The 72,089-nt window shown below is 36.6% G+C and overlaps 3 protein-coding genes and 4 long non-coding RNA genes across 13 annotated transcripts; 3 read left to right on the top strand and 4 right to left on the bottom strand.

The window, feature by feature from the left end:
* Positions 1 to 20,302: 20,302 nt before the first annotated feature.
* Positions 20,303 to 25,324, bottom strand: LOC130996631 (cell division protein FtsZ homolog 2-2, chloroplastic-like). Of its 2 annotated transcripts, none has more exons than XM_057921925.1 (8): positions 25,089 to 25,324; positions 24,039 to 24,710; positions 23,649 to 23,948; positions 23,010 to 23,100; positions 22,307 to 22,431; positions 21,224 to 21,316; positions 20,850 to 20,915; positions 20,303 to 20,760 (listed from the first exon to the last, which is right to left on the bottom strand). In XM_057921925.1, the coding sequence occupies exons 2-8, from the start codon at positions 24,651 to 24,653 to the stop codon at positions 20,626 to 20,628; spliced, it is 1,425 nt and encodes a 474-aa protein (XP_057777908.1). In that variant the 5' UTR covers positions 24,654 to 24,710; positions 25,089 to 25,324; the 3' UTR covers positions 20,303 to 20,625. The 2 variants fall into 2 exon arrangements, with proteins under 2 accessions (XP_057777908.1, XP_057777907.1); XM_057921924.1 differs by having other exon boundaries at positions 25,030 to 25,261.
* Positions 25,325 to 32,837: 7,513 nt separating this feature from the next.
* On the bottom strand, positions 32,838 to 33,687 carry LOC130996630 (uncharacterized). The gene is made up of 2 exons (XR_009092705.1): positions 33,301 to 33,687; positions 32,838 to 33,076 (listed from the first exon to the last, which is right to left on the bottom strand). It is a non-coding gene; the product is annotated as an uncharacterized LOC130996630 (long non-coding RNA).
* A 5,116-nt stretch (positions 33,688 to 38,803) lies between these two features.
* Positions 38,804 to 40,384, top strand: LOC130996628 (zinc finger BED domain-containing protein RICESLEEPER 2-like). Its single transcript, XM_057921923.1, has 2 exons — positions 38,804 to 40,057; positions 40,185 to 40,384. The coding sequence occupies exons 1-2, from the start codon at positions 39,134 to 39,136 to the stop codon at positions 40,224 to 40,226; spliced, it is 966 nt and encodes a 321-aa protein (XP_057777906.1). The 5' UTR covers positions 38,804 to 39,133; the 3' UTR covers positions 40,227 to 40,384.
* A 5,065-nt stretch (positions 40,385 to 45,449) lies between these two features.
* On the top strand, positions 45,450 to 49,583 carry LOC130996625 (uncharacterized). Its single transcript, XR_009092700.1, has 2 exons — positions 45,450 to 45,629; positions 49,329 to 49,583. It is a non-coding gene; the product is annotated as an uncharacterized LOC130996625 (long non-coding RNA).
* LOC130996626 (uncharacterized) lies at positions 45,866 to 48,225 on the bottom strand. 3 transcript variants are annotated; one of them, XR_009092703.1, is made up of 3 exons: positions 47,795 to 48,225; positions 46,314 to 46,631; positions 45,866 to 46,248 (listed from the first exon to the last, which is right to left on the bottom strand). It is a non-coding gene; the product is annotated as an uncharacterized LOC130996626 (long non-coding RNA). The 3 variants fall into 3 exon arrangements; XR_009092701.1 differs by having other exon boundaries at positions 45,866 to 46,167; XR_009092702.1 differs by having other exon boundaries at positions 45,866 to 46,631.
* Positions 49,584 to 51,862: 2,279 nt separating the features above from the next.
* Positions 51,863 to 53,445, bottom strand: LOC130996627 (uncharacterized). The gene is made up of 3 exons (XR_009092704.1): positions 53,214 to 53,445; positions 53,038 to 53,138; positions 51,863 to 52,286 (listed from the first exon to the last, which is right to left on the bottom strand). It is a non-coding gene; the product is annotated as an uncharacterized LOC130996627 (long non-coding RNA).
* A 9,729-nt stretch (positions 53,446 to 63,174) lies between these two features.
* LOC130996624 (F-box/LRR-repeat protein At1g67190) lies at positions 63,175 to 67,708 on the top strand. 4 transcript variants are annotated; one of them, XR_009092699.1, is made up of 5 exons: positions 63,175 to 63,505; positions 63,605 to 65,433; positions 66,396 to 66,576; positions 66,667 to 67,128; positions 67,209 to 67,708. XR_009092699.1 is itself a non-coding variant. In XM_057921922.1 (3 exons), exon 3 carries the CDS (start codon positions 64,009 to 64,011, stop codon positions 65,266 to 65,268), a length of 1,260 nt encoding a protein of 419 aa, XP_057777905.1. In that variant the 5' UTR covers positions 63,175 to 63,505; positions 63,605 to 63,733; positions 63,807 to 64,008; the 3' UTR covers positions 65,269 to 65,450. The 4 variants fall into 4 exon arrangements, 2 of the variants coding, with proteins under 2 accessions (XP_057777905.1, XP_057777904.1); XR_009092698.1 differs by having other exon boundaries at positions 66,378 to 66,576; XM_057921922.1 differs by lacking the exons at positions 66,396 to 66,576; positions 66,667 to 67,128; positions 67,209 to 67,708 and having other exon boundaries at positions 63,605 to 63,733; positions 63,807 to 65,450.
* Positions 67,709 to 72,089: the final 4,381 nt, after the last annotated feature.

The following is a 72,089-nucleotide window of genomic DNA, read 5'->3' as shown; positions in this document are numbered from 1 at the left end:
CTCCGGCACTTTGATTCCTCTGGCGCTTCTCTGGGTTGGTTCCGCTGCTCTTGCTCTGGGGCATTCTCTGGCTTCCCATTTCGCTGCTCTGGCAAGCGAGGCTTTGCTTCTCTTACATGCCAGAGTATGCACAAAAACACGATTCTTAGCCCAAAATCTCCAACATTTGCACTCTTCATCTCGAAAACCTAAATCTCCTGCAAGGCATAAAATACACCATAAAACGCACCAATTTCCAGAAGATTTAACTTAAAATATACACATGCAAACCCCTAAAATTAGAACAATTAAGCATAAATCATTCTACTTGGTCGGCCTTTTATGGCTACTACCCAGACGCGCATTGATGTGGGCTCTGGAACTTTGAGTATGGCCGGGTCAGGTAGATCGGTAACGTTCTCCATTTTTTATAAGAAGCCTGTTATTTCTAACTCTTCTATGCATATTTGTTCTCGTGTTGAGATTTCTGACCATGTGGAAGAAGTAGAAATTTTCAGTGCTAACAGTATTTTGCCAGCTCTGACGTTGGAGACCAGAGTAGAAATTCCTCCGCCAGCTCTGCCTAGTCCAGCTCTGACGCTGGATGCCAGAGTAGACGTTCCGCCAGCTCTGACGTTTCCAGCTCTGACGTTGGACGCCAGAGCAGAAAGTTTCCCGCCAGCTCTGCACATTTCGCCAGCTCTGACCAATCCAGCTCTGAATAGCCCGCCAGCTCTGAAGAGCTCTTGCTAGAATTTTACAGCGGAGAAATTGATGAGCACCAGCCCGGAAGAGGACGAGATTATACAAAATTTTCTTGATAATCTGCAGGATAAGGAGGCCATTGAAGATCAGTTTTTGGCCAAGCTTCTACTCAACGTTAATGACGATTATGAGGTGCCAACTACCATGAAAGAGGATGCAACCGTTGAGGAAGAACAGGCTGATGTGCTGCAATGCAAAGATGATAATGTGAAAACAGTGCAGAGTGTGCCGCCCTTGGAGGAGGAGAAAGAGGAGAGCTCTCGACCTAGCTCTTGGTTTGAGAGAATGATGAATGTGATGAGCACTGCTTGCTCATTAAGAGGACCCGCAGCTGACATGGAGGATGATGTGCTTTCACAAGGACTAATTCAGCTGACGTTTCATGGTGATTTTGGTTAAGGGTTCCTCTACGTCGGGCTGGCGACTTTAAAACTAGCGCTTGGTGGGAGGCAACCCACCGTTGGTTTAGTTTTTTATTTTTGTTTTTCTTATTTTGTGCTTTTTGGTTTTGTTTTGTGTTTTCCTAAGTTTTGGTTGCTTGTGCGGATACTTTGATTTTTGGGTGTTAATATCTTCGTTTTCAGCGCTGCACTTTCTACTCTGACTTTGCCGCCAACGCTGAAAAGGCCAGCCTTGAACTGGCCAGACCTGCATTTTCTACTCTGAAGAATGTCAGCGCTGCACGTCTACTCTGACTCTGCCGTACAGAGTCAGAGCTGAAATTCCACTCTGCAAATGCCAGCGCTGAAATTCTACTCTGCCACACACCGCAAATCCCACTTTTCGCCACCTCTCACAATGCTTTAGCTTTTCAATGCCAATAATCAGGGATGCTTTTCTAACTCTTTTTACTTTGTGCCCTGAGGACATGGCATGCTTTAAGTGTGGGGGGTGTATTGTTTCGCTTATGCTTTCAATTGGGCGAGATTGGTCTTTCTATGCTTAGTTTTTTCTTTGATACTTGCTAATTTTTTATGAATTTGTCGAAGAGAAGATGGTTTTCGATGTGATTTTCGGCTTTGTGAATGAATGGTGGTTATTCTTGTTTTACTTTTGATATATGTTTCTTGTTTGTGCAAAGAATTACTCCCTCCGTCCCAATATTCAAGTCTCGTATTCCTTTTTGAGCCGTCCCAATATTCAAGTCTCATTTTCCTTTTTAGCAATAATTAAGGTCTCCACCTACCCCCAATTTCATCCCCACCCTCTGCTCTCTCTCTCTCTCATCTTCCTCCCGCCGTCGCCACCACCAACCTCACGCCTTCACCGGTCTTCTCTCCGCCCTCTTCCTCATGCTGCCGCCACCACTAACCTCTCTCCTGGTCCTCCCTTCGCCCTCTTCCTCCCGCCGCCGCCACCATCAACCTCGCGCCTCCACCGCTCCTCCCGCCGTCCTCTTCCTCACGCGGCCGCCACCACCAACCTCGCACATTCACCGGTCTTCCTTTGCCCTCTTCCTCCCGCCGCCACCACCAACTGAGGCGGCAGCTCTGTTGCAGATTTGGGGGTGAAAATTTTGGATCTTGATTTCTAAGTAAGATGGCGGTGAAAATTTTGGATCTTGATTGTGGCCTGTAGCTCTATTGCAAATTCTGTAAAGAGTGGAGAGAGACAGAATTTCGAGCCCTAGCTCTTCCCCAAGAATTCAGCCGCCGCCGCGGCTCTCTTTCCGGTGACCCCAGCGATGTTTGTGGTTTAGATCCTGTTGGCACTTTAATTCTGTTTGAATTCTAGAGCTTTCATGTCTAATTCAAAATCTCTGTTTGTTATCTTCATTCAAGGCGGCATCAGCATCGCCGGTGTTGGAGAGCATAGTAGAGAGGACAGAGAAGAACCGAATCAACGAACGGAAAATCACATATTTTCGACCCTCGATTTTGCCGGTGTTTCACTATTTCGACGTTAATGGTGGTGGCAGCCGGCAAAGGAGAGAAGAGAGTGTTTTTGTTCCTTTCACCCTTAAGCTTAATTAGTTAATAAAATAATATTAAATAAAGCACTAATTATGTGGTCCCTACTACTTTTACCTCTACTTTAACTCTCCTTAATACCCGTGCCCAAAAGCAAGGAGACTTGAATATTGGGATGGAGGGAGTATGAGTTTTGTTGCAACACGATTGTAAGTAAGTAAAACGTGATTTGTCCGGTAGATGCTAGAAGGAGTGTTGTCATTGTGATTGCCTACGATCGTATCCTTATCTGTGAATAATGCTGAACGAATTGCCAACTTTGAAACATTTGGCCAGCTCTGAAACGTGACAGCTCTGAGTCTCTGCTCCTCTAGTCTAACTATGAGCATGGGAAACCACGTGAAAAGACTTTGGATTACATCCAAATGATTTTTATTTCATGAATTATGGCTCAACTGTCCAAAACTTAAGCACACAAAGTGTGAAAAATGGTGATATTGATTATAAAGGTGATCACATTAGGGAATTCACTTCTAGCGGAGAATTGGGTCTGATCGAATTACTTGCATTACTGTTTTTTTGCTTCGTAAACTTTAAGTTACTTGCATGATCGAGAGATGTGTGTTGATTGTAAAATTTTGAATTGACTTTGTGAATGTTTAGATGGAAATAAGCATCGTTGAAACCAATTTCTTCCTAGGATTCATATTGATTTTGCTTGAGGACAAGCAAAAGGCTAAGTGTGGGGGGGTTGATTTATGCCTAATTGTTCTGATTTTAGGGGTTTACATGTGCATATTTTAAGTTAAATATTCTGGAAATTGGTGCGTTTTATGGTTTGTTTTATGCTTTGCAGGAGATTTAGATTTTATAGATGGAAGAGTGTAATTTTAGAGATTTTGGGTTAGAATGGTGTTTTTAGGCTCACTCTGGTGTACAGAGCCCGCGCCAGAGCTGAAAAGCCCGAGTTCAGAGCTAAAAGCCCACTGCAGAGCAGAGCAGAGCTGCGCGGATAGCTCTGTAGCAGAGCAGAGCTGACTTGTAGAGTCAGAGCTAAAGTCTCCAGAGCTGAACTTCCATACCAGACCTGAAATCTCCAGAGCAGAACAAACGTGTCAGAGCAGAGCTAAAACTCGACAGAGCTGACGTACGCGCCAGAGTAAACTCGGCAGAGCAGAGCTAAGGATTGACAGAGTCAACATATTGTTTCCAGAGTCAACTTATGCAGAGCTGATTTTCAGCTCTACACTACTCGCCGGATCTGAATTGCAGAGCTGAACTATGCAGAGCTGACTTTTAGCTCTGCATTATACTTTCCAGAGCCGAATTTCCAGAGTAGCGAATTTTCGCCAGAGTTGAGATGACTTGCAGAGCACGATCCAGATGGACTTTCCTTCCCTTGCACGATTCTATTTCCTTAAGAGTCCTAGTTTGCATGGCAAGTTTGTTAGTGATCAGGATTGGATTAAAGTCTATAAATAGGGCCACACTTTTCATTGTAAAATATCAATCCTTTGCCCTAATCTTTAGTTTCCACTAGGCAGCCAAAGACTTAGGTTTATTGCTTTCTTAGTCTTAGTTTCGAATTATGTTCTTAGTTAGTTTATTATAATTCTTTCAATTCATGTTTTAGATTAGTTCTTCGTTTAGAGTTGTAATTATGTGACAGATTACTTCTCAAGACGTTTTACGGTATTTCTTAATCAAGTTTATTTATTTGCTTTTACTTGCGTTTCTTTAAATTCTGCACTTTAAATTATGCGTTTTCATGCTTTCCTTTAAATTATGCAATTTCGTTTCTACCTAGTTAGATTAGATTAGAAGCCTTTAATTTACAAGTATTTAAATTCCTAGTTAATATTTAAATTCCAAGTTGCTTTTACTTTAATCGCGTTTAAATCTTGCCTAGGGTTTAATAATTTAATTTGCCTAGTTAATTCTCTAGTTTAAATTCACGTTTAAATTTAGTTAAGTTTAATTCACGTTAATTTACTTTCCATGTTTTAGTTTAATAATCCAAAGTTTACAGCTTTCGTGTGACATAATTAATTGCCCTTTAAGATCTTCCTTGAGAGACGACATTGGGTTAACTTACCACTGCTAGAGTGTCCTTGTCCTATTGCAAGTCAATCTAGAGGTGTTTAGGTTGAGTCATTGGCTATTTGAAGGAGAAGCTTCAACAAACTGAAGCCAGCCATGCTGATGAAATCAAAGAGCTCATGGAAGAGAACTCTGAACTAAAGTATAAAATCGAGTTAGGCAACAAAATCGAAAGCGACAAGAAAAAGAGTCTGAAGAAGCTTGTAGACAAATACTACGATATCTTTCATGAAGTAGAAATTTCCAAAGCTCAACTCAAAGTTGTACTAGCCAGAGAAAATGCTCAACATAAACACAGATCCTTCTAGAATATGAATGATAAAGATGGCATCAAGACCGTGCAAAGAAAGGTTGTCAGCAGATCAATGTCTTTGATCTATTAATACGAAAAGATGAAATGACTGCTGAGCACTCCTAAGGTCATGTCTTAATAATCTCATATGCTGATTCCATCAGTCAACCTAAAAGAAATTAGCCGGAAATTTATCAGAACATATCTATTCCAACAATTGGTATCAGATGCTAAAAGAAATATAAAGACTAGAAACACTCCGTGTTATAAATTCTATCATTTGTAGCAATAGTTTACCTCAGTATGCTTTTCATTATACATTCAAATGAGTGGAGAAATTGTCTCACTTAGAAAGTAGTGTTTATAATGATGATTAATTGTATTCTGAGTGGAGAATAGGGCCCACCGTGTGATAGATAGTTTCCAAAAATCGAAAGGGACTAATATTTTTGGACATCCCAAAATGGCAAAAGGGACTATTTTTTGTGGACAGAGAGAGTGGTTTTTAATGTTCTCATAATGTCAATTTTGTAGGCAATTGGGTGTTTGATGATTGTTTTGTGCTTAAATTGTTTTATCTTGTGAAATGTGATACTTACTCGTACATTGATGAATTTTTCAAAAATATTAAAGTTGAATTAAAAAATATAGTCTGAATAAAAGTTGTAGATCATCTCAATACGAGTTTGTGAGTACGAACAGATCATAAATCGAAGTTCAAACAAGGAAGATATGATGGAAATAAGAAACATGTGCGAAGTAGTGCAAAAACGGCAACAAAAACAATGAGCACCGTTTTTGCACCGAGAGGGCCGTTTTCTCTTTGGAAAATTTGACAAAACAACAACGGAAAGGGTGAGCCCCGGTTTTACACTTTTCATGAACAAAAATGGCGGGAGATGGAATTGGTCGCCGTTTTCATCTAAGATTGGATTAGATTAGAGTTTTTCTCTGTATTTGTTGAGTTTTGTATTATATTTTTCCCCTGGGCCTATATATAGGTCCTTTTGTTGGCCTATTAGACATATCTTTTCACCCTATTTTCATATTTTTTTAGTTTTTAGCTTTAGAGTTTATTGCTTTTATAATTTTTAAGGCTTGAATTTATTTTTCTACAAAGATTGAAAATTCACGATGTTCATTCAGAATTCTCTCCGGGTTTTATCAGTTTTATTTAATTCAATTATTTTTCTTTTAATTATGTCTCGATAGTTTCTTTTATGTAGTTGATTGAATTTGTGTGTTTGATTGATATATATCTATCTGTCCTCCAACATCTGATTCATGATTCCCGGTACTTGATTTCTTGTGAATTATCTGGGCAATAGTTTCCATGTTTAGCTGTACAGGTAGAGACTTGAATGTGATAATTGATAAGCTGATTCATGAATGCATGATATAGTTTTACCTTGAAATTTGAATGTGATAGGTGGACTATAATAAGCTATATATTCTTTGTGTGCTTTTTACAGTTAAGTTATTCTCTTGAAAGTTGAATGTGATAGAGAATTTATTAATTAACTTTTCTTTAGAGAAGATTATGAATATGATTGTGATCTTTCATCAGGGCTGGATTAAAATTGGTAATTGAGTCAATATGTTAAATACATATATTTAATTAGTGTCAATACATTCCCTAGAGTCAGTGTATTTATTATTTGATTTTATTCTTTGAATTTATTTGCTTTGATTTGAGTCTAGTTTTAGATTTTTTACCATCATTTTTTTGTTTTGCCTGGATATTGAATAAGTATTTGTATTGAATTATTCATTGTGTTTTCATTTTTCAGTCTTTATGGATACGATACTCTACTTGCTATATATGCTATAATTACATTGTATTAGTTTAGTTTTTATTGCTAGTAAAATAATGATCAATTAAAAGGTTATGTCACATGTCCCGTTTTTAGTGTGAAATATGTGGTCCAAGTTTGGATCAATTAGAATAATGCATAAGTCAGTATATAGTGTTGCATAAGCTGCTTATAATGATTGCATAATGGAATTCAATAAATTGATAAAATTTTCGCTCCCTCCAGGATTCGATCCCAGGAAAATTCACCCCTTCTAGATGATATCAGCCATATGATTTGAAAATCTAATGTTACAGATTGTTTCTCATTTCTAATCATATTTGTCCATTCTCATTTAATCTATATATATATATGGAATGGATAATGTAGTACCAATTTTGGGCCACACATTTTGTCCATATGGTGTACCAAGAATGCGCCATGTGGCAGAGGCTTTCCAAGGCAAAATACACGTAGGGGTAAAATGAGAATAAAAATTTCGGATATTCTTTTAATATTTAAAATTTATTTAATGCATATAATTGAACACAAAAATGTATATATATAAACACAAATTTGCATTACATTGCCCACAAAAATGCATTGTACCACCCTCCCCTCCATTCGTCTGAGTGATGCATATAGTTAAAAACTAATATGTATATATCTAAACACAAAAATGCATAACTTTGCACACAAAAATGCATATGTATATATATATATATATATATATATATATATATATATAGGGAGAGGTTCAAGAAAGAACCATAAATAAAAGAAGACCGGAGAACCATTTTCAGCCATTCAATCATCAAGATCTACGGTGGATGCATCATCTTGTTGGAGGAATGCAGATCCTGGTTCGAATCCTGAAGGGAGCATTTTTTTAAAAAAAATTTAGTGCATTAATTTTAACAGCGAATGCATTAATTTTTACAGTGGATGCATTAGATTTGATGGTTCTCCCGTTCTCACAAATAATGTAGTTCTCTCTAGAACCACACCCTATATATCTTGATGAATGCAACATGAGAACAGTGATGTTGCCATAATGAGAACAGTGAAACATTCTCATCCTTTTTATCATGAAGATCTACATTTGATGCAATATCTTGATATGAATGCAACACCTAAACTTGAATCCTGGCGGGAGAGTTTTTTTTTTATGCAATTAAATTTAGGGGCAATTTATATAAAATTTTGAAAGACAACATAAAATATACCCACCTTCTTTAGAATATATAAATTCTATCCATTATGATCATTTTTACCCTTATATCACATTAAAATAAATTGTTAATTATAATTTATTAAAAAAAAAAAGAACCCCCCATCCGCGCCACAACAGCCCGATGGCCATCGTCGCGCTTTCGCCACTGTCATGTTTCTCAACTCATCCACCACCACCATCACCACATGTCGCAATTCACAAACTGATCCACCCTGCCACCACCAAACCACATATCCACTACCACTGTTGTCACCAATCAGCATATCCACCAACACTACCTTACAAATTCAACTCGAATGCTCGATGCTAGATCGAGTGTCGAGCATCAATTTTGAGCAATGGTTCAAATTGAACTATTGCTCAACATTCGAGCGTCGGGTATCCGACATCGCATATAGAGCATCGAGTACAGAGTGCAAAACATTGAGCAACAGTTCAATTTGAACTATTACTTGACACTCGAGTGTCGAGCAATCGAGCATCAAGCACAAAGCGCAACTCAGATCTTAGAGAGAAAAAGAGTGGCGACGCGACGGTGCAACAAGGCAAAAACACATCGAAGAGAGTGTGAGATATGTGGTGTCAATGGTAGATTGCCGAAAGAGACAATGGATCGACGAATCTGTCAAGAAAGGGAAAGACAGGCAGAGAGCCAATGAAGAGCGAGGTGAGACGCGTTGATGACGTGACAAAACACAATGAGGCAGCAAGGCGAGGAGTGGCGGAGATGTGGAGGCACGGCGTAGAAGAGGGAAAGGCGGTGGATTTTCTGTGAGAGAGAGAGAGGCAGAGAGTCGACTCAGTGGCAACATGGTGAGGCGAGAAGAGCCGGATCAGCGGCGACAATGCAAGGTGAGGCAGAGGCACTGTGCATAGGAGGAGGCAGCGGGTCTGGAGAGAGAGAGAGAGAGAGAGAGAGAGACGAGGCGAAGTGAGGCAGAGACACGGTGTATACAACGGGTCTGGAGAGAAAGAGAGAGACATGTGGATTTGAGGATTTTTTTTTTTTGAATTTTTAATTATAATTTCATTATGGGTATAAATGTCAATTTTTTAAAAAGTGAATTTTATTTATATGTTTTAATTTGTGTGTGTATTTTCATATTTTTATTCTTGAGAATGTGTAAAAGCTATAATTAACTCTTAAAATTTTAATAATATATACTTCATCCGTCCACGATAAGTGTGGTCTTTCTGTCATTTCTGTCCGTCCACAATAAGTGTGGTATTTCCATTTTAGGACATACATTTATACTTTTACCCCATTCACACATAATATTTACAAAAAGCTCATCTCACACACCATTTATTAATTAATTAATAATTTAACTTTGGTGGAACCATTTCTCTACTTTATACACATCTCCCACTATTTTTTTAAAATTCGTGCCCTCTCATCCACACCACACTTATCCTGGCCGGAGGGAGTATATAATTATTGTAATTTCGTAAGTATATTTTTTGTCAGAATATGATAACGTACTAATGTTAATTAGAAAATTTATCATGATTGTAAAACGTACTATCTGGGATTTACTAACAAGTAATTAAGTACAGGCTGATAAAATCGAATTGAACAAGCAAGAAACATGAAAACAATAATTAATGACCAACTCGATCGATATCCGTGGTTATGAATTCATCTTTAATTATTCTCAGTATAAAAGTGTTTGCATCTATGTATTTATCCATCATAATTAAATATCAACATACATTTGATGATCGGCAATATGCAGATTAGCCATGATCTAGCCATTTCTTAATTAATCTTAATTAAATATAAGAGTATATGAAGGGAAAAAAATTAAGCATTGTGTACTCTCAAATGAGGAGGGGTCCTTGCATCCTTGACCAACGAATCTCTGGCCATGAGAATAGCTGTGCGTGCAAGGGAAGCATCGAAGGCGGTGCAGTCGATCCAATCCTTTAGCAGATCTTCCTGGCCCCACATATCCGGTATCCAAACCCGACCCGCCACATCCACCCGGTGTCGCTTGAGCCTCTCCCGCCCGACCTCTTCCTCTCCTGTTTCATTGCTTCTGGGCGGCGTGGCTGATGAATCTTGCCTTTTCTTGGATTCTTCTAGCAATGGAGAAGCTGCCTCTTGCGATTCCTCTGTGGATTCCGTTTCTTCAATTGATTCTAATTGGATCGGCTTGTCGGACGACATGATGATGCGAATTGAGTGATATTTGTGTGTGTGGTATGCAGAGATGGAAGATATTAGGTAGTGGTGAAGATGGAAAGGAAGGGTTTTGTTTATTGTGTGGGAATGAAAGGAAAGGGAAATGAATGGGGTTTCGGACTACACACGTCAACACAAAGTGTTATGCTTTCTATGGTACAAGACAAGTTTACGTGTCTTTATATGTTATAGCTAATGTAGATTGTAGGTATATATATATATAGAGAGAGAGAGAGAGAAAGATGTCTTTGTTACTCATTAGGGCTATATATAAGGGTGAAAACAAGCCAAGCTGCTCGGGAACTATTCGGAGCTCGGCTCAAAAAAAGCTCGTTCAAGTTCGTTTAGAGAAGCTCGATAAATAAACAAACCAAACTTGAGCTTAGTAGTATTTGGCTCATCAAGTGATTCAGCTTGAAAAATATATATTATTAGTGTATACAACTTATATTTATCCACTAAAATTAATAATAATTGTATTAAATCTCTAATTATTTTTATTTGTCATAAGAAAATAATTAATATATTTATTATTTTAAATAAAATAATTTATTTTTAAAATAAAATAATCAATATTTTGAATATAAATATAAATTTAGAAAGTTCGTATAGGCTTGATTAGGCTCGTGAGCCGCTCGCGAGCCTCAAAGTATTCGGTAAATAAAGTTCGAGATTCGATTCGATACTAAACAAACCAAAGTTGAGCACACCACTATTCGGTTCGGCTCGGTTCGATTACACCCCTAGTTAGTATATAACAAGTGGAGGAAATTATACATGTTAAGGATTTTTCTGTTAGGATTGTGAGGTTGATGTTGATTTGATAATATTGTGTGATGGGATGAACAAGTTGATACAGGGATAAAAATGACATTTCATGCATGCAGGTGTGGAATATATGTCTAAGTGGGACGAGATATTTCTTTTAAGTAATTAAACCTCAATTAATGGGATTTCAACTACCATTCTTCACTCTCGATTTAATGTTATTTGGTCCCTCTTGTGTTGTGACATTTTATTTCTCTGCGGCCACATACCAGCCACTATATCTGTATATCAAATTTGGATTTCATAGGAAGCATGTCATATATATGTGAGAAAATTCTTTCGCTATAGGTTTCATGTACGTATTTCTTCACATATTTTGCAAATACCTTTCCTTAAAAAAAACCTTTTATATAATAGAAAATATTCTCTTCCTATATAAATTTTAATATCTCTCCATTTCCAGTTTTCTCATACTTCCTCCCTGTGCAATAATTATTTTTTATTTGTAATATTTAAACTATATATTCAATTATTGTTAATACCTTAACTTTAGATTTCTTGCTTTTATAGCTGCAAGTTCAGCTTGAGCAATCAGTTGCGTTAGACTGATCAACGGGTTACGACCGTGACCGTTAAGAGCAATTTTCACAATTGCAATACCGATTACAATTCTTCAACTTTCAAACTACAACATGTAGCTTACTTGTTGTTTTCTTTCTAACATTAACACCTAACTTTTTACAGAGGGTGCAATGGTTCATGGTAGGGTTTCCAACTAAGAGCACATTGTTACAATAAGAACAGTAATTTGGTAATGTGCTCGGATCTAGGCTGAGAATACAGAGAATAAGATGGCCTAGACTAAAGGAAGGTTTGTATATTAACTCTGGAAGAACATATAGTGTAATTCTAGAAGATGTCAAAAGCTTAAGTGCTTGAGAAATTTCAAATTTGCAGCGTTTTCGGTAGTCTTCTCGTTGGAATACCTCGGGGTATTTACAGACAGATATCTGAGTAATTCCATTGGAGAGAACATCTTCAAATTGCGATCGTAGACTTCAAAATTTTTCCGCTGAATTCCAAGAAAATGTGTTGTCAGTTGTCTGCAGATCTGTACAGGACGGATGTTCACATTCTTGTGATATCATCGTACTATGTTGTACTTTAGTCTGAAAAGGCGGGATCTTCATTAAATGTAGAATCCGCAACATTAAATATTCGTATTGCTTCATACGCGTCCGAGGTTGACTTCACTTTAAACTCTTGACTTTAGGCTTGACGTGGCATAAATAATTTTGGGCACATGTAAGCTTCAAACCTTCACACACTTTGAGTAAGCTGATCGTTCCATCAGCTTTCGTTCCATACTTAGTGAAATCTTTATCACTTCTGGATGCTGACTTTAGTAAGTTGTTCCACTGAACCTTCAGTCTTGGTCTTCAGGTTGCAATCTGTAAACATAAATTGCACACCTTAACACGTAAGCTACAGTCTACAAGATACAACCTTTGAATAGATCACCAGTCTAGGGGTTTTGGTATTAAATCAAAACTTTATAATTTTCTCCAACTGATGATGTCAAAACCACTAAGTCTAAAGATTGTATCAGAGCAACATATCCAAGATCTTTACAAGACAAGACAAGACAACATATACAGTATCAGCGCAAAAGGGAAATAAGCAACAAAGCTAGACTTTTTAAGGTATCGGAGCACAAATAGTAAGTATTTAAAGCATAAGCCGGTAAGTAAAGCTAAAAATAACAAGTATTTAAAGCTTATCAGTTTTATAATCAGGTTGAGCTTCTGTTTGATTGTTGAGTTGACTGGTCAATTGAGTTGTGAATTTGAGCATCGAACTGTTTGGGTATCAAACTGAGGAAAAGTTTGTATGTCAGCTTTAATATAACTGTTAGCTTTCATATGTCAGAGCTTTGATCCCTTTAAGCTTAGACTTGACTTTGAGCAATGTTGCAGAAGCTTCCCCCTAAGAAGGTTATTTTTTATAGGGTAAAGTACTGATTCCTTCCCTCCCCCTCCAATGTTGACCTCCTATCACGTTCAACACCGTAAGTAAACGTTTGGAGCTGTTTGCACCTTAACGTCCAATAATTTATGCAATTTTCCCCTCGCGTCAGATGGTGAGTTAGCACCGTTAACTAATTTAATTTTTATTTTTATTTGGGAAAAGGTGCAGATCCACCCTTCCAGTGGTAGCCCTTATAGCGTATAGCTCTCCTTACTCACTGTGTGTGCAAATAGGCCCTTGAAGTCTTAAAAATCGCTCAAATACACCCTTTTGACTAACAGACGTTTTTCTTCTGTAGTCAACCTTTTTTTATTTTTTAATTAAAATGTGGTGCCTTCCCGTTAGCATTCAGGCCGCCTTCCTCCTCCGGTCCGCCGCGCCTGACATCGCGTCCGACCGCGCCACCCTCGTGGTCCTCTGCTCCGCCGTGGGGGGCCGCATCCTCCTCTGGAACCTCTCGAACCCCACCCCCTGCGCTTATTCCGGAGTCAACTGCTCGCCCGACAATTCCTCCGTCGTGGAGCTCCACTTCCCCGGAATGGGGCTTTCCGGCGAGCTGCCTCCCAGAAGCTTCTCGAACATGACCAATCTGCAGACGTTCGGCCTCCGCTACAACGCCCTCTCCGGGCCGCTGCCGTCGGACCTCCTCAATTCCCTCACTTCTCTCCGCAATCTCTATTTACAACACAATCTCTTCACCGGCCAAGTCCCCGAAACCCTATTTTCTCACTTCGCTGGTGCGGGTGAATTTAGTTGAGGACAATTTCTCCGGCTCGATTTCCCCGGGCTTTAGTAATCTGACCCGTTTAGGCACGCTCTACTTGCAGAGGCAGGGGGCAAGGGAAATGGCCAATCAGTGGCTCTTTGTCGGAGGAGCAACCGCAGCGGTCGGAGATACGAGAGAAAGAGGGGACCGGAGGCGGCGGCGCCTCGCCGTCGCCAAGAGAGAGACCGGAGGCGGCGCGTTCGCCAGTATAGAGTCAGTGGATGGGGACTTGGGTTTAGGAGGAACTTCAAAAGAGAGAGAGGGAAATGGGGGCGTGGTTGGTGGCCATGTCTCTGCCGGAGGAAGCGACGTCGTGCTCGTTGGATTTTGGTGAGTTCTGAGAGAGGCGTGCGGCGACGGCGTGGTATCGCCGGCGGCCACTGCTGCAGCGCATGGGTCCCATATTTTAATTAGAAAATAAAAAAAGGTTGACTAACGGGGGGGAAAAAAATGTTTGTTAGTCAAAAGGGTGTATTTGAGCGATTGTTAAGACTTCGGGAGCCTATTTGCACACACAGTGAGTAAGGGGAGCTATACGCTATAAGGACTACCACTAGAAGGGTGGATCTACACCTTTTCCCTTTTTATTTTTGTTTCGTCCAGCTCTACGACTCCACCGTAGAGATCTGCTCTGACCCGGCCATGTCCTTCGACCACCCCTACCCACCGACCAGGCTCATAAACCCTAAATCTTTGGAGATTTTGGAGGCAAATTCATAGCTAAAGTTTTAACCTTCCATGGCGGCTCTAATTCTACGTTGCACTTTAATCTCCTTCTTCTCCTCCACCAATTTCTCATTTCGCCCCAAATCCCACTTCTCTGTCTCCCTCTATTTCTCAACCGAGAGCATAAAACTTCCATTAGAGACCACCACACAGTCACCCAATTCCTAATCGATGACCATCACTTCTCCCCCGCTGCGGCGGTGGAGAGATTGCCTCCCGCACTTACCTCAGATCCCAACCAAGCGTCGATTCAATCCTCCAATTCCTCAAACACACTGGCTTCTCCAACGCGCAATTGAAAAGAATCCTCAAATCATCGCACAAGCTCCTCTCGGTGCACCTCGAAGCTTTACAAGTTTTCTTAAGGAAATTAATGGAATGTGGCATGTAGTTTTATTGAACGAAGATGGAGAGCAAATCAGGGCGTTGGCACTCCTTGTCGAAGATGAAGATGAGATTGGTCGGCGGGTAGGGGTGTTTGAAGGAGATGGCCGTGTCGAAGCAGATCTCTCTGGTGGAGTCGTCGAACTGGATTAAACAAAAAAAAAATAAATTAGTTAACAGTGTTAACTCACCATCTAACGTGAGGGGTAAATTGCTCAACTTACTAGACGTTATGACGTGAATAGGGTCAAACGTTTCCTTTGGGTGTTGCACGCGATATGGATGTCATCGTTGGGGGGGAGGGGATTGGCACTTTGCCCTTTTTTATAATAAAAATTATAATAAAGACTTTGTAGCCTAATGGATAAGGTGTTAGTTTATGAATTTAGAGATTTTGGGTTCGATTCTTAACTGATGTATTTTTATTTATATTTATATTTTGGGTTAAGGTGCAGATAAGCCCCTGTAGTATAGGCCCCTATAGCGTATTGCTCCCCATACTCACTGTGTGTGCAAATAGGCCCCCAAAGTCCTAAAAATCGAGCAATTAAACCCCTTTGACTAACAGATGTTAGTCAAATGTTAGTCAAATTTTTTTATAACCCCCAATTTCTTTCTTCTTTCAATTTCTACCCCCAATTTCTATCCCTATTTTCAATTAAGCCCTCGCCTACACCTCCATCGGCGCCGCCGGTAGCCTCTTCCTCAATCCGGCGCCGCCATCGCCACCGCCACCACCGTGGTGCAAGAAGCACGCCGCCAAAGCTGCTGAGTCGATCACGAGTTCTGATGTGCTTTGAATTTCTCATCTCGTAGTTCACAGAGAATCAACCCGCGAAGCAGATGAAATGGAAGATTGATTGCTGCAACTATTTGTGTGCTGATGACGGAGAGAGAAAGTGATTCTTTACACAGCATCAACAAATATTTGAAGTTCAACAGATCTAGACATAAACAATAATAGCTCCAAAACCTTGAAAACGTCCAAAAAACAATAATCTCGCAAGAAAACAAACCACGTGAGCCTAACAATAATTTTCGACCAAAAGGAGTTAGAGAGTGACTAACCCAAGCCAACCCATTTGCAGGTTAACGCAATTAATACGAAATACCACCAAAAAATTAAAGGCAAGAAGAAGAAGAAGAAGAGAAGATTGTGAGCTGAAATATTTGAAAGCAGAAATAGGTGAAGAGCGCCAACCTGAAGGTAAACTGAAAAACAAAAGGGAAGGGCCACATTAAATGTCAGCAGTGTGGCCACTGTGTGTTGGCCACAGAGCTCGAGAGAGAGTGAAGTGTGACTAGACATTAGAGAGACAACGATTGCAGAAAGGGACTGATGCGTGGAGATGGATGGAGGTGGGAGTTGATTTGGCGTTATGCCTGAGGTTAGAGAAATTCAGAGGTTTGTTGTTGTTGATGATGATGGAGTGAGAAGCTATTTGATTTTGGTGCCCATTTTTTCACGAGGGCTATTTCTAAGCTAATTTTGGAACTATATAATTGTGGAACTCGTGATCGACTCAGCAGCCTCGGCGGCATGCTTCTTGCACCACGGTGGTGGCGGCGGCGATGGCGGCGCCGGATTGAGGAAGAGGCTACCGGCGGCGCCGATGGAGGTGTAGGCGAGGGCTTAATTGAAAATAGGGATAGAAATTGGGGGTAGAAATTGAAAGAAGAAAGAAATTGGGGGTTATAAAAAAATTTGACTAACATTTGACTAACATCTGTTAGTCAAAGGGGTTTAATTGCTCGATTTTTAGGACTTTGGGGGCCTATTTGCACACACAGTGAGTATGGGGAGCAATACGCTATAGGGGCCTATACTACAGGGGCTTATCTGCACCTTAACCCTTATATTTTTTATTTTTTCACAAGAACGGCATTTTTTAAGAGTAAATAAGATTTTTCATTCATAAATGAAACTTTTCTTAAACGGGAACAAGACTTTAAGACATTTTATTCGTTAATGAGATTTTGCTTAAACATTAATAAGACTTTCATAAAATCAAATAAGACTTGTCTTTTGATTCGTAAATGAGACCTTATTTAAATATAAACCAAATAAGACTTTTATTAATGGAAAATAAGACTTTAAGACTTTTTATTCGTAAGTGTGACTTTTGCTATTAAATGCAAATAAGGTTTTTCTATAAAATCAAATAAAACTATTTCTAATAGCGTTTAAGACTTTAAAACTTTTTATTCGCAAATGAGACTTTTGCTTAAATTTAAATAATATTTTTCAAAAAATCAAATGATTTTTTTTATAAAATCAAATAAAACTTTTCTTGTGAGCATATAAAACTTTTTATTTGAAACAATATTTTTGTTTAAATGTGAGTAAGACTTTTTCTTAAGGGGAAAAATGATATATACCATTATGAAATACAAAACCTACAAAACTACTCACTTTAAAAAAAAAATACATAAATCATACTCATCTAGGACCTTTTTACCCTTATGTTGATCATAAGTGCATTTTACATTGATGTTCGACTGCTCGACTCGCAATGGTCGAGTATGTCGAGCATTAATGCATTTTCCAAAAATGTTCAATCACTAATATTCGATTACTGGACTCGCAATGTGTCGAATATGTCAAACATTGATATATTTACCACTAATGCTCGACTCGTAGAGGTAGAAGTAATAATTTATATACCACAAAATACACTAATGTTCGACATACTCGACTCGCAGTGGTTGAGCATTAGTGCATTTACCCCTAATGCTCGACATGCTCGACTTGCATTGGTCAAGCATGTCGACTAAATTTCACGATTTCAACAAATTTTGTGATTTAAGTAAGGGCAACTTTATTCTTTTAAGCTCAAATGAGTAGTTTTTTATAGTTTTCTCTTACAGTGCGTATTTTTTATTTTTTTGTCTCTATGAATGGGTCAAAACAACGATTAACCATTTTATTAACAATAAATAATATTTTTCTTAAGAATAATATAATACTTTTCTTAAATAGCAACTAAGACTTTATTAGGAAATGAGACTTTTCGTATAATCATTTAAGACTTTATAAATAAAGTTTATAATAAAAGTCAATAAAGACTTTGTGGTAGAGTACAATGAATAAGACATTGACAGATCCGGACCACTCCGGACCTAGTAGCATATATGAGACCGATTTCATGCAAGCGTGCCTCTTTCAATATTAACTATTACAGACAACTATTGTGTGTTAACTTTGATCTTGATTTCGTGAATCCTCTTCATATAATTCATATTTTAAATGGAGTTAAATATTTTTCAAACAGATTTGTATTATCTTCTTCTCTTTCTCGCATCTTAAGTGCTAATTTGATTTAATTTTTATAAATATAAGTTGACTCATGGTCGTGACCGACGCGGCCCGTTCCTGACTTGCGCTCTGCCCAAACTCAAATATGAGATCAATCTCATGCAAATACGTATCTTTCAATATCAACCATCACGAAGAAGTATGATTTGTTGACTTTGACCATCTTAGTTTCGTTCATCCTCCCCGTATAATTCATATTTTAAATGGAGCTAAATCTTTTTCGGACAAATATCTATTATCTTCTTCTCTTTCTCTCATCCACAAATTCTCCCTCTTCGAAAATAGGCTTGTTTTTGCTTAATTCTCTAACTCAAATTGAGCTATTTTTGAGGCACTAAAGTAAATATAAAGAAATGGTTATTAAGCTTTCGAGGGATTTGTAATTAAATTATAAATAATTTGCATCCCAAAATAGTTTCTTTGTTTCCTTTTAGAGCGGAAAACGCAAGAGTATGGGAAAAATTGTACTTGCGATGAATATTAACAAATAAGATATACTAGTACACTCTCCCGTGCGATGCACGGACTATGATTACACTATAACATTAATATAACTAAATTAATAGCCGTCATTTAATATAATAATTTTGACTTGTAACATTCCAAATCGTATATTATTTTAAATTCTAATTTTAAGATATATAACTTAATATTTTATTTACAAATTCATATTAAAATTAATACAAATTTCCTCATCCCTTAATTGCATTAAAAATTACTGTAATTTAAATAATTATAATTAAAAATCATGTAAACTTTTTTAAAAGGAAAAAAATGACATATGCTTATGTTTGTCACCAATAAATGAAAATACAATGAAAATAGAGTACGATATTCAACATTATAGATAAATGAGAGCGAACAAAAATTAATTTTAATATTTTAATCGATCATCACATAATAATCTCAAATTTAACTTTTATAATTTTTATATCAAATTAAAGATCTTTTCACAATCTTTAATTTAACATCCATTTTGAGCACTATTTTTATAATAGAAATTAATGATTTTTTTTTAAAAGAATTAAAAAAAAAGATATAAAATTTGGAGGAAAAGTTTATGAGGAGAGAGAAAAATTGGAGGTAAACAAACTCCACTTTTATATTATATATAGATTTTGAGCACTATTTTTATAATAGAAATTAATGATTTTTTTAAAAAGAATTAAAAAAAAAAAGAAGATATAAAATTTGGAGGAAAAGTTTATGAGGAGAGAGAAAAATTGGAGGTAAACAAACTCCACTTTTATATTATATATAGATTTTTGTCTTATTATAATATATTTACTTGAAAATATGTCAAATGGAATATTAGTATATAATAGCACCCCTTATAAAAATAATTTACGGTTGTGGCCACAAACAATGAACGGTTAATCATGGGTACGTAGTAGCAGCCCTATAATTAAGGAATGATATTAACAAAAATTTTATTAATATAGTTATTTGAATGTTTCATAAATTATGAGTATAATTCTTCATAATTTACAAAATTGCCATCTCCAATTCAATTTGAAATCAATTTCAAATTGAAAACTCCCTTTTTAATATAGTATAGATAATTAAATTAATTATACAAATTCAAAATCACATGGGATTGTCTCTTCTTACGGCCCTACTCTATTTTCTTTTCTTTAATTCTTAAGGCCCTACTTTTGATCGATGTCATTTCAATACTTTTCTGTTTTAGACAAAGTCACTATCCTCATCAAGTCACCACTGGTTTTTCTAATTGTTTCTGTGAATCGTTTCAACCTTTAATTCAGACATTAGTTGTGTTTGCTGAATACTAATCATCAGACATAAAAATTACAGATAGCTGATGCTGAAGTGTAGCAGGGTGTCAAAGGTTCTAGCATCTCTAAGATTGTAAGTTTGTTACCAGGTTTATACAAACAACAAATAAATTTAATTAGTTTTAAACATAGTTTGCAAATTTTAGTAAATATTTTAATGTTGAGTATTATTGGATATATAACGGTGACGAATTTCTTTTCTGAATGATTTTACTAGCGTGGGAGTCAGATTCAGAAGATATCCTGACAAAACTCCATTATGAAGGAATCAAAATTCACAACTCTTATAATTTGTAAGATATCACTTCTTCATCAATATTCAATAGTACTACATGCTCACAGCTCACAATAATGGAAGACTAAATGAGGACCTCCAATCTATTTACTGCAGCGATGACAAACTACTACAATCGCCATCAACTCATACATCTATTGCATTTTTATTAAGAAAAAGTGCCAAAGATTGGCTCTGCATCTGCTCCTTTCCCAAAGCAAAGATTCACACAGATGACAAGTCAAACGCCTGTACATACACAAAAACATAGCACAATGACAGAGAGGCTGAGTGTAACATTACAGGGCATTAGGCTCTAGGGAAACGGGAGCGTCCTTTCTTCCTCAAGAATTCTGGAATCTCTACAGAACCGCCACCTTCAAGAAAGGATGACGGTCGCCTGTTGAGACCAAGGTTCGGATCTCCCTGCGACAACTGATTTGCCTGCATCATTTGTTTCAATTTGCCAATTAGAATCATACAAGATTGAGGGAATGAAGAAGGTTTTGTGACATTTAGAGGTCAATAGATACCTGGAGGGGCCTTCCATCAATTTCTTCTTGACGTTTAAAACCAGTTGCAATCAATGTTATGCTAACCTGTGTTAGCACAAGAGCAAATTCATCAATTTTTCAGCAAGTTTTAACATAATATGAAATCTAAACCCTATTTTCTCAGTTGGAGAACAATCTTCTCTCACCAAACCTATTCACCCCTCAGCAAAACCCAATAGATTTAGGGTGGAACTCATTACATCTGAAGTATTTAGTTGTTTATCTGCCCACAAATTAATTTCAAGTTTTTGAGAAGTTATACATTGTTATTTCCCCTGAAGTTTTCTGGGCAAGAAACTGCACTGTTGCGATTTTCCATACTTCTAAATGCAGTCTTAGAAAAGAAAGCTTACTTGACCAGTTAGGGAAGGATCTACCACGGCCCCAAATATTAAGTTGGCACTTGGATCCACAAGATCATATATGACCTCTGCTGCAGCATTTACCTGGCATATCACATGTCAAGCACACGACTAAGGAGAGAACTACTATCTTTACAAATAAGATCAGGGATAGTTAAGAGCTACAGCAAAGCATTTTAATAGAAGTTATTCATAGATCAACATCAATTGCGCATCATGTTGTGAGAGCACAGACAAGCCTGAAACTTATTCATGGCAAACTTGACATTTATACCAAGACAAAAAGTCTAACTGCTCCCAGAATAAGAGGGTGTTGGCTAAGCTTATTTTAAAGAGCTTATAAGCTCTTGGAGCTTATAACATGTTTCAAGAGCTTATAAGATGTAGTTTCTTAAGAGCTTACAAGTTGTCAAAGTGTTTGAATATTGAGCTTATAAGCTAGAGAGAAAATTTTTAGCTAGAGAGAGAAAATCAAAGAGAGATGAAATTAGAATGATATATGATGAAAATAAAAAATCATAGTTGAATTATTTTTGTAAAATGAGTGTTGCTTATACGAAAATCAGAAATAAGTTGGGGTAGAGGAACTTATTTTTTGGGAGCTTATAAGCTCTTAGAGCTTATTTTTATAGCTTAGAAATTTTTTAGGAGCTTATTTTGCCAAACACTTTGAAGGAGCTTATAAGATGTTTTAAAGAGCTTATAAGCTCAGCCAAACACCCTCTAAGTACATCATATATACATAGATGAACAAGCACACACTATCAATTTTTCTGCTTTAAACATAAAATTATTGCAGCGAATATAGGTAAATTCCCATATCCCAGACTCCCAATAGCTACATCTTCACACTGACAAAAGCAGGGCTCCTTCCTAATTTGCAAGGGATTCTATAATTGCTGACCACATACCCACTGGAAATTCCCCATCACCAATAAATATGAGAACTAGGTGAGAGTAATGTTGTGCGATTGGAAAAGAGTAACAACAATTAACAGGTGCAAAAACAAGCATCAAGATTCAAGAGATAAGTGGATGTTACAAATAATGAAATAAGGGAGAAGGCCAAGCTACCTCAAACAATGTTAGATCAGTACCACCAGTTATATTCCACACAATTCCAGTAGCTCTCTCTATACCAATATCCAACAAAGGAGATTGGACTGCATTTAATGCAGCATCTCTAGCCCTGGTTTTTCCTGCATTATATAAATATTACAACATTAGGCTAGAACTCAAATGTACAGATGGAAGTCATGCAATCAATACAAAGAGGTCAAACAAATCAACTTATGCATTTTTAATCTGAATAACAAGCAAATTCACATCTCATGTCACTCCAATAAATTTGAAACCTAAAAATTAAGACGACTTAGCAGCAGTCTGGAAATAAATGAGCAGTATGTACACTAAGTAGACACATCTGGGAATGTTCATGTCTGTCAAGTTCATCTACTTTTATTTAATCCAATTCATCAGCTTATATTCGTTGGACTTCACTTCCTTTAATTGCAAATTCCTGCCACCAGGAAGGATGTCAAAGGAGTCTCTGTAGATAAAAAATAGTCCAACATGTATTGAGCTCCAAATACAAACACATCTATTGCACAAGCATCTGTGTTCCTAATTGTTTACGCTTATTCAGGAAAAAAAAAAAATCAAAAAATCATATACAAACTTTCCTTCAAACATCAAGAAAGAAATGAATCTGTGCGTTGGGGGGTGGGGGGGGGGGGTCGGGGTCTAAACAAGAAATTAAGCAGCTCCTTCAGAATACCTGTTGCTGTTCCTATTCCCATCAATGAAGAACCTGCATTAGCCATAATGGCTCGAACATCAGCAAAATCTACATTTACTAGCCCTGGGATCTGCAGATAATAACAGATGATGAATTCAATTTATTGCCAGAAATACAAAGTGCAATTAATTGATTGTTATAGATATTATTACAGAATAAAACTTCAAAAATATAAATGCATTATTTGCATTATCATGCACATGAAGAATCCTTGCAGAGACTCTTGCGTGCATGGCTGCAAACCAACTCAGCCTTGGCAGTGTCAGATATCTTAACGCATAAAATCATTCAAGTTATAAATGATCACAATCTGGCCCTCAAGCATGGTTAAACTTAAATACTAAACCAAATTGAATGACCATAAATAATAAATTTATAGTATTTCATTTGTTTTTCTATAGAAATCAGTATCAGCAATGTGAAGCCTAGCAGTTCTCCCACAAGTAACTCTCTACTAACAAAACTATACAAAATGTGTAATTCAACAATTTGCCACTTATCAAGAGAAATTAATCATTAATAGGTCAAGAGACAATAGAGCAGTTCATGAGTAATTAAGCACAATGGTGATCCACATATAAGATGAAAAATGTCAAGCATGAATTTAAGCATCAGTACCGTGATTATGTCAGAGATACCACGAACCCCTTGCCGAAGAATATCATCAGCAAGATTAAATGCTTCTGTTACTGGTGTAGATGGGGAAACTGCAGTTAGTAACTTATCGTTTGGAATGACAATTAGAGTGTCAACATTTTCTCTTAAAGCTGCGATTCCTTCCTGGGCTTGAACAGCTCTTCTTCGTCCCTCAAAAGAAAATGGGGTGGTAACTATGCCAACAGTCAAAATACCCATAGCCTTTGCAGTTCCAGCTATTACAGGAGCTCCACCTGTGCCTGTTCCACCACCCATTCCAGCCTGTACGATTTACAAAATAAGAGATAAGCAGACGACCATCATACAATGTATTATGTACTATATAGGATGTGAACCAAAAAGTGAACTTACAGTCACAAAGACCATGTCTGCTCCAAACACTGCTTCCTCAATGGATTCTTTGCTTTCTTTAGCTGCATTCGTTCCAATATCTGGGTTCCCACCAGCACCAAGCCCTCTAGTCAACTCTTCGCCAATCTGCAAGCGATGATCGGGTGAAACAGGTGACATCCTCATAGCTTGGATATCAGTGTTCACAATCCAAAACTCAACCCCCTTCATTGCGCTTTCTATCATACGATTAACTGCATTAGAGCCACCACCTCCAACACCAATAACCTTTATCTTGGCCTCATTATAATTGTTCAAACTTGAAGAATCTCTCAAGTTCTCAGTGCTGTCCTGTCTCTGATTTGTCATTGTAGAGTTCGTCTCACCTCTAAGCATTGATATCTCCGGGTGTAAATTCAGAAATGGGTCCTTATTTTGAAACTGGTTAATGTTGTGCGAATTTGCAGAACATTTGAACTGGGATATATTCGAACCACTTTTTTTACTATAGCTTGAATATCCATTCCTCTCTTCAACCATTTTCAAGCGACAAACTCTGCCCTGAATAACTGTCAATACCCCTGCTGGCCTACGAGTATCTGGAGGCGTAAAATACGGGGATGTGCAAGTAGCCATTACGAATAACTTCAGAACAGGAAGAACCTAGTCTAAGCCTTCAGTCTATCTTACTACCTGCAATAGATAATCCTGATAAATTGAAACAACCCGACATGATAGAATATCTCGTATAATCAAAATGTACTAGTGATTAACCAATTTAAAGCACCGAATGTTACGAAGAACACAAACCCCCTAATTCAAAACTGAATTCGTAAAACTGCACCAAAAATTTAATTCACCACCTTATACAGTGCAATGAACCAAACAATCCCCAAATAAAATGCCGAGAGTAACTCGGAGGTAATGCTGTAGATGCCGGTAACAAGATTCAAATAATAAGTACAATAAATCAAAAAATTGAAAGAAACAGTAGAGGAATCGGCGCAGTAACCTGCCGATAGAGGTGAAATCAAAATTATAGGAATTGAAGCTAGATAATTTTCTGCTAACCTGAACGCCTCCAACCGCAATGCAGCAAGAAAAAGGAGAAAAGAGAGGAGGGATTTTGAGGCGGATTTATTTATTTATTTTTCCTAGCTTTTTCTCTTTTATTTTCTGGTAGATTACTAGCAAGCAGCGAGCGAGCTTACTGAACTAGTTCAATTCGTTAAGATAGCGCGTGGAGAATGGAACAGTGTTGTCAATTCGTTGTTGGATGGTAGGGCGGAGAATGAAGCCAAAAGAGCATTTTGTCAAAATAATTAAATAAATAAATAGGGTATATTTAGTCAAATTATTTTGAATTATTAAAAAAAAGGGTATATGTCAATTTATGGCCTATCGTTCGGACGTTTTCTCAAATATATTCCACCCTAAGCATATTTACAAAACGATACTCCTCGTTTTATTTTTTTCTTATTTGTGGCCTGCAAAAATAATTCGGTGACCGGTATTTGACGTGTCCAGCCAAGCGTCATGTTCGAAGTACACGTGAAATAAAAAAAAAATGAAAAAAACTAAAGAAATTCCATATCTTTGAAAACACATATGAAGTATTGCGGTGGGCAGAGGGCGGCAGTGGAGATGGTGGTGGGCGGCGGAGGAAATGGCGGTCCGCCACCGTCTCTGAAATTTCGACGAGATTGATGCCGATTGTTCGGTCTCTCCTTTCCTCGGCAACGGTGCCACCTTCGGCCCCGCCACCACCGTCCGGTCGAGGCAAGAAAGGGAGGACGGCGGCTGCAGGTGTCGGTCGAAGTCAAAGAGGAGGAAGGTGGCATTGGCGTATGGGAGAAGACCTAGGGTTTCTGAAATTTTGGGGTTTGGGGGATTTTTGGTGAGGGAGAAGATGAGGGGGACGAGCGAGAGAGTGAGTGAGAGATCGGAGATGAGGGAGAATGACCGGCGACTTCGCCAGAATAGGGGGCGGCGGTGGAGGTTCTCTGTGTGAGAACGAGGAGCGAGAGAGTGGCGAGAAGAAGAGAGAGTGAACGAAGAAGAGGCGCATACACGTGTTTTCTATAATTTGTTTTTTATTTTTATTTTTAATTTCGAAGCGTAATATCTACATGGCGCTTGGCCGAACACGTTAAATACCAGTTGCCGAATTATTTTTGCGGGCCACAAATAAGAAAAAAATGAAACGATGTGTATTATTTTATAAATATTCTTAGGATGGGATAAAGTTGAGAAAACGCCCAAACGATGGGCCATAAACTAATATTTGCCCAAAAAAATTGCTAACTACAAATTCAAGTTGAGTGATAATCTGATCGAAAATCAAATTGTATTCTCTTGGACATGCCCTCTGTGAAGAAATGAACGAATCTTCGGCAACAAATCAACAAGAACAATTGAAACTCAAAGTAAAAAAACTGAAATGAAGAACATAAGGGAATTATGTGGTTCGATTCGAATGGATCTACATCCACGGAGGGTCAATCAAACTTGTTTATTGATGATAGAGAAATCCCCAGATATAAGACAAACACTCAAGATTACAATGACTGAAAATCTCTCCCAATAACTCTTTTTCTTGCTATTTTCATCTCCTGAGTTTTTCCTTTCTTGATCTCTATCTCTCATCACTAATCTCGTGTTACAAAAGTTAAGTAGTAAAAGACAAGTCTAACTCAGCTATTGTAACCACCTCTAGCTGAATCAGTAAAGCAGCAGCTATACACAAAATGACACCACCGGCTATATTAACTAACTCTATTAGTTAGTCTCAACGACCTTTTTCAAATGGAACAATAACTTTTCTATTGTGTATCTTGTTGCCACTATTAACAATCTCCACCTTGGCAGCAGAAATATCAACAAACAGCTTTAAATGACTTCCCCTCAAAACCCAGCTCCATTACAGAGCTCCCAAGAAAGTGATTACCACTCCACAACAGACTCTAAATCAAGACAATACCTGAACTGTGCAATAGGTAATGACTTGGTTAACATGTCTGCAACATTCTCTTCCGTAGATACCTTTGCCACTTTTATATATAACTCATTTATTCACTTCATCTCTAATAAAATGATACCTCACATCAATATGTTTCGAACGTTCATGAAACACTTGATGCTTTACCAAATGCATTGCGTGCACTTTGATTGTTACATTTTACTTCAACTGAATTCTACACAATCCCCAGTTCTGATATCATACCCTTTAACCATTTTGCTTCTTTTACAACTTCTGTCATTGTCATAAACTCAGCTTCAGCGATTGATAATGCTACCACAGATTGTAGCATAGACTTCCAACTGATTGTTGTGCCATATAAAGTGAATATGTATCTTGTTTAAGACTTTCTGAATTTATATTAGCAACATAATCCGAATCTACATAGCGCTTGGCCGGACACGTAATATCTACATGGCGCTTGGCCGGACACGTTAAATATTGGTTGCCGGATTATTTTTGCGGGACACAAATAAGAAAAAAATGAAACGATGGGTATTATTTTGTAAATATCACAACAGACCATCATCAATCAAATGGAACAGTAACTTTCCTATTAACTAACTGTAAGTAATCCTTTTGAGTTAACCACAACAGACCATTATCTATGTCCCTCGTGATATCAATGCCTAAGATTCTTCTAGCTTCCCCTATAAATTTCATCTCAAATCTATCTTGCAGTTTAGATTTCAGATCATTTATTTCACTTGTGCTCTTACTAGTAATGAACATATCATTAACATAAAGTAACAAGTAAGACACATCAGATTCTCCAGTTTTCTTCATGTATTCACATCTATCATAACTACATTTTGAATAGCCTATTTCATGCATATATTCATCAAACTTTAAGTATTATTGTCTAGAGCTTTGTTTCAAACCATAAAGAGATTTTTTAAGCAAACGCACCTTATTTTCATCTCCTGGAATGATGAAACCCTCAAGCTGTTGCATGTAGATTGTCTCATCCAAATCACCGTGGAGGAATGTCGTTTTAACATCAAGTTGCTCTAGTTCCATGTTTCTTTGAGCTACAAGAGATAGAATAATTCTGATTGAACAATGCTTGACTACAAGTGGGAATATCTCATTGTAGTCAATCTCATTTCTCTATGTAAAACCTCTTGCAACCAAACAAGCTTTGAATCTGAAGTGCTCTCTCTTTGTTGTTACTTCAATCTTTTTCTTAAAAATCCACTTGCAACTTACTAGTTTTTGGTTCTTAGGTCTTTTTGTTAGCACCCAAGTTTTGTTGTTGCTTAGTGATTGCAACTCTTCTTGCATAGCTCTTATCCATTCATCAGTTTCTTTGCTATTAACAGCCTCTGAATATGTTTTCGGCTCATGATATTCAAGCTCCTCAATTGTACACAAAGCATAGTGGATTAGATCAGGTTCTGCAAAATCTTGCAGGTGGTCTGATAGTTCTTCTGGCTTTGTCCCTGGCAAGTTGATAACTCCCCAAACCTTGATTTTCAAGAGACTCATCATTCATCTGTGATTATTCCTCCTGATTGTAATCAGAGTCTCTATTTTTCTCTCAAAACTCCACCTTAATTTGTGTTTCTATATCAGGTTTACTTGCAGATTTAGTGACCTTACTAGAGATATTCAGAAAAGGCATGTTCTTCTCATCAAATACTACATCTCTGCTAATAACAATCTTGTTATTCCCAGGTTCAATGCACCATAATCTGTAGCCCTTTACTCCCTTTTGATATCCTAGCATCACACATTTAATGGCTCTTGGATCCAGATTGTCTTGCTTAATATGAGCATAAGCCATGCATCCAAATGCATTTAAATGTGAGTAGTTTCCTTTAGTTCCATACTGATGAGGAGTAAAATATGCGTAAGACAAACCTGGCAGCACCAGAGTCATCAGCGCTGGGAACGGAAGGGAGAAAAAAAGCTTGAATAGTGTTTTTGGGGGAAAGCGTGAAAGGCATAAGCTTCAGGGTCATTTCAAGATAATTCTACCACTAAGGGTGTCAGGGCTGATGTGATCAGAGAAGAGGGGGGCGGAATGAAGGACATATTTGAAATATAGCAGCGAAGAAGTAACCCGCGGACTTGGGCAGGGCTGATGTATCTAGGAAGAAAGCTTCAGAGCTGATGGACCCGGGCAGCGTTGGAAAAGACTGAAGGCATACCGGTCACTGACAACCTTGGAGATTCTTCCTAACTACCGAGGTCGCTATCAGGCGTGAAATTACCAATTTGTCCCTATTGTAAACGCCTACAAATAGAAGATATGTCAGCCATTGTAAAGACACGCTATTCTAAATACTTAATATAATTATTTTCTCTTGCTTTAGCAGTTTTCGCCACTCTCTCCCGATTCACCGCACACTATAGGTGAATTATTCTCTCAATAAATAAAGGGATGTAATTATCGAACACATCAACTGGCGCCGTTTGTGAGAAACGCGGATCGAGTTTAAGACGTGAAGAAATCTGTGCATGAACTCTGCTCGTCCGAATTTCTTGGCAAAAGTTGTATATCTTTGTCGGGAATTCAGGTCCAAGGAGCGTATACGATTGTTTTGGGGTGTTTTCTTGTGTTTTGATCGGTTCCGTGGTTGGGTGTTTATCTGGGTTCTTCAGATTTTACGTGCATCTTAGAGGATTTTAGATTTTACATGTTCTTCGTGTTTATATGCTCTTCTCGCGCTGATTTTTGTTTAAATTCATGTTTCTTGTGGTATCGGGAGTTTCTTGTTTACAGATCTATGGAATTTTTGGGATTTGGTTTTCTGTCGCTGTATTTGCAGCAGGGATTCGCTCGATCTATCAGATTTCTTGGAAAGTTTCTTGCATGACCTTCGTATCGAGGGGGATTGGTCTTCTTATGGGAGTTCTTCATGGGAATTATAAGCTACTATTTCTGCGAATATAAACATGTATTATCCGGAGATTTTACTTTGTATTATTTTTGGGATTTTTAACTTTGCCTCTACAGGTCATCGAGGACACGAACATTGTCAAAAATCTGATGGGGGATTTCGCGGGTGAGGGCAGGGCTTCTGCCCCTACTACGGCTTCTACCGTAACTAACGAGGGAATATGTGTTGAGGACTTCACACCTACTGGCCCCCTTAGGCCTATACTGTCAGGGCTGCAAGTGACGCCAACTGAACAGGGATCGACTGCATAGGGAACAGGACTGGTGAATGTCACCATCACTGAACAGATGTTGTCCTTTCTAAGCTACGCTTGCATGAGACAGGTGTTGGGAACATCCGCACCATCAATGAACTTGGGGTTACTAGCAATCGTAGGGCTAGGGACTTCAGGGCTGCCGACTCAGACTATTCCAGGAAAACTGCCAACTGAAAATCCACCACCCTTGGTAAAGAGCACTGTCGCCGTTCCCCCGAAAGGAATTGGGGAGATCAGGGCTGAGAAAGTGAGAGATATGCATCAACAGGGACCTGCGTTCCCAGGAGATATGGAGGGTATTGAGGATGTCGAGGACACCTCCAATCAAACTACACCTGTTACAGAACGATGAGAGAAAGGTACAACGCTGGAGGATCCAGTCCAGTTGCAAGAGAGGGTCTCGGCTATGCAGCGACACCTCCAAGAATTGGAGAAAGTAATCGAGGAAAAAGAGAAAGAAAGAAGCAAGGCTGTCTCACGAAAGAAGGGACGGTACGAAGACTCTACCCATTCCAGGGCTGAGAGTCACCAGGATCAACGTGATCATTTAAGGGAGAAAAATAAGCATGCCAGCAGAGCTGGCGAAAGTAAGCGCAGGCATGCCAGTCAGCGCTTCCCAAGTGGGAAAAAAGGGGAAGTCGCCGTCACCAATATTATCCTGAAACCGCTACTAGGACGGGATCAAGTCCGTTTTTTTAGTACATCTTGGCAGATCCGTTGCCTCGTCACTATAAACCCATTAACATGGAATATGATGGATCCGATGACCCGGAGGTACACATGGCTATGTTTGAGACCATGATTACGTTACATCAGTACACGGAGGGGATTAAGTGTAGAATCTTTTCTACTACATTAACTGGGATGGCCCAACAGTGGTTCCGAGCTCTGGAGTAGAATTCTATTCATTCTTTTGAACAGCTACATGATGCCGTCATGTGCCAGTTTGCAAGCTCTAAGCAGGCTGCAAAGACTGCTATGTCATTGATGGATTTAAAACAAGGACCTACGGAGACTTTAAAGGAGTTTGCCGCTCGTTTCACCAGGGCATCTCTGGAGGTGCCCAAAGCTGAATCTCAAATTAAGGGTTATGCCTTTGTACGTGGCTTAAAACCTGGGGCTTTCTTTGATAATTTACAAGTAAAACAACCGCGAGACTTTGATGACATCCTAGCCCGACTCCCAGGGTACATACAGTTGGAAGAAGCCAGAGCTGCTAGAAAAATAGAGTATAGTGGTAACAAGCCCAAGAAAGTGGAAAACAGAACTGAATCATCATACACCCGTTATCAAGGGAAGACACCATACAGGGGACTGCCACCCCGAGTGTTGCCGGGGGAAGCGCAACCAGTATACTAGCCCGCTCACAACAAGCAAGCATTTAGAGGAGTGCATAATGTTAATCGACTTACTGATCAAACCCCACTTAATAAACCTCAAGAAGAGATCTTTCATTAATTAAGAATGAACTGTGGTTTCGAGCTCCGCGAGACTTTGCTGCGGGGCCCCTAAGCTAGGGCCGAATGGTTTGCTCTGTCAGTACCATAATCACTACGGATACCCTACAAAGTACTGTGGGCATCTGCGTCATCAATTAAAAATTTTGGTAAGACAGGGAAGGCTGGATCAATTTGCGAAACAAACACCACCCCCACATCTGCAAGACAATAACTATATATAATCCCAGAGCTGTGAGAGAGCAAGGAAACCCAGGGGATGATAGCAGGGCTGCCCCTCCGCCCCGTGAGGAAAAAAGACAAGTACACATGATTATCGACGAAGAAAGTGGGCCCATATCTAACAGGGCGCGGAAGTAGAACATCCGCTCGTGCAGGGCTGGAACCTTTCCTAATCAAGTCATGAGTGTCCGCAGCGCTGCAAGGGAGCCGAGTATTTTTTTCAGGCCAGAAGACCATGCCGGGTTGGTCCACCCGCACGATGATGCTTTAGTCTTCTCTGTAGATGTGGCAAATTGCACTGTGCACCGCATATTTGTAGATTCAGAAAGTGCCGTGAACATAATTTACAAAGACTATTTGATAGTTATGGCTCTAGACGCCACACTAAAGCCGTCGGGCAACCCATTGTATGGTTTTACAGGAAAATCTATCTTACCACTAGGATATCTGGAACTACCAATGATGTGGGCAAGGGAAGGGGCTTCGTGAACTCGTATTCTTAAATTCTTGGTGGTGGACTTTCGAAAGTCAAGTTATAATATCACCATTGGGCGGCCAGCGCTGAATGCCTTTCAGGCCGTGATTTCCATGTACCATCTAAAGATGAAGTTCCCGCTTGAAAGTGGTCGGGTTGGGGAAGTGATTGGGAGTCAGATTACATCAAAGGAGTGCTTTGTCAAGAGGTTAACGGCCCAAGTCGGGTTTAAGAGAACGCAAAGTTTGCAAGAAGGGCCAGTGGAGAAGATTACCAGAGTTGGTGGTAGCTCAGGGAATGTGGCAGAGCAAGCTGAGATCGAGGAGATCGGGAGGTCTCCCGAGAAACAACCAATGATATCAACCGATGACAGATGCATGTTAGTGGAGTTATTTCCGGGAAATATAGGGTTTACCACTCGAGTTTCATAAGAGATAAGTATTACCGGGTTCATAAGTTCAAAAGTATTAAGATTCTCGACAAAGTTTACAAAGCGGACATAGTTAAATATTCACAAAGGTTCATAATTTACAGAGTCTTGCAGCAAAATGTGGACAGACTATATGTATGAAGATATATAGCCGAGAGTATACTTCTTGACTAAGTCCAAAAAATAGAAACTCCAATATCAAAATGCCACCGTATGAAATTGAAATACAGTACAAGGTAAACATCTGAAACAAAATCCTCGCTAGCACCAGACCATTCTCCTTCCTCGCTTATCCTGCACATTTAGAAATATATGCAGGACTGAGTACAAAGTACTCAGTGGACATAAGCCGAAAATAAATGAAAGCTTGCTCTTAGAGCTATATGTTGAACTTGCCCAATTAATATGCAAACACAGGAGATATTTAATTTTTAAAGAGCCTGTGCATGCACAATCAATATAAACGTCAAAACTAATCAACAGTAATATGAGTCTGCAGACAAATAGTATGTATGTACCTTAATGCGGCAAAACAATAATAAACATCAGGTGAAGAGAAGTTGGCCTTCTTCTCAACACCATGATCGGCCGACTGAAAGACGGCTCACGGTCAACATCCGTGTACACAATAACTCAACTGATATGTAAGGCCGATATCGTATCATCATCATCACAAATATCATTTGCCGAGGTAACATACAACATAATAAAAGCATGGCAAGTCAACAACATTAATCAAAATTTTAACTCAATCATACTCATAAGTATTATATCATTTAAGAAAGCCTGTAATATAGGGGGTATTAAAATAATGCCCACCTGAAGTCTTTAGCTTACTTTCCTTGATACTTGTCGTAACTGATTTTCGTCCTTTGCTCGTTTTTTCGAATATCATAGTCGACATAGATGGTGTTCAACCTAAAGTATACCTCTAGATTGCTCGCAAGAGAACGAGGTCAATCATAGAGTGATAAGTTGCCCAAGTCGTATCCACAAGGAAAGCTTAACAGGGCTAGCGATTTATATGTTACACACAGAAAGCAAATAAATCATAAACATTCTATCCAATTTTCAAGTGATCAAGTAAAGTATCTAAAACAACGAGAAATAAATTCAAAGAAATAAAATAAACGGAAATTCAAGAGTTAAAGATTCTAGGGTGACAGATCATCTTCTTGGGAAATCAATAAACAAATGAAGATCATGCACAATTCATAAACTCATAAAATTCTCCTAACGTAGGTGCTCAAACCATAGTTTTCACATTCAAGCATGAGTCTACGCTAATTAAATCACATGAATTCATCAATTATTAGACTATACGTTTCCGATTAAGTCTAATTCCAATTCAACCACGGTCAAGCAACGAGTTCTTCTCTCTATCTCACACGTTGCAAACACAATCAAGCAGTGATCAATTGCTAAATCGACTATCAAACAATTGAATTGGATAAAGTGCATCAATACATCACAAGCAAATCAATTAAACCCAATTGAATCTCCAACCCTAGATTATGGAAATTAGTTCATCATGCTGTAGAAATAAAAGAAAAAGCAAAAGTAATCCATACAACAAAAGCAAAGATGAAAAATAAAGAAATTCTTGCTAAATAAAAGTGTAATCCATTCCAAATGCGTAAAGAAAGTGTAATTAAATGATAATCTAAAGGTTTGCTATTGTTCTTGCTTCAAAAGAGAAAAATGATGGAAGTTCTAAGTGAAAAAGATCTATTTGAATCTCTAAAAACCGCATTTCTTATGAGAAATCTCGTCAGGAAACCGTCAGGGTCAGCCCGGTTGACTAGTGCGCCGCGGCTCACTTCACATTCTGCCCATTTTCCTTCAAGCAGTCAACCCGATTGGCTAGTGCGCCGCGGCTCACTGCCTTCTCTTCCCAATCTTCTTCTAATCACCCCCGATTCATTGTGAGCCATGGTTAGCAAGGCTTAAACACTCTCTTTTGCGTCGTTGTGAGCTTTCTTCACCATCTTCAAATGCTTTAACATCAACATTCTTCATTTAACACCTAAAGCATCACAATTAACCATTAAGCTCAAATTAACACAAAATCACCACTACTCTACACAACTTTTACAATAAAATATGACTAAACTAATAATAGACAATGGCACAAACACGACGAAACAGATGGTCCATGAGATAAGATAAAATAAGTCAGAAGACTTCCTCACAAACAATACTACTCTTATCTTAGTATTATTCTATCGCTTCTCATCACTTCGCTCCAACTTATATCATTCTCATATCAACTAGACTTCCCAAGTAAACACAAATCCTACTCTCGACTTATCACTCATATAAAACTAGATTACATCAACACACAAACACTGATAAGCACACACAAAGCATCATCAATTAATCCTAAATTAGCTCATAGAATAATTAATCAAGTTCAAAAGCACCTTAGCAAACACATTTAAAAACTTTTTGTAAAAACGGAAAAATATTTTTAGTTGGGGAAAAATTCCCAAAAATTCAATTTAGAAAGCTAAGAGCATATTATAAAATATTCTTGAATCGATTAATTAAAGATAATTCACATAAGAAAGTAATTCCATTTTATGTCATTTTTAACAAACTAAACTCGAGATTTTTACGTCGGAAAATTCTCAAAAATTCAAATTAAGCTCGCATAATACACAATAACATAAATACATGATCAGATAACATAAGAAAATCAAACATCGACTTCCCCTTTTACTCCTTACATTCGGCCAACACATAAGTCATTAGGGGTTGGTCTGTTTCGTCTCATATCGCATATATAAGCTCAATTAATTATCAAATAGCCATATATAAACATGCTCGACTCATAACTCATCTTATATACAAGATCTCATGTATGCACGCAAACTAAACTCGGGAAATTTTCACAAATCAACATCATTAACCAAATTAATCATGCTTTTATCTTCTATATAGTCTAACTAGCATATAAACATCATTAATCCAAACATTGGCTTCATTAATCAAGAATACCCAAATCTTAGTAAACTAAACTCAAACAAGATTATACATATACAACAATTAACCAAATTGATAATTAATAATCATTTCTATTATGCTTAATATCAATTAACCTTAGTCAATTCAAACGATTAACACATAAATCAAAAAGTCCTAACTTTTGACGAACTAAACTTTTTAAAAATTTGTAAACATGCATAAATCATTAATCCAACCTTAAATCTATCAAATTGACACACTTAATAGCATAAATAAGCAATCAATTAGTAAATTAAACCATAGAATAAATTTTACCCAAATTACATCAAACTAACTCATATCAAAAACCACTAATCAATTTCAATCATCAATCCAATCCATCAAATATCATATAAACACTCTCAAAAGCATATATCATCCATCAATTCATCAATCAAGCCTCAAATCCAAAACTTCCCAAATTTACACAAACTAAACTATTTCAAATCTCACATATCTTTTTAAAACTCTTCTTTACACATGAAAATAAACTCAATAGATTCCCAATAGCTTATAAATCACCTCAATTTAAGAAAAGAAAATACAAAAAGTTTGAAGGGTAAAAGACCCTAATTTTCAAAATTTTGAAAAAAAATAGGGATGCTTTTCTTGTTTGATTCTTACATTTAAACACATATACAACACAAATAGGTCTAGATTTAAAATGATTCATCACTTACTCAAGAATTTGAACAAAAATAAAAATCTCCTTTGGCTCAAATGTTGAAACTCCTTCAAAACTAGTTTTGATTCAAGGCTATAGGTGTTTAAAGTTTGATTTTGATGGAGATTTATGGTGTAGAGATGATCTTAGAAGCTTGGAGAGATCATTAATGGTGGTAGAGAGAGAAAAGAAAGTGAGAAGGAAGAGAGAGATGAGAGTAGGATTGTAAACGAATCGAATAATTTTGCTCGATTCGAGATTCGATTCGAAATTGCCCGATTCGTATTCGAAATTATTCTATTCGTATTCGATAACAAATATTCGATTCGATTCGATTATTATTCAAATACGTATATGAAATTATGATATTCGATTCGATATTCGTAGATATTCGATTCGATATATATATATATATATATATATATATATAAATATAATATTTTAATTATAATTATTTATATACATATATATATATATATAATATTTTAATTATAATTTTATAATATCTTATTCTGATCCTAATTGTATATATATATATAGAATATTAACATTTTAATTATAAATTTTGTAGAATTTAATTTTTTAACCCTCTTTTTTAAAAAAATTGTAAAAAAAACTAACTATTCTAACCCTAATTGCTCCACGCACGCCGCGGCGCCCCCATTACCATCTTTGAAACCATTTCAATTTCCAAATTTCAAGCTTCCAGCGGCGCTTCTTCTCCTCTTCTCCACGCACGCCGCGCCGCCTGCTGCTGCCGTCGACGCCTGCTCCCTCCGCCTGCTCCCGCCGGTCGCCCTCCGTCTGCTCCTTTCGCGTCGTCTGCACCCGCCGTCTGCTGCTGCCCTGTCGTCTGCACCCATCGTCTGCTGCTGCCCCGCCGTCTGCACCCACCGTCTGCTGCTGCCCCGCCGTCTGCACCCGCTCGTCGCACCCGCCGTCTGCTGCTGCCCCGCCGTCTGCACCCACCGTCTGCTGCTGCCCCGCCGTCTGCACCCGCTCGTCGCACCTGCCGTTTGCTGCTGCCCCGCCGTCTGCACCCGCTCGTCGCACCCGCCGTCTGCACCTCTTGCGTCGCCTTCTCCGTCTGCTCCTTCCGTCAATGTGAGTTCTTGCTGAATTCTTGCTGAATTCTTGTTGTTTCTACCTATAGAGTTTGGGGAATGTGAAAAGAGAATTAATGCACATTTTGATGAATTCTTGTTGTTGACTTGCTGAATTCTTGCTGACTTAATAGAAAATATGTTGAATTCTTGCTGAATTCTTGCTGACTTGGGGAATATGTTTTTAAAAACCCTTTTTTTCGAAAAATATGTTGTTGACTTGCTGAATTCTTGCTGAATTCTTGCTGACTTGCTGAATTTATAGTGTAAATATGTTGTTGAATTTGTAGTAAGCCTATAAAAACGTTTCTTTTGACAGGATGGAAAATTTAATAGAAAATGCACCTCCAGAAAATGAGACAATGGAGAAAGAGAATGAGGTGGAGAAAGAAGTGGTCGATGTAAATGATGATAAAGATGATAATATAATAGAAGGGGATGATGGGGAGAAAGATAAACAGGAAGGTATTGATGGAGAAGATGATAAAGATGGAGACAAGGAGGAGGAGAATAATGTGTTTGATAAGAAGAAAAGGAAAAAATGTTCCAAAGCTTATGATGATTTCATTGAACTGACAGCAGATGATGGGACTACAAAGTTTCAATGCATACATTGCAAGACTTTTCTTGCTAAGACGTCTACTGGCACGACATCTCATCTTTGGAATCACTTGAAAAGGTGTCTGCAAAAGAAGCTTCACTTGAAGAAGCAAAAGACGTTGCAATTTCAGCCTGTCAAATCCAAGTTTGAGATGAATCCTTTATCTGATGGCAGATATGATCACATGAAGCAGAGAGAGGTCGTTGCCCATTGGATTTTAATGGGTGAGCAACCATTTAATGCCGTGGAAAGTGATGGTTTTCATTTCATGATGAGTATAAATCAACCCCAATTTCAGAAGATTTCCCGTGCCACAGCAAAAAAAGATGTCATCAATGTTTATAACATTGAGAAGAAAAAATTGCAGTTGGAATTGAAAGACATCAATAAGATTTCATTGACCACCGACATTTGGAAGTCAAAGGTGCAAAAGATTTCTTATATGTGTGTCACTGGTCACTTTGTTGATTCACAGTGGCAACTTCAGAAACGGCTTCTTAGCTTCATACCTCTTCCTCCTCCACATGGAGGTAATACTATTTGTTTCTTTACATAATGTTGTCTTTTATTATATTTATTGATTTATTGATAATGACTCAATACTTATATGTTTTTTAGGTGTTGATATATTTGATGGGCTTATAAAGTGCACAAAGGATTGGGGAATAGAGCACAAGGTTTTCACTATCTCTGTGGACAATGCCTCAAACAATGATGTGGCAATTCGAATTGCTAAGGAAACATTCTCTAGGAGCCGTAAATTGCCATTGGAAGGTCAGTTGTTTCATGTTCGGTGTACTGCACATATATTAAATCTCGTTGTTCAAGATGGTCTTCTTGGGATTAAGACAATCATTGAAGATGTCAAAAACAACGTGCGATTTATTAACAAATTCTCTGATGTTGTGCACCACTTAGGAATTTCTGTGAAAAGGTTGATCATTGATTGTCCAACTCGTTGGAATTCTACATATGAGATGTTACATGAGGCATATAGAGTTAGAGATGCATTTCCTATATTTCAACAAAGAGAGCCTTCATATCATTGTTGTCCTGCCATTGATGATTGGATGAAAGTGAAGGATGTCATTGATATTTTAGAGATCTTTTATGAAGCTACTCATGTGATTTCTGGAGTTGATTATCCTACTTCTAATGTCTATCTTGCCGTCATTTGGAGAGTCAAGCATGTATTGAATGAAAAGGAAAATCATGTTGATGAGTTCATTAGAGTAATGATTAAAGAAATGAAGAAGAAATTTGACAAATATTGGGGAAGTTGCAATCTTTTGATGGCAATTGGAGCAATACTTGACCCTAGGTTCAAAATGAGGTTGGTTGATTTTGCTTTTCATAAGATATATAATGAGGTTGATGCACGTGCAAATATTATGAAGGTTCGAGATGCATTGTATAACTTGTACTTTGAGTATGTTGAAGTTGATAATGCAAAATCTCGAAAGGGTACTACTTCAGAAAGATGTTCTGCTACATGCACAAGCTCCACATCTCAAGGAAAATTAGTGCCTAGTGGTTTGTCTATGTTTGATGAGTATCTAGACACTATAGAGGTGAATGGTCCTTTGAAATCGGAGTTGGACATTTGCTTGGATGAGGGGGTTGTTAGAAGTCAAGATGGGGATGGAGTTGTAGCCTCCGAGTTTGATGCATTAGCTTGGTGGAAATCTCAAGAATTGAAGTTCAAAATTCTATCCACTTTAGCTCGTGATGTTTTGGCTATTCCGATAAGTACGGTTGCATCAGAGGCCACATTTAATGCAAGAAGTCGAGTATTAGATCCTTACCGTTCAAGGTTAGGTTCTGATATGGTAGAGATTTTAATTTGTGGAGCAGACTGGATTCGCCAACTTCACGGAATCAAGAAGCCCATTATGTCACATGTAAGTTAGTTTTCTATTATTTAACACACACACACACACACATATATATATTTATATATATATATATATATATATATATATGTTTTCATAAAATTGAGCTCTAATATTTATTTTCTTCATCTTGTAGGAGGAAGAAGAACCTTTTTATGTCGCGTTGAACACCACTTAATTTTACAAGCTTGGTGGAAGATTGAGTGCTTGACATTTGTTCTATTATCATGTTATTTTGATGAATTTGAAACTTTTCGTGATGTATGCACTAGATGGATATTGTTGATTTTACAATCTGTTGAATTTGTGGCTTATATTGAGGATTTTTTATTATTTAGTTATTGTTGTGTATTTATTAGGTAAATATATTGAAGATATACCTATATTATTTAACATATTTTTTCCCTTCAGAATTTCGAATCGAATATATTCGAATCGAATCGAATACAAGTCACGCGAATCGAATATTCGAATCGAATATTCATAAAAAAAATTAAGGTAATTTCATAAACCGAATCGAATACTCGAATCGAATCGAATAATTCGAACATAGCAACGAATCGAATATCGAATCGTATTTAATATTCGAAATCGAATCGAATACCGAATCGAATACTAGTATATATTCACGAATACGAATCGAATATGGTGATATTCGCTTTGATTCGATTCGATTACAACCCTAGATGAGAGGGGCGAAACTTAGGAGGAAGAGAGAGAAAAGAAATTTTGTTTAATCACCTATGCTTGCTCACTAAGTTTCACAATCCCTATCCAAAATAGCTTCTCCAATACTCCACTCTTGCAACTTGCCCACTTGCACAAATATCTCAATTAAAGAATAAAATATAATGCTACACCAATTTATGAGATCAAGCTTGTAGGAAAAGCTAAATTAGGGAAAATCACTTACTAATTAAAAACCATAAATCAATATCATCTAATGGTGTGATCAAATAATTAATCATAATTAGAGCACACCTAATTCACATTACATCTAACTCATAAAATCAATTCCAAGAAATTCCCTTAGGGAAAAAAAAAATTATAAAGCAAGATCATACTTCACCATTTAAAAAAATCATCGCTATGTTACTACGTACAAGAAAAATTATAAATCAATCAATCTCAAATATATCACCACGTAGGTCACATAAAAAAAATTATTCTCACTCAAACATGACCTCTCAATCTGTAACACCCCGATAATTTAGATTTATTTTATAAGTTTAATTAATAGTATTTTCTTGTATAGCTTATTTTTTTAAATAATTACATGATACATATAGATATGCACCATTAATTTTATCTAGACTATTATTATTGTTATTATTATTATTATTATTATTATTATTATTATTATTATTATTATTATTATTATTATTATTATTATTATTATTATTATTATTAGTATTAGTATTATTTTTGTTTCCTATTAGAACTAGAACTCTTTAAAAACTAGTATAAAAATGGGATCTATTTTCAAACCCTAAAGGAGACGGACACACTAATTAATTAGGGTTTTAGAGAGAGCAGAGAGGGCCAGAAACGTGTAGGCAGAAGATCTGAGCAGGAGTCAGATTTTCGCAGGAAATCAAGTTCTGGCAGTTTCGGGAGAACGGCCATAACTTCCTCCACAGAACTCCGATTCAAGTGAAACAGGCAGCCACGGAAATCTCTCTCGAAGACGAAGAAGTCGTATTTCTGGGAAAAATATGATTTGAGGACGTTTGGGGCTTCAAACAAAGGTTTGAAGCTGACTGGTCTGTTCAGCTGCGATTTGACGAATTCTTCTGGTGCGGCGCTATTAAGACCTTCATTCCGGATTTGATTTATTTAGCTTCGACTTTAAGGTGAGGGATTTTACACTTATTCATATGGTTATATATGTTTTATTATCGCGTTGATTACTTGTTTACGTGCATCCTTGACTATGTTGTTATGTGTGATCATGGGATCTAAGCCATTGATCTATGTTATGTGCGATCATGGGACCTAAGCCATTGATCTATGTTATGTGCGATCATGGGACCTAAGCCATTGATCTATGTTATGTGGGATCATGGGACCTAAGCCATTGATCTATGTTATGTGCGATCATGGGACCTAAGCCATTGATCTATGTTATGTGTGATCATGGGACCTAAGCCATTGATCTATGTTATGTGCGATCATGGAACCTAAGCCATTGATCTATTATGTTATGTGCGATCATGGGACCTAAGCCATTGATCTATTATGTTATGTGCGATCATGGGACCTAAGCCATTGATCTATTATGTTATGTGCGATCATGGGACCTAAGCCATTGATCTATGTTGTGTGCGATCATGGGACCTAAGCCATTGATCTATGTTATGTGTGATCATGGGACCTAAGCCATTGATCGATCATGGGACCTAAGCCATTGATTTATGTATGTGTTTGGTCATGGGACTTAAGCCATCGACTCAAAATATGATTATGTTTGTCAAGGGGCTCTAGTCTCTTGGCGTATGTTTGCAAGTATGATAATGTGATTTAATTATATATGTGACATATATGAATATTTTGTTATGTTCCTCACTGAGTATATTTTCAATATGCTCACCCCTTATTTTCTCAGTTTTGCAGTTCTGGAGTCGAGGTGGCCATGGAAGTCGAGAATGACTAGAGATTTAGTATTTCCATAGAAATTTAAGTTGAAACATGTTACTTTTTTTAGTTTATCATTTTATTTCATGTTACTACTTTAGTTTTGACAAGTTGATTTCAAATTGATTTAAACTTTTATAATTCAAGAAATTTTATTTTTATCTATTAGTTTTCAAAGATTTTATATTGAAAAGTTTATGAAAATTGGGGTGTTACACAATCAGTCAAAATCTAACGACAATTTAATCGTCTCGTGAATTCAACTCATCTCTATAATGATTCTCATTCACATACATCGTCTCTATTTCTTATTCGGTTATTACCGTAAACCTTAATAAAATAAACTACCACAAAAATAAATCTATTTTCTAGACCTAAAAGAGAAACTATAATTCCATTTTCAATTCAATCAGCATCTCTATCTAAACTCATTCTACCAGTATGAGTCACTCAAAAATTCGATCGTTGGGCCTCTAAAATACTCATACCTTCGTCTGCTGAGAAACTTCGTTTCATCAGTTATAAGCTAATTCTAATATCTCAATACTCTTAATAGCGACTTAATAATATAAGTAAACTGCGGGGTGTTAGAATCTACCATAGTCGTTTCCTCCTATTTCGGTGAAGGTCGCCGCTGCTTCGACCACCACCACCGGAGCCTCTCATTCTCTCTTTCTAACCCTCTATCTCGCGATCCAGAACACACACGCACACAAAGAGACACCGCGCCCCACCCTTCTTCCTAAATCCTCTGCCGACGCCTCTTTTATGTTTCCGACAAACAGCAATGGCAGGGCCGTCGCCGTCCCTGTCAGCCTCATCGTCTCTCATTCTTTGACTCACGTCCCTCATATTTGTTTGAAACTCTCGATCCCTAAATCTGCCACCGCTTCCTCCCTCGTTTTCGGCGATCGCCTCTCCCCTCGATTTCCAGCGATCGATTCCACCTTTAATTTCAACGAAGGTCACCGCCTTTACCCTTTCACGGTCCGAACAACAACAATGACGAGCAAAACCGCCATCGGTGTTGTCGGCCAACAGCAACAGCCAAAACAGAGGACTAACGTTTGCAATATGTATATATTTTGCCTATATAGTTGCTCATACACCAACTAATGAGCCACTCAAAAATCAGTTTTACTTAATTTGTTTTTCTCTCCAATTATAGTCACCTTCTATTTCCTTTAAACAATTACGAGCATGAGAGAGATAAAATAGGTAGAAGGAAGTTCATGGGCAGTCGACTGGCTGCCGCCATTCCTCCACCTCTAAAGAAAAGATTGCTCGTAGCTCTGCTTGTTATTCAAATTGAAAATACTAACCCGGTAAAGCCAATTAACTTGAAAGCACATGACGCTGATTTAAAGAAAACAACGAACCAGAAATTCTATTTGCTGTATAATAGAATTTGTGATTTTTTGATGCAGATGTAGGGACTATATAAAAAATTAAATATTAATTTAACTACAAAATAAATTATATTTAATTTGAGGCTATATAGATTATAGAGTAAAAATTGTAAATTTATAATTATTTATTATTATTATTTTATATGAGTGGTTATATTGGAGTAAAATTTTGAAGTAGCCAAAATGAAGCATAAAACACAATTTATGGCCACACATTGAAAAAACACAAAATTTGGCCATTTTTATTGATTTGGACGATTTTACCCTTAATGAGGCGGACCGGGTAGGATCAGGCACGCGGGTCGCGTGCCGGGTCGGGTTAGGCACTTATGGCACTATTTTACTTGGTTTTATTTTGGATTTTCGTTGGCACTTTTGGCACTATTTTACTTTGATTTTATTTTGGATTTCCGTTGGCACTTATGGCACTATTAGTGCCATAAGTGCCAACGAAAATCCAAAATAAAACCAAGTAAAATAGTCATTTTGGCACTTATGGCACTAATAGTGCCATAAGTGCTAACGGAAATTCAAAATAAAACTAAGTAAAATGGTCATTTGGGCACTTATGGCACTAATAGTGTCATAAGTGCCATACGTGCAGCACAAATACAGAAACAACAACATCATTTAAATCCTAAATGGAACATCTAAACCCTAAATGGATAATCTAAACCCTAAATGGAACATCTAAACCCCAAATGGATAATCTAAACCCTAAATGGAACATCTAAACCCCAAATGGATAATCTAAACCCTAAATGGAATATCTAAACCCTAGGGGGAAGTGTGCACGTATGGCACTTATGGCACTATTAGTGCCATACGTGCAGCACAATTGCACAAATACAGATCAGATTAGATCTGTCGATGGCTGAAATCGAAGGAGGCGGAGATCAGATCTGCCGAGGGAGGAGGCGGCGCAATGATCAGATCCACCGTCGCCGCCTCATCAGATCAGATCCACCGCCGCCGCCGAGGGAGGAGGGAAGCAAGCCGCCAGAATTAGAATCACGATCGATTTCTACCGATTTCTGCTCTTCATCGACGCGGAAGAGATAGAGAGAGGAGGGAAGCACGCCGCCGAAATTAGAATCACGACCGATTTCTACCGTTCATCATTGACGCGGAAGAGAGAGAGAGAGAGCGCGAAAGAAAGAGCGTGAGAGAGAGGAGGAAAGCTTGGATCACACGTACTGTTACAGGGTTGGAGATGGATTCAAGCTAAAAGGGTAAGTTAGTCATATCACCTAAAAAATGGCCAAAATTTAATTTTTTTCAATTGAGGGCTAAAAATTGAGTTTGTAAGCTCAATAGGGCCATCCGGCCCTATTATTTCTTGAATACAATGGGGGTAGTGAATAGAATCACTCATAGTTTAAATGAAAGAGGCCCAAACAGCAGAATCACGGGCTCAATATATTAGCGCTATTTTGAATTTTCCCGGAAATTAATTTGTTGCAATATGCAACTCCAGCCGCCGAAGCGGTGAATACGCTGCTTCCCCACCCGCCGCGCGACGCGAAGCAGTCGATATGGTATGGTTTCAACTTCAAGGTTGATCTGAATCCTTATTCTATTTCAAGTTACTGCGATTTTCCTTTTCTTTGTGTGTTTGATATGATTAAATTTGTTTGAAGTGAGTTTTCAATAGATCTATCGCTCTTCCATTTTTTATGATGCAATTGGTGAAACTAAAACTTAGTACTTAATACTACTGTTGCTAGAAAGCCACACGGCGGATGGCTCCGCCTGTTGAGGCGCATGTTACAGAAAAAACTGCACCTCCGTTGGTTAAACTAAGAAAAATAAGAGGATTATAGGAGGATGTGCCAGTTTGTATGATAGTATTTGACATTATTTAAGCATTCAGATCAATAGAAATTTAAGGCAATCGGAGTTTCAATAAGAGAACAGAACATGAACTCGTCTAAGATGACCATGATTTTGGTTAGCCCAAAGCATCAGGTATTGAAAACTTGCTCCGCTTTACTTAAACTTCAGTCCACTTTCAAAGACTTGGCACATGAGCTCAAAGTATTTTTCTCCATAGTAAAGCCCGTTCTTGTATCGGTGCTGGGAAGGAAGCATCACGTTAACTGGATTAGTAAGATGTTCTTATTCATATGCTCATGTAATCTGTTATTTCTGCCGTTTCTATCAGATTAAAGGAAAAATAAGTAGGAGATTATTTAACAAATAGATGAAAAAGCAGCTGTTACCTTGTATTCTGTCCTCAGAAGTTGCTCGTTGCCATAAACAATTATTTTTCTTGTCCCAGGAAAGTCCAGGCTTGTTCATCATATCTGAGAACTCTTGGTACCTTTTTCTAAGGGTCCTGAACCTTGACCTGAGAAAACAGTCTGAATAAAGTGGACCAAACATTGAACGGAACTTCCCATAAACATATAGCTCACTTTCTTTTCTGAAAGTTGAACCCGGTGTACAACCTCCCTTTTCAATCTCCTCCACGATCATCTTTAGGAATTGAAACTCACCTTGCCCTCTATATGCAGGTTGTATATTGGCCATCTGCGACTCTTTTGGTAGTGAGATAACATAATGGAAATGAGAAGTCAATATGTGGTAGTATGACATAGCATCACATCAAGTACAGATCATATGTGCATTCTAATACTGGCAAAAAGCTAGAGGTTAAGTTTTCGGGAGATAAGCTGCTCCCCAAGAAGGAAAAATTTGTCGTGTGCCTTAAAGTCATGCTATGTTCTGATGACAAATTCAATGTAGCACTACCTTTTTCTTCTCCATGAATCCTTCGTTATGAACACTATTCATGCTAAATTGCTTTCGAGAGGTTAATGTAGAAACTGAAGATGCATATAATATAATTATTCGATTTATCTAGTGATGCTTAAGATTAAGAACTACTCATTTGAAAGAGTACATCTGTTTTTAAGAGTTTTGTCAAAACTTAAATTAAATTGCTTTGTTTGCTCATTAAATTCTGCTTTTCTTTTCTCTATTTCTTTCTTTCTATTGGTAAAATGGTTACTGAAATGGCTGTGGTCTCAGTCATATTGAATGAAATCCTTATATGCCATTCTAAAGGTCTTTCCTGCACAATGTGAAAAATGTTGCTTGGTCTAGAATTGGGAAGGGCTATATAGATTGGCTAAATAAATGTCATAAAATAGAAATTCTAGGTTCTAAATATATGGATAAAGACAAGTCTAAACTGAATTACTAATTGAGGCATTATCTTTGAAGATCAAGGGTTCAGTATCCTCTGTTATAATTTCCTCATGATTTCAAGGCTGTTGCGGAAAAATCATATAGAGCTTGAATTATGAATTTCTTACAAAATTCGTCACCTTCCAATAGTGCTGTAACCATTGTTTCTTTAACTAGTTTACGAGATTTTACCAATGAATGTATTTTATCACCTGTACTTCTCTCCAAATTGGCTGATCTTTCTCTACATATTTAAGGATGTTTGCGAAAATAAATGCTGTTGCTAATAATAGACATGACTGCAATGTATGTTGATATAGATTTTTCTTAAGAATACATGGAGAAACTCGATGAAAATTTGCTCATGGAAACCTAATTAACAGGAAGAAAATTTGAGCTCTGTAAACACAAATTTATAAATTTGCGTGCCTACAAGCTCTAAATTTTAACTATGTCAACCTTAAATTCTAGATTTAAAAAATAAAATGGGAAGCAGAAATTTCTTACTGACCTTGTCCAGGGGAGTGTTCGTTCAGGAAACACAATAGTGATCTACTATGTTTCAATGGTTCTCCTTTAGGTCCTAGTATTTTCACTTTTTGGCATTTTCTGAATCATTTACTCAACTTTTTGTAAATTCTGCCTGCAATCCTGCCGCAATAAAGTCGGCTGGTGAGATTTATGAATTTCAGTTTAATTTCTAATGTTTTTAGTCTATATTCCCGCAAAATATGCTAATGGTTTAAATGCTCATAGAAATCTGTCAGGTTAGTGAGAAAATCTTTGGGGAATGAAGAATTAAATTATTATTTAAAACTTGTATACAGTAATAGTGCCATAATTATCATTTTGATATTTATAACAATAATATCAACTTAATGATGTCGATTATCACTGTATTGATGGAGTTCCATTATTTATGGTCTTAATTAGTACTTACAGTGGGTGTGTTTGCTAATATAATGGATATAAATTTATCACTTAAAGTGGGGACACATTTTCTATATCTTGTTTGTTTTGAATGATAATATATTTATCCCACTCTTTATAAGGTGGTATAAATTTATGACACTCATCCTTAGACATAAAATTATACATTGCCCAAGGAAAAAGGTGTTGCCCGCCCGGAATTTTATACGGCCTGGTCGAATTTCTTATTACGTCAAAACAAACAAGGTATAAGGTGGTAAATGGAGTTTATCCCTTCCTTATATCTCAAAGAAAACGCACCCATAGTGGATATTGATGTCAGATGAGAATAGATTGTCATCTTACTAAAAATGAAAGCATGAATCCCATTCTTGTAAAAGGTAAAAGTCAAGAGTGCTCGAGAATGACAAGACTGTTATTGTTTTGATTCAGAGTTCAGTGAAGAATCTTTCGCGAAACCTGATTATATATCACAAATTTAGCAGTTTGGTTGCCTTTTAAATCAGTGGTCTTGCCTTGAATTCTGTTTCCAGCTTAACTAACTTTTGCACTCCAATTTCAGTGATCCAGAAACTGCAGTCTGGGAACAAGTTGGTTATAGGCTGTGTTTATACTGAGCAAATCCTGTAGGCTTAGGAAATGAGAAATCTGAGGGATAATTCTAGTATAATTATTACTACATTTTATCGAGGATGAAGTGGCATCATGTAGGGATACAATTTTACATGTTTCTGATGCCTAATCGATCTAGCAAGGGGTCTGGGATGCCTTTAGGAGTTGACACTTTTGGGGGCTGGCATTGCTTCCAAAAAATCAAGTCTTTCAAGTTTCAAAGGGTGTTGGAAGTGCCAGGGATTTGAGCCAAGTGGTTGTTAAGCTCATAAGAAATTCTCAACCCCAAATACAAGAAAATCTGAAATCAATGGATTACTGGCCAATCGATCATCTGTAATGCTTATTTCATTATACCTTATAGTGATCACATCTTGTTTATTTATCGCAACGGTGTATACTTCTATTGAGACTTATATCTTCTCCAAGCAAATACCGATCCCTCTCCTTACTTTTTCCCATTTGTCTTGGTAAAAATTTTGATTGATATTTCATCCTAGCAGATACTTTAATTTAATTGCAGCAGAGCTTTTTTTATGTCTATCTGAAGTCATAGCGGAACCTCTTGATGGAAACAACTTGAAGCACTGAAGCAGACTTCAGACAGAAAGCGACCCCATCTTAAAATTGTTGCAAATACACGTAAGTATTGATCCATTTCTGTCTGCTTACAGATATGCAAATATTGATAGGCAGAATAATTGTGTATCCCAACGGTTATATACATTAATATGATTTTGCCTACATCAGTTCACCTATATCTATAATCTATTTACTATTTTTAGTATAGGGCCATCATTGGTACCAAATTTATCACCACACTTTTCTTTCCCTAACTATGTAATGAAGTTTAGCCTGGAAAGCAGGCATTTTTCAACAAGCGTTAGAAAAGATGAAACGGTAATTTTCTAGAAAAGGGACCATACAGATTTGGACGGATTAGCTCATAGAACATGATGTTATGTACTAAGGCTTTTGATTACTTTAATGAGTAGTTTTCATTTATTTTCGTGTATCTTTATTTTTAGGATATCTGAGTCATATTCCCAATAATTCTCTGTTTTTGAGCATTTATGGTTTCGAGGCAGTCTAGCTGAGCTTGTATAATTTTTTAATAAGATTTTTGGAGAGTTATGAAACTGCCTTCTCGTGAAAGGCTCAAACTTTGGCTGTAAAAAGGACTTGCACCACATGACCACAAAGCGGCGCCTTTCTCATTCTCTTCTTAGAGAGACAAGTGAAGAAAGAAGATTGCAAGATGTATTGTTTCAAAAAAAAAAAAACAGATTGCAAGATGTATTTTTGTTTCCCTTCTCTGAACTAATTTAAATTAATTTTATTTGCCTGATTTTTATATTCTTACATGAAAAGTATTTTTTATCAAAAAAAAAAAAGAAAAGTAGAATTTTTGAAGTTCCCCATTAAAGTGGATTTTAATTTTTTTTTCTTAAAAGTATTATCAATAATAGCACTAAAGTGGAATTTAAATGTCTATAGCTTGATTTCATTCTGGGTCTTTTTTAGATTCTAAATTATTTTAAACTTAATATCGAACAAAATCAAGAATCTAATGATGTGGCTAAACGATTGTAAATTCATGTTTCTCAATCTTAATATGAGATTTTTATGTTCTTTTAGAGACATCCAAAGTTTCAAAATATAAAGAATGAAGTTTAGGGTTTAATTCCAATTCAATATATATATATATATATATATATATATATATATATATATATAAGAAGAGGTTCTAATAAAAACCTCTTTTAATATGAGAACTAGGAACCACATCTTAGCCTTTAAATTTGAAGATCTAATGGATAGGATTAATTTAAAAAAACTAACGCCTAAAATGAGGTGAGTAATTGTTGACATCCGTTTTTTTTCCTTTTCAATTACTAAAAGGTTACATTTGTCTTTTAACAATTACTTAATTAATCCTCCATAGGGAAAGCACGGTTTGGATTACACTTTACCACGATTTGGATTACACTTTTAACAATTATTTAATTAAACCTCTATGATATGCAGGATTTGGATTAACTAATTAAACCTAGATGATATTCAAGAAATCTATGCATTTTTAGGTAGTCGTGTGTGTCTTCTTTTCGCTTCTAATCTTTTATTTTCTGTTCTTAATTTTCTCTCATTCTTTCTCCAAGTCTTCTTTATTCTTCCATACTCTTAATATCAATTATTTTTTATGACACTTGTACCAGTATTTATACACGATGAACACTGAAGGTATTTATTAATTTAATTGTATTATTTTTTTTGTTGATTAATTTAATTTATTTATTTTCGATTTTTTTAAAAAGATTTTATGTTTATTTGATTTTGAGGAAGTTGTTCTTTTGCAGTGTTAATTGTTTATGTATTGCACAAAATATTTGTAGTATTTTAGTTGCATAGTTTTTATTTTAAATGCATAGATTTTTATGCATAGATGTTTGATTTGGTTTTATTTGATTTGAAATTGAGATATGCACGATTTGACTTCACCCGATTTTGGCCGATTGTGTTAATTTCTGTAAAATTTAGTAGATGATGGGTGTTGTTGATTTGCATAGATGAAAGATGGTGATGCATAGATGTTGGATTGTGTTTCATAGTTATCATTTTGTTTGATTTGCATAGGTGAATGATTATGATGCATAGATTGTTATGCGTAGGTGTAAATAAGTATTAATTTTAGTTGCATATTTTTTATTTTAAATGCTCCAATTCGAATTAATAAAAAAAATGCCAAGATTTATTTACTGCATACATAAAATAGTGTGTTGCATATTTGAAGCTTAATTTGCATAAACCATTGTATTTAATTTTGAATTTGTTTCTGACAATTTATTGCATTGTAATGCATATAATTGTAACCCCAAACCAACATCTATGCACTGCCAACTTCAAAATAATTATTGTTTTCCGCTTAATCCGCTGGAGTAAGTTAAGCTCCTGCTTCTTTTTTTGTTTTCTAGCACAAAAATTCGTTGTTTTGCATAGAAGATCACCAGAAGGAAAAAACAAAAAAGAAGTTGAAATTATGGAAGAACTAATAAGATCCACCGCACAACAATATTACGTTACGTACTCCAATTTATGCCTTCATATATAACAGAAATATAAAATGAGAATCTGAATCCAAATGTAACAAGCTCCCGATATCACACGTCTCAATCACCAAAACACACAATTAAGTATTCAACTAATTAATTTAAACTTGGTTAATAGTTAGGGCTAGTTAATTTCCCCTGATGAAGTCAATGAATTAAGAAGACGATGATTATCGCTCAAAACCTCCTCTTCTCTCTCTTGATACTCTCTCTCCAACATTTCTTGGAAACCTCTGTTGCTGCTAACAGCAGCCATTGCAGCCCCTCTAGCTGCGGCATTCTTGGCAATATTTGGCCCCCTTTCCGCCTCAAGAATGACCCCAACAACTGCGGCAATCCCATGTTAGAACTAGGCTGCGAAAACAACATAACCTCAATGTACATGAACTCACAAAAATACCATATAATTGTAATGCATATAATTGTAAACCCAAACCAACATCTATGCACTGCCAACTTCAAAATATGTAACCCCACTAACAAAAACAGAACAAAAACGTTTCAATTTGGCTATCTATACATCAATACCCAACATATATGCATCACAACCTCAATGCTTCAATTTTTCCCATTTATGCATAAATATCTAACATCTATGCATCACAATGCTTCATCTATGAAAATCAAACAAAACCTATCAAAGAATCGCAATAAATTATAACTATGCAACCCAATCCAACATCTATGCACTAACAACTTCAAAAAATGTAACAAAAACAGAACTACGCACGTTTCATTTGTATATCTATGCATCACAACCATAGAATATGTAACTCCAATTAAAAAAAACGAAAAAACGTACTAATTTTTGCCATTTATGCACACATATCCAACATCTATGCATCATAATCATTCACCTATGCAAATCAAACAAAACCTAACAAATAATCTCAAAAAATAATAAATATGAAACACAATCCAACATCTATGCATCACCATCTTTCATCTATGCAAATCAACAACACCCATCATCTACTAAATTCTACAAAAATTAACAAAATCGGCCAGAATCGATTGAAGCCAAATCGTGCATATTCGAATCAAATAAAACCAAATCAAACAAACAGCTATGCAATTACATAAAACATCTATGCACTTATAATACCTCAATTTCAAAACGCCCATAGGTTCCGCCGCCTCCTCCTTGGAATACTCGGCCGCCGCCACCGCCTCCTGGATTAATCGGAAATCCTCCGCCGCAGCCTCCTGCACGACGGAGAAGACCCAATTTGTACAGATCGCTAAAATTTCGAACCTTGTACAGGAAGGAAAATTTCGAACCTTGCACAGCCCTTGTACAGATCGACGAAACCGCCGCCGGAGAACACCATGTGACCGATTCTTCGTCGCCGGCGTGCAGGAGGCGTCCTTCGTCGACTGCACAGATGCCTGCGTTTTTTTTTTATTCTCAAACCCTAGATGAAAGTGAAAGTGAAAGTGAGAAATGTAAATCACGATGCGTGTAAATTTTAATTTCATTCTTTACATTTCTACCCTTTTAATTAAAAATACATTTACAGTATATATTTTAATGTGCATCTCTAATTTAATCTCAACCCTTTATTTTATTAAAATCAGTGGTTTAGATGTGGTTCCTAGTTCTCATCTTAAGGGGGGTTTCTATTTTAACCCCATATATATATATATATATATATATATATATATATATATATATATGGGTGGGTTAAAATAAAAGCACATTTTAGAATATAAAATAGGAACTATTTAACCCTTAGATCATCAAGATCTACGATTGATTCATCATCTTGTTGGATGAATTCATTGTCCCGAGTTTGAATCTCATAGGTAGCAAAAAAATTATTTTTCGCAATTTATACATTTACACAGCGTATTTATACGTGTTCTACATAAAATTCATATATTTTAGATAGTTCGTATTTAATATGTTAAGAAGTGCTTATATTCAAATGCAATGGTTGATATTTATTCGAATTAATCAAGTGAAATGAGAATGACGAATAAGTCAATATAAATATATAAATAAATTGATTGTAATGCATGCATAGCCATTCAAAGCTGATTTCGAATTTTGAAGAGAGCGAAAATTTTATCACATTAATTGAATACCACTATTTGTGTATTACAAACAACTTATTTATAAATTTATATTGGTTTATTTGTTATTCTCATTTCTCATGAAAATAATGTTTATCACTATAACCAAACCCTCTATATATCACACAGAATAACACTAATTTGAAATAACACAAATTCGAAACAATATTTTATTCGTCTTCTTAATTTTACAACAAATTCAAATATAAATACAAGTACAAAATTTAAAAAATAATAACATAAAATAAAATCTCGTGAATCTATCTATATGCCATACCGAATTCTACAATTATTTTAAATTGTAAAATTAGGGATCTTCACCAACGAATGGGATACCATTGGGCATCTTTCGCCAATGAAGATCAAGCAGCTACCACGGGAACCTATTATGGGTGGTGTTGGCCAGCTGACATAACAAATCTTGATACGGATAGTATGAATTCCTACGATTTCGTTCCAAATCTTCTTTGATCTGCATTTGCATCTCATAATTCTCGTAGATCTCGAACAAAAATATATTTGAAAAAGAGAATGTTGACAGTGACGTACTTGTGACATCGGAGATGGACAAAGAGAAAGATACCAGTTTGGCGGCGCATCGGAGGAAGTAGAGTTTCAGACAGATAAGAACAGTGAAAGTGAGAAAAAAAAGAAGGAGACCGTGTTTTTGGTACGTAAAATATATAGGCTCATATTATAACTCTTTCTTTTAAATATTTTTTTATATTAATTTTAATACAACTTTGTAGATGAATAATTAGTTATATATATATATATATATATATATATATAAACTATAATTTCAAATATGATTTTTTATTTATGTTTGTGTATGAAAATATTTATTTAATTATGATGTGTAATATTCTATAATAATAATAATAATAATAATAATAATGTGTAATGATAATTTTTTTTAACAAATAGTAATTTTTATTTGTTTAATAATTATAATTATCATATTTATCATTACACTTTATACGATGAGGGTGGATATAATGTTGGGAGTCGGCAGTTGGGGTTGGGGTGGGAAGTTGACAGATTTGGGGGATTGTAAATGGGATGAGGTGATCAAGGCCTTTGTTATATCATGTTATGGGAGACTGGGTTGAGTTTTCGAGAAAATCTGATTTGTGTTCGTTTGTTGGGTGGGGTTGTGGCTGCATGTCGAGTCTTTTCCAAGTTAGAGTGAGAAGGGTTGTAGAATAGGGGGTACGAGTTTTGGATAGAGATACATATATGGAGGTGTTAGGGTCACAGTTTAGGAGTCGTTCAGGGGGTTTGGGGCTTTGTTTAGTATGCATGTCTTGCTGCGCCATAGGTCTGACACATTTCAGGGGAATGCCTTCAAATTTGGTCCATACAACAGATCTTCAAAATATTGTCCACTGTCATCGTTTTCTATAACCACTTTACATGATCTGATTTGGTAGATCGTGAGATTTTCATACTTAAGAGGTATCCATAATTTTTTATCTTCGAACAAAATAGTAATGCCACTCAAAATGGGGAGAGTTATGTCAATATTTGTCTTGAAACGGGCGAAGCAACCAGAATAGTTTTCTTCCAAATCGATCTATTCCACGATCCCTACCTTTCTAGCAATGCTACGTAAAAGGGAAGACTTCATGCATTTCATGGGGAGATCATATGCACGGACCCAGAAAGAGCAGTTGTTAATCCGTATATTCGACGGTTGAACAGATTCGTCGAGGGCAATGATTGTGAAGAGCTGCCCATCGAAGTGTCATGGTTGGCGATGAATAACCCAATCGCGATCCTCAGTATTCTCAAAGTTGAATAGGAACAAATTTTTTTCCATTCCCGAGCTGTGAAATTTTCCTGAGTTTTCCACGATTTCTTAATGATTTCCATTAAATGGAATCCATTTGGTGGCTTTTAGCTTACTAATTGACCACCAAACAATTAGTCGCATTCCTTTCATGTGTGGCATCATCATGTGATATGTTAGAAATCTCGACCGCTTCAGCTTCACGATCCATCCGAGTTTTAGGTCCACCATCATACCCAGATTCCCACAAGGATCTTCCGCGCTCAATACCGGTAAGCAAGAGGAAAATACATAGACAAAAGCACACCACACTAGACAACCACAACAAAAGGCCAAGCAGACAGCAGACCCCAGCCAAACCTAAAACACCAAAAGGAAAAAAAAAATGGAATGGAGATTGACAGAAAGGCAAAAGAGAAGGGAAAGAAGGGGGTATCGGGACGAAAATTGGACTGACACTGAACTCCACAGGCAGGCAGCCACCAACAAGAATAGTATAAAACCTAGACACGCCATAGAGATAACAAAACCCTATGGTGGTAGGTCTCACCACATCTTTAGTCACTCATTGACACTCGTTACATAGTACACTCCAAAGTCTCAGCTGTTAAGTTTTTACTAGCTCTTTGGGCTGAAACTTCTTCAGTGAATGGGAACATGCCTACTTTACCATTGAAAATTACACTACCATCTGGACCAAACATTGGTCTGCATACAACACACAAAAACATCACTTTAGTTATGAACTTCTTACCCTTGCATGTTCTATGTGGCTCCGATTCTCCAAGGGTCACATAGAACCTATGTGTTCCTTTTGTGATGTAAAATCATTTCTGGTCTATGTGAATTGTGTTCTCCATGCTCTTAAACCTCAATGTGTTGAGAATTCTATCTAGCTCTAGAGCTTCAAGTGAAAATCTTTAACCTAAGCAGCTTATTTTGAGTGGTGATGTCTGGCCTTATTGCACTTGTATGTGCTTTGATCAGCCCTTATTTTATCCACATTCCCATTGTGCTCTTACTGCAACTAACTCCTTGTGCTAACTTTCTTATTGTTGAGCGTTTTTGAAGCTCCAAACTATATATTAACTCTAAGTTAATGTGTACTCGTTTTGCTCTAGTTTTTAACTTTACACTTTGTAATAAAATGACTTCACCTGCTTCTTTTTGCTTCATTTCTGCAGCCTAAATCCTCCTGATTGTCCTTAATGAGCTGGAAAACTTGATAACAGCTTCAACTTTCTTCCATTTAGCCATCTTTCCGTGTTGATTGCCTTCAAGAAGAAACTGGATCAACTGACTTTTTTATATTGTTGTAAAATCTTTTCTCCTTATTTTTTGTTTTGGATTTTGAGAGAAGTGTGAATGGATTCAATGTTTATAGGCATCTGTAATGTTATTTAGATGGAAATTTGAACTTTTCATTAAATTTAAAACTTTCAGTTTGTGCTTTTGGCTCATTAAAGAAAATTGTAGTGACACATTTGGAATTGAAATCTACAATGTCTTTTTTGTACTTTCAGTTTTGACACGTTTGGGAGTGATATTCAGTGTGTAAATGGTAGGAACAATAAATTGGCAGAATTATTTATTTCATGTTTTTTGCCTCCAATTTCGAATATTTGGCCACTTTAAATTAGTATGTGGTTAATTGAATTTAAACAAGGCATTAAACTAGTGTGATCACCTACTTAACTCATAAATAAAGTCTACCCTCATTTGTATGCCGAAAAGTAAGTGGCCGTGTTAAATGGGGCGAAGGGAGTATGTCAGAAGAAATGTTAAATGGGTTACAATTTTATATATTGAAAATGAGATATTGAAAACACTTTTTCTTGGGGGAGGCAAACTCGATCATAAAGATGTTATTGATGATTTTGCTTCTAAAAAGTTAAAAGATCAAAAATATTTTAGTGATTATTTATTCATTGTGTTTTAATTTATTGCACTTTATAAGTAAACGTATGTAGCTACAAGCAAAAAAGACGATCACATCTTATCTCTAATTGATAACAAAAGTCTCAAAATTTTATTTTTTAAGGTCCTCTTTTTCATTTTTGCCCAAGGCCCCCAAAATATCAGAGTCGGCATGATGACACCAATGTGACACCACTATGAGGTAGATATCATAATGAATATACTTAAATGTGAGATAGTATCATAGTAGAAAAAATATAAGATAATACTCCATCCGTCCATAAAATGAGTATTCATTTGAGGATGACAAGAGTTTTAAAAAATTGATTAAGTATGTGTGAGTGTGATAAAGAGTTTACTTTTATTGTGAGTGAGTTGTGTGGAGTACACTTACTAAAAAAAGAAATAGATACTCATTTAGTCAACAGACCAAAAAAAAATATGATACCATTTAGTAGACGAAAATAGTATAAAATAAAAATAACTATTGATGTTGCTAGTGATATGACACCATTATGAATAAGGGTGCTAGCAATGATAGTTTTTTTTTTGCTACAAAAAAGTTGAGGAGTAACACTTTCACCAATGCATGACGATGATTTGGCAAAAAACACAAACTCAACTTCCAATTTTAGGACCTAGCTTTTGCACAAATTCAAGGCTTGAAGAAGAGAGAATGTGACCTTTTCTTTCATTTTATTTTTCTTTTTGTTCTTTTTATTGATTTTGTTTTAATTTTTTTTTCTTTTATTATTCAATGATTTTTAAAATTTAGGATTCATAAAATTATTTAAAATTTTAACTAGCTTGAAGGAGACGTAATTCATCAAATTGTTAAAATTTTAGGACACAACTTTTTATTTTTTAAATGCATTCAATTTAATATTAAATTAAATTAAATCAAATTAAATTTAATACATAAATGAATATATAAATATATAGTAATATGATGGGACTCATACTGTCATACAAAAGTTGCTTTTTTAGGTTCATTGTTGCAGAGTAGGTTTATAAAAGTTGTAGGTTTAGAGCATTTGTAGTGGAGAGCCACCCTCCATAGCGGGAAAGCCTCCACTTTTGACTCTTAATTGAACAAAAATATGCATAAACATAAACACAAACACAAACATGCATAACGTTGGATAAATATGAATGAGAAGGTATCATTATGCGATGCCTCTCACTGTTGCTCATTGCTGCCATAATTATGCATATAATTGAACGCAAATATGCATAATGGTAACACAAATATGCATAACGTTGGATAATATGCATGAGAATATACGACCTGTCACATGTCTCTCGTCGCTGGTCATCTGACGGGTCGAATATTGCTATGCATATTTGTGTGTAATGTTATGCATATTTGTCTTTGCCTTTATGCATATTCGTGTTCAACTATATACATAGTACTATGTGACACCGTCAGATGGCTCTCACTGTTGGTCATTTGACGGATCATACTTTTTCATGCATATTTCTATCCAACGTTATGCATATTTGTGTTTACCTTTATCCATATTTGTGTTCAATTATAGCATAATTTTGACTACGGTCATGAGAAAAAAAAAATGAATTTTTGATATAATTTTTTTTCTTTCTTTAAAAAAAAATATTTTTGAAATTTTTATTTCTATTTTACCCATGCATGTATTTTGCATTGAAAGACTTTGAAAGACATTTGTCACGTAGTGAGCCACGTAGCCATATTGTGTGACTATATTTAAATTTATATATTATGAGGGAAGTGGTTACTATAAGATCCTATATATATATATATATATATATATATATATATATATATATATAGGGTGTGGTTCTAGAGAGAACTACATTATTTGTGAGAACGTGAGAACCATCAAATCTAATGCATTCACTGTAAAAATTAATGCATTCGCTGTTAAAATTAATGCACTCAAAAAAATAAAAAAAATTGCTCCCTTCAGGATTCGAACCCAGGATCTGCATTCATCCAACAAGATGATACATCCACCGTAGATCTTGATGATCGAATGGCTGAAAATGGTTCTCCGTTCTTTTTTTATTTATGGTTCTTTCTTGAACCTCTCCATATATATATATATATATATATATATATATATATATATGGAGAGGTTCAAGAAAGAACCATAAATAAAAAAAGAACGGAGAACCATTTTCATATGGAGAGGTTCAAGAAAGAACCATAAATAAAAAAAGAACGGAGAACCATTTTCAGCCATTCGATCATCAAGATCTACGGTGGATGTATCATCTTGTTGGATGAATGCAGATCCTGGGTTCGAATCCTGAAGGGAGCAATTTTTTTTATTTTTTTGAGTGCATTAATTTTAACAGCGAATGCATTAATTTTTACAGTGAATGCATTAGATTTGATGGTTCTCACGTTCTCACAAATAATGTAGTTCTCTCTAGAACCACACCCTATATATATATATATATATATATATATATATATGGGAGGGTTACGGTGTAAACACTTCTTAACATATAAAATACGAACTACCTAAAATGTATGAATTCTGTGTAGAATACGTATGAATTCGTTGTGTAAATATATGAATTGTGAAAAGTAATTTTTTTTACTGTCTATGAGAGCTACGGTATAAACACTTCTTAACATATAAAATACGAACTAGCTAAAATGAATTAATTTTGTGTAGAACACGTATGAATTCGTTGTGTAACTGTATGAATTGTGAAAATAATTTTTTTGCTAACTCGGGACCATGAATTCATCCAACAAGGTGATGAATCAACCGTAGATCTTGATCATCTAAGAGCTGAAAATAGTTTCTATTTTATATTATAAGATGTGTTTTTATTTTAGCCCACTCCTATATATATATAAACAATGGATCACATAGATCCTCTTCCCTTAAGTAGTATATAGATCCAAATAAGGACCACACATTTTCTCCATGTGGCGCGCTAGGAGAGTGACACGTGGCAGAGGCATTCTAAGGTAAAATCTACGCATGGGTAAATTGGAAAGAAAAAAAATTGAATATTAAAAAAAATTATTTATTTTTTTAAATTTCAGAAACTAACATATTTTCCATTCATTATACAGAAACATGCATAACTTTACACACAAAAATGTATATTATAAAACTGAACCATGCATCTTATGTTCAATGAAGCCTATAAAAATGAAAAAAAATTGATTTTTTGACAAAAAAAATTAAAAAAACAAAAATTGGAAGAGGGGTGGGTGGTTGGGAGTGGGAGTGGGGGTGGCGGGGGTGCAAAATAATGAGATTTAATGCATTTTTGTGTGTATGTAAAGTTATGCATATTTCTGTGTAATAATATTCATGAAAAATATGTCAGTTTTTGAAATTTAAAAAGTAATAATAATAATATATATATATATATTTCTTTAATTATTAAAAAATTATATTTCGATTTTTATCTCTGGGCAGATTTTGCCTTGGAATACTTTGGGAACTGTAACACCCCGATAACTTAGATTTATTTTATAAGTTTAATTAATGGTATTTTCTTGTATAGCTTATTATTATTATTATTATTATTATTATTATTATTATTATTATTATTATTATTATTATTATTATTATTATTATTAGTATTATTATTATTATTATTATTATTATTATTATTATTATTAGAATTAGAACTCCTTTTATCATCTTTATTCTTTATCTTAGTAGGAGATATACATAGAAAATAATTTTTTATATTTATCAAAAGCTCTTTAGAAACTAGTATAAATATGAGATCTATTTTCAAACCCTAAAACAGACGGACACACTAATTAATTAGGGTTTTAGAGAGCAGAGAGGACGTTTCTCGCTTGGGACTTTCATAGAACGTTGTCCATCCAACGGTGAAAGCTGAGCGGGATACAGTTCAGAAGATATGAGCTGGAGTCAGATTTTCGCAGGAAATCAAGTTCTGGCAGTTTCGGAAGAACGGCCATAACTTCCTCCACAGAACTCCGATTCAAGCGAAACAGGAGGCCACGGAAAGCTCTCTCGAAGACGAAGAAGTCGTATTTCTGGGCAAAATATGATTTGAGGACGTTTGAGGCTTCAAACGAAGGCTTGAAGCTGACTGGTCTGTTCAACTGCGATTTTGACGAATTCTTCTGAATTCTTCAGGTGCGGCGCTATTAAGATCCTCATTCCGAATTTGATTTATAAGTTACAACTTTAAGATGAGAGATTTTACGCTTATTCATATAGTTATATATATTTTTATTATCGCGCTTGATTACTTGTTTACGTGCATCTTATGACTATGATGTTATGTGCAATCATGGGACCTAAGCCATTGATCTATGTTATGTGCGATCATGGGACCTAAGCCATTGATCTATGTATGTGTTTGGTCATGGGACTTAAGCCATCGACTCAAACTATGATTATGTTTGTCAAGGGGCTCCGGTCTCTTGGCGTATGTTTGCATGTATGATAGCGTGATTTGATTATATATGTGACGTATATGAATATTTTGTTATGTTCCTCACTGAGTATATTTTCAATATGCTCACCCCTTATCTTTTCAGTTTTGCAGTTCCAGAGTCGAGGTGGCCATGGAAGTGGAGAATGACTAGGGATAGAGATTTTGCATTGAACTTTTTAGTTGAACTTGTTAAGTCTTAGTTTATCATTTGATTTTATTTTATTTTATGACACTACCTTAGTTTTGGCAAGTTGACTTTGAAATTAGTTTAAATTTTTCCTTATAAATCAAGAAATTATTATTATACTATCTTTTGTTTCTCTAAATTTTTAAATAGTAAAGTTTATGAAAATTTGGGCGTTACAGGAACTCCTTGCCACGTGTCACTCTCCTAGCGTCCCATATAATTTTTTTTGGCTTGGGCGTGGTGGAGGGGGGGGGGGTGATTGGGGTCAGCGGGGGGATAATTTTTTTGGGGGGGTGAGAGAGAGAGAGAGAGAGTTGTGAGTGAAAGAGAGTGGCTAAATTTTTAAATTTTAATGTTATGGATAATTTTGTACTTTTTACACAAAAAATGGCTAATTTTTAAATATTTTATTCCATAGGTCATTTTTTAAATTTACAATAGGAAATATGCTAGTTCCATATATTACCTCTCTCTCTCTATATATATATATATATGTATCATTTTTGGACATTTTTCTTTAGATCATATTAATTTAAGTTTGTTGAAATTAATCTTATATACATATCTATCAAGATGTTTATTATTACTCTCTCCGCGCCGCTTCAAATGACTTTATTTTTATTTTGAATTATCCCATTTTAAATGAGCCAATCCAAATTTAAAAATATTTAATATTAATTTTTAGATGATTCCACCACTACTTTACATCTTTATCACATATTCTTTAATTTCTGTGCCGAAAAATTGGAAATCCAAATCTTTCCCTTGAAGAAAGTAATTGGCAAAGCATTCATGTACCAAAAGATAGAAAAATATGTAGGTGGTGAGATGGCATATGATTGGGTGAAGCTTGGTAGTGAGTAGAGCAATGAATAATAGAATGATTATAGTAATAGAATGATGAAATACAACCTAATTCTGGTGGATGTACAGTGCACACCACTTCTTTACGTGATACTCCTATTATACGCCGTCGCACTGGTGTTTTACAGCTTGACCTTTTCCCCCGTCTTTCAGCGAATCAGATTCCACTATTTCCATTCTTCTCCACTCTCTCTCGTTTTCACCCAAATCTCTGTCTTCTGATTTATGCATACGATTTAATCGTGCCGATCAATGCCATCTCTCTCAAAATAGATTATTGTTGGCGTTTTATAGCGGCGGATTTTTCAGGTAACCGCCCGTGTTTCTGAATTACTCTTATCGGCTGTTTTCAGTGTTATATCTTATTCTTTGAATATCTAATATATTTTGTTCAATCTCTCATTTCAGTTGTTTTATTTGGACAAACTTTGTGAAGTTGATGAAAGTTTTTGCCTCTCTACACATACACATCTGATGGTGTTGGTTGTTCGGTTGGGATAGGGAAAAACTGAATTATGCTTGACTGACGGATTCTAGGTTTGTTCTTTGGGATTTTTTGAGTGCTTATAGATTGGCGGAATTGATATAGCACTATCACATTACTATTCAGGGCGTTTAGGTTTGGCATCTTCTTTCTGGATTTGATCAGCTCTGAGGATTAGGATTTGTGGCTGTGAACCCGGATACTGTGTTTGGAGTATCTGAACAACTATTTTCTGGAATTGGATTATTTACATTGGTGATTTGATTGAATTTGGTGAACTGTAGCATTTTTCGGGCCCTCTGTTTTGCAGTTATTTTATTGGTTGGATATGGAGTCTCTTCCAGTTGAGGTTGTTGGGAACATTCTATCGCGTCTTGGAGCTGCTCGTGATGTTGTGATTGCATCAGCAACTTGCCGGAAATGGCATGAGGCTTGGAGGAATCATCTCCACACTCTTACATTTAATTCCAACGACTGGCCTTTGTATCATGATTTTTCCACTTCTAGACTCGAAATCATTATTACTCAGACTATATTCCAGACCAAAGGACTGCAGTGCCTTTCAATAATTATGGATGATGTAGACGAATTCTCTGCTGCCCCAGTTATCGCTTGGCTCATGTACACTCGAGAAACCTTGCGTCAACTACATTATAATGTGAGAACACAACCTAACATCAACATGCTTGAAAAGTGTGGTCGACAGAAGCTTGAAGTATTGGCTTTGGCTCACAATACAATTACTGGAGTCGAACCTAGTTATCAGAAATTCCCCTGCTTGAAATCTCTTTCCTTGAGTTATGTCAGCATATCAGCCTTGGATCTGAGTCTTCTGCTTAATGCCTGTCCAAAAATTGAATACTTGATCTTAATCAGTCTAGATATTGTCATGTCGGATCCCCAGGCAACGATGGATTTGAGTAGCCACTCATTAAAGGATGTTTATGTTGAGGCAATCAGTTTGGATAAGTTTATACTGGAGGCTGATAGCTTAGAAAAGTTGCACTTGAAAGATTGTACACTTGAAGTTTTTGAGCTTGTTGGTAAAGGGATGTTGAGATTCCTGAAGATTGATGATGTTAGTGTCATCCATCTTGATATTGGTGAGAGTGCCGAAAATCTGGAGATTGTCGATGTGAGCAATTTCACGATCATGTGGGCGAAGTTCCTCCATATGATCTCAAGATCATCCAAGTTGAGAAAGCTTCGGTTATGGGGTGTTGTATTTGATGACGAGGAAGAGTTTGTGGATGTAGAAACCATCTCCTCATGCTTTCCTTTGTTGAGTCATCTGTCCCTGAATTATGATCTAAGAGAGGCAGCTCTTCAGTATGGCTTACAAGGTTCTTTTGTTTTGGACAATGTGATTGTCTTGGAACTTGGGTGGACAGTAATTAGTGACCTGTTCTCGATGTGGGTTTCAGGACTTCTGGAAAGATGCCCTCATCTTAAGAAATTAGTTATTCACGGCGTTGTGTCTGAGACCAAAACTCATGAAGAATGCCACACATTGGCCAACTTTACTTCAGCTATTGTGAGACTCATGAGGAAGTACCTGCACGTGGAGGTTCAATTTGAATTTGAATAGAGATATTTTACTGTATCCGAGCTTCTCTGTTATGGGCTACAGAAGCAGGCAGAGAATCAGAGATCCTCATTACGGATTCTTCATTTATTCCGATCTGGTCTTCCCCAGATAATTTTTTGACTGACAACAGTTGTATTTTATTGATATTTTTCTGGAAAAGTTCAGGTTAAATTTGCTTTTAATGATGTTTATTCTCTTTTATTATTCTTAAAGGAAGAAGAATGGTTTATTTCTGCATTCATGAAGAAGTTTCTCATACTATCCGTGTTTGCTTATTTCTGAAATTTGTCATGTATATGTATGTGTGTATGCATGTGTGCAAAGAGTCATGGAAAGGGCAAAGTTCCCTTCGTTCCGTTCAGTTATGCACACTTTGAGGTCTTTTACTTTGTGAGGGTCTTTACTCAGTAATACATGCTGCAATTGTATATTACTCAGTAATATATGCACTATCTAAATAACTGTAACAAGGCAAATTTCATCTTTACAATTAGAGTAAGATAGGTCTTACCACTGTGGAGAGGAAATTTCAGAAAGGTTGCTGGTTGCCATGCTGACATAATATGATAGTTTATGATATACATCTACTTAATCTATTCACTAAACTGCAAGTATGAGAACCTACCATTTCCTGTATGAGATTTATATCATGAAATGAGATCAATATGAATGTTAGTGCTTTTCCATGGAGAGAAGTATTGAAGTAGTATAAATTTGATATGGCTCATCCAGGCTTATCCATCGATTACTAATCTGTAAGTATATATTACTCACAGCTTAAAGTTGTTTCAAGTCCTTGGACATTGTCTATTATCTCTAACCTTAACTTCATTTTTATCTATCAAGGACATAGAATTGACTTTGTATGTTTTTGGCTATACTTTTTTCTTCTCGCGTTATGTTCATGTTATCTTTCTAATTCAAGTAACTTTTAACAGGTTTCTAGGGATTGTCCACAATTTCTGATGCATGCATCATACTTATCTGATGCTGGTTTACATGTACATTCATCTATGTGTTTCTTTTAGATACGATGGAAGTCTTATAAAGAATTTCCTATGTGAGAAGTCTAAGATATTGGAATGCTGAAACTTTTGTTTTTAATGTAGTCGACTAATTATTTATAGATCATACTGGCAAAACATCTTTTCAAGAAACCCAAGAAAGTCGAGACACAGAGAAGCAAGTGATTGCCTAATTCGGTAATGCGTATGTGTGCGTAGCAGTGTCTTCTGAGATATTTCACAAAGCTTCAATGGGTGGAAAGCAGGGAAAATCTCTTTCGATCTGGGAGAAAAGGAATTTAAGGTAATTTGGTACCTCACACATGATTCAAACAAGTTCACATCTATAGGGTTGACAAGGCTTCGATGGACTTATCCTTTGTGCTGTATGCAGACACATCAGCAGTCTAGATATATGCGTGATGAAGGAGAACGGGCATCTTTTGGATGTTCTCTGATCTCCAAAATGGGGTAAAAAGTTTTCAACTTGTGTATTATGTATTCTTTTCAATGCTGCTTCTAGAAAGTTGTGATTTATCCATGTTCCAATGACTGATGCAAGCATATGAATATTGATGGTATTATTGCCAGTTTACTCGTGATGTATGAAAAATCAGTGGAATATGAGATATATCATTATTTTTCGTGAACTATCTAGTTTGGATTAGAAATGCTGAAAACGAATCAAAGAGTGTTGATTTTGATTGTTCGCTGGAAGAAAAATGACGGCAAATAGAGAATCAGTGGGATGAGAAAGGACCACCAAGTCAGAGATCCTCCTTGAAATATCTAACAATAAAAACGTGGCTGGAAATGTTCAACCAAAAATAGGGTAAAAAAAAAACCCGGCCAAAATGTAAGTTATGGAGATGCTCTAGTTTACAAGCAACCTTCTTTCCCATCTACTATTTGTTAATCAACATTCATTACTTGCAGAGTGCACCAACCTCTATAAATACTCATCCTGCAACTTGTTCCTGAACATCATATATCAAAACCAACAACACATCTCCAATGAATCAGTTGTGTGTTGACGGAAATGATGAGAAAGCAGGAGGAGCTAGGCATTGTTTTCAGTTGAAGGAGTCGGTCATCGAGATTCTAGCCAAGGATCTCTGCAAGTTAAGGTGCTTTTCTAAATCATGGAATGTCTTGCTATCTCATGATGTTGAGTCGTGGAAGCAAAAGCCTCTGTTGTTGGTTAGGAGGAACAAACTTAACAAGACCAAAATAACCTCCATAGACATGCTGGGAGAAGTTGAGAAACAGATTGATGTATGTGTGCAATCCCAGCATTCACCAAGTTGTTTGTACAACGCAGGCTTTGCCTACCATCCATTCCTGCATCTCACGACTACAACATAGTCCACATCTTCGGGAACCATTCTGTAGTCGGAAACAAGAAAATGGGATCGAGTTTATTATTATTATTATCTCACTCCACTCATAATTTTTAAAAAGTTTCAACTCTTCAAAATTACTCATTATTTATAGAGATGGTACCTTTTATTTTATTTTTACAACTTTATATAGATGGTACCTTTAAAAAAAAATGAATTTCCTTCTTCCCGAATTAGAGCTTCACCAATTCAAACATTTCATTCTTTTCTTAAGTTTAATTATCAAAAACCATGCATGTATATTAAAAATTTAACTTAGATGTCTCTTTCTCATTTAATACACTAATATTGTTTTGAGACTTTCATTTTAGCAAATGACTTTAATTTTTTCTTTCAATTAACATCGAGGCAAAATTTTGTTCTGCAATAAATTTATTTGTAATCTTCATTTTTATTTTCTAGCACTACTATACCATTATAAAGTGATAAATGTATATATTAAGATATAAAATTCATTGACTATTCAAATTATACAATATGATAATTATTCAATTATTACATCACTTAATTCAAATTAATTATTAAATTGCATGCAATGCACGCTTTCTCTGCTAATATTATTAATATAGCATTGGGTTAATAGTGGACTGAGCCGATACAAAGTTAGACAAAAATCTTCCAGTGACAATTAAATTACAACTAAACTTCAGGACCTCGTGATCACCGACTAATGATAGGAATCATCATGTATTCCTATTAGTACAATAATATTTGAATTTAGTGTTCATTTAAAAAACAAAAGACAAATATGATCATAGATATGCATCATGTGGTTTTTCTAAAAACTAGACAACCTATAATAACTTGTCACACAATTTTTCGGAGACACCTAATAATTTGAAATTAATGGGTAATGTCTGTCACTGCACTCCTCTCTGTATGGGATGTAATTTTCAAATGATTTTGTGAAAGAAAAGGATGGAAGGAAATCCATAAAAAATTACTTTTGCATCTCTTGATACTGAAAAAGACATGGCCTTTTCTTTGGTTTTCACTTTTTTTTGTCAGCATCTTGAAGCTTTAGTGGGTCACACATTCATTCAAACTTTATCTCCATTGGCAATTTCTCTACTTCCTTTAATTAACTTGTTGGTAGATTTTGCTTTTTGAGGTTTCCGTATTCATCGAAACAATTACCACCATGTTGTTTGAAATATATTTTTTTTTGCTCAGGCAAAGAAAGAATTTATTGCTACAGGTACCAGTAGTACCCAAAGAGAAGAAGGAGAGTACAAGATAAAAGAAAACAAACCAGAGAGATCAAAACAAAACAGCGCATCAGCAACAACTAAATCCAAGAGATCAGAGCAACACAGCTGAAAAGCAACATCCAAAACCAACCTCAAAGCGAAAAGCTTGATCACTGCAAACCAATGCCAAAAGTCAGTTGTTGAAGTCGACACCTTGAAAGTCATCGTCCAGCTCCACAGTCTCGTCTTGATCTCTGAAATCAATTTCTCTCTGCTCCACTCTCCTCCAGATTTGCTGCGACAAACCAAGCTCTAAAGTCTTCGGTTGGGATTCTCAGATTGTATACCTGCTTCCAACTCCAAAGTCTTGATTTAATCTCAGCCACCATTTTATCTTGAGCCCATTTTCCATGGTTGAAACGAACTTCGTTCCTCCCTTTCCAGATACACCACACAGTACACATCCACACACCCGCAAGAAAATGACCATCTTTTTTGTTACCAATATTTGTGAAAGCCGAGCTATGGGCAATTGCATTTGAGTGAAGAGCTGACTGCTTGCCGAGCCACCTGAGGAGTTCGTTCCAGATTCCAGCAGACATATTGCAAGAGAAAAAAATATGATTGGCATCTTCGAGCTGCATTTGACACAGAGCACACCTTGATTCTGAATTTGAGATAGGCACATTCCTTTTCAATAAGTTATCCACTGTCACCATTCTTTTGTTAATAATCCTCCAAGCTATAGTTTTTGCTTTATGTGAAGCCGGAGCCTTCCAAATCCAGTCGAAAGTCACTTCTTTGCACCTATTGACATTTGTTGTTGATTCCTTGTTGAAACTTCTATATGCCGTCTTAACTGAAAACACTCCATCTTTAGTAGCTTTCCACTTCCATCCGTCCTGTTTTCCTGCAACCACACCAAAATTTTTGATTGAAAGTAACAGATCAATCACCTGTTCGTTCTCTCTATCGAACAACTCCCGATTCCAGTTGAAAGACCACACCCATTCCCCTCAACCCAGCTCCCCATACTCTTGATCGACCCTCCCTGATTATCACTAAGACGAAACAGCCTAGGGAATCGATCTCTCAAACACTTATCCCCAGCCCAACAATGGTGCCAAAAAGAAATGGAGTCTCCTTCTCCAATTTGCAAACCCATATTTTCCCTAAAGCTCCTCCCTTTTTCCCCCCAACTTAAGCTCAAAACCCTCTTCCACCAGCACGCCCTCATCCCCCTATTCCCCTCTAGCTTGAAGCCTCCTTCATCCCATTTGACATCCCCCTTACAAGCCCTAACCACTCTAGCCCACAAAGCATCTTTCTCGGAGAGGAAGCGCCAAATCCATTTAACCATTAAAGCCCTATTAAATCTCTCCGGATCTTTTAAACCAAGCCCTCCCTCGTCTTGATCAGCACATAAGACATCCCACTTAAACCAATGAATTTTTCTTTCCCCCCACCTCCCACTCCCTCCCCAAAGAAAGTTACAAAACAAACTTCGAATTTTCGAAAGGATACCCTTAGGTAGAACAGAGTAAGACAGTTGGTAAATCGGTTTTGACGTAAGAACAGAGCGTAGCAAAGTAACCCTCCCGGCAAAAGAGATCTTTCTATTTTTCCACTTGTCGATCTTCCTTTTTATTTTCTCGACCACGAAATTCCAGCCCTCCTTCCGGGAGAGATGAGATCCGATCATGATTCCAAGATAGTTCGTTGGCAAATTTCCCACACGGCAGTTGAGTTGACTCGCCATGTCAGCACACAGGGAACCATCCAAACCCACTCCGAGAATACTGCTTTTATCGAAATTAACCTTTAAACCCGAGAGTAGTTCAAAAAGTGTGATAATACACTTAAAAGCCCAAGCATTTTCTTTCTTTCCTGAGGCAACAAACATCGTGTCATCTGCATATTGCAGATGGGAAATTCTAACATTTGTGCGACCGACAAAGGCAGGTTCAAGAAGCTCCTTTTGAGTTGCTCTTTCAATCAACAAATTCAGTCCTTCTGCTACAATTAGAAATAGGAATGGTGAAAGGGGATCACCCTGTCTAAGACCTCTCTGAAGCTTAAAATCACCTGATGGGCAGCCGTTAACGAGGACATTGGCCGTGGCCGAGCCAAGACATCCTGATATCCACCTTCTCCATTTCGGGCTGAAATTCATCATTTCGAGCATGGTGTCCAGAAATGACCACTCAACGGTGTCATAAGCTTTTGCAAAATCCACTTTGAACAAGGTGATGCCTTTCTTCCTCTTCTTGGCATCCTCGATAATCTCATTCAGCACAACAACACCATCAAGAATAAACCTCCCTTCAACGAAAGCACTTTGACATTCTGAGATAATAAGGTGCATTACCTGTTTCAATCTAGCCGCGAGGACTTTTGCAACCACTTTATAGAGACAATTGATAAGTGATATTGGCCTGAAATCTTTCAACTCCGAGGCTGTATCTTTCTTGGGAATTAACACGATGAACGAAGGATTACATCCTTTGGCGAATTTGCCGTTTCTATGGAACTCATTAAGTACCTCACAGATGTCCCCTTTGATAGTGCTCCAGCACCTCTTGATGAACTTGAAATTAAAACCGTCGGGCCCCGGGCTCTTGCTTCCCTCACAGTTCCAGATCGCCGTTTTAATCTCGGCTTCGGCAAATGGAGCGTCAAGCTGCACTCTCAAGTCCTCAGGGATCTTTTTCTGTACAAAATCATGTGGAAGATTTGGCCTCACTCTACTTCTGCTTGCGAATTGAGTCTCAAAGTGAGCTCTAACTTCTCTTTTGACATCCGCTGGATCCTCTAACCATCTTCCACCAACTGATAAACCGGAGAGATCATTTCTTAACCTTCTGCCACTGATACTCTTATGAAAAAAAGCACTATTAACATCTCCTTCTTGCAGCCATCGAGTTCGAGCTTTTTGGGACAAAAGGCTATCCCGATTTTTCAGCTGCAAAAGCAAATTGGCCATCGTTTCATTTCTCTTCACGATTTCTTCTTCCTCAAGACCCAAAGTATCATCAATTGCATCCCACTTAAGAATTTCAGCTTTCGAGTTAGAGATGTTCTCCTCAATCGACCCAAAACTCGATTTATTCCATCTCTTGAGGTCTTCCTTTAATCTTTTTAATTTCTCTTTGAAGACAAAACAACTCCATCCCGAGATACCGCTCTTTTGCCAAGAATCTTCAACAATCCTGTCAAAATCTGGGTGG

This window comes from Salvia miltiorrhiza, chromosome 8, assembly GCF_028751815.1.
Source record: "Salvia miltiorrhiza cultivar Shanhuang (shh) chromosome 8, IMPLAD_Smil_shh, whole genome shotgun sequence".
NCBI classification, from domain to species: domain Eukaryota; kingdom Viridiplantae; phylum Streptophyta; class Magnoliopsida; order Lamiales; family Lamiaceae; genus Salvia; species Salvia miltiorrhiza.
This window is presented reverse-complemented; position numbering and strand designations above follow the sequence as displayed.

Coding starts and splice junctions, on each gene's coding strand:
- LOC130996631 (XM_057921925.1), bottom strand. CDS start 24,653: ATGGCTACTTGCACATCCCCGTATTTTACGCCTCCAGATACTCGTAGG. Junction 23,949..24,038: donor CAGACATGGTCTTTGTGACT/GTAAGTTCACTT, acceptor TAAATCGTACAG/GCTGGAATGGGTGGTGGAAC. Junction 22,432..23,009: donor GGGAATAGGAACAGCAACAG/GTATTCTGAAGG, acceptor TATATAATGCAG/GAAAAACCAGGGCTAGAGAT.
- LOC130996628 (XM_057921923.1), top strand. CDS start 39,134: ATGTTACATGAGGCATATAGAGTTAGAGATGCATTTCCTATATTTCAA. Junction 40,058..40,184: donor AGAAGCCCATTATGTCACAT/GTAAGTTAGTTT, acceptor TTCATCTTGTAG/GAGGAAGAAGAACCTTTTTA.
- LOC130996624 (XM_057921922.1), top strand. CDS start 64,009: ATGGAGTCTCTTCCAGTTGAGGTTGTTGGGAACATTCTATCGCGTCTT.